Source organism: Ixodes scapularis, unplaced genomic scaffold (genome assembly GCF_016920785.2).
Source record: "Ixodes scapularis isolate PalLabHiFi unplaced genomic scaffold, ASM1692078v2 PGA_scaffold2__306_contigs__length_199485367, whole genome shotgun sequence".
Taxonomy (NCBI): domain Eukaryota; kingdom Metazoa; phylum Arthropoda; class Arachnida; order Ixodida; family Ixodidae; genus Ixodes; species Ixodes scapularis.
The window spans coordinates 87,495,455-87,567,543 of NW_024609857.1; the positions used below are offsets into that span (position 1 = coordinate 87,495,455).

The 72,089-nt window shown below is 43.9% G+C and overlaps 1 pseudogene; it reads left to right on the top strand.

The window, feature by feature from the left end:
- The first annotated feature begins 7,167 nt into the window (after positions 1-7,167).
- On the top strand, positions 7,168-30,545 carry LOC120836222 (annotated as a pseudogene).
- Positions 30,546-72,089: the final 41,544 nt, after the last annotated feature.

The window sequence follows — 72,089 nt, forward strand, 5'->3', positions numbered from 1 at the left end:
AGTACCACCCTACTCTGAATCTGTGTCCACGCAAAAATCACTGAAACCGTTCGGTAGCACTGCTTAAAACCTCTTTCGCTCCGTTGTCGCTGTCCTCTGCTCTGTCGACCATCAAATCCCTATCCGCCGCCACAAAAACTGAGTTCGGAAAAATGTCTGCAAGATGGTCGCGGACGCTCTCGGCAATAATTATTTTTTGCCGGTTGCACAGACGATGTAACGGTTTTCTATGTCATTTCATTTTTCCCCCTCTTGTTACTTTTGAAACAAAGAGAACGACAGGATACCAGTTTACGTCAGATTGTTTTCAAGAAAAGAAGCACGTGCACAGTGGTTATCAAAAAGGTGGTTACTTACGGTTCTCGAGTCCCGCCGTCCAAAAGCTGTTCGGTTGTCCGCTTTATCAGTCAGCAGTCACCGTTGTGGACGCGGCTGGACGTAGCTTAATTGGAAATCAAAGTAACTCAAAGTTCTAACCAGTTCACGCTATTCAAACTGTCCCAGAAGTTCGCTCGAAGAAATCGAACCGGCGAAACCAGCGGTGGCAGGGGCCACAGTTGCAGTGGCGGGAACGCGGATGGATAAACATTGGCTGTTCCGGCTGGTCCCTTTATAACGGGCGGTAGCTTGCGCCACCTAGCTTCGAATTAATTAATTGAGAAAAATTTCCTTTTTTCTTCTTTCCGTTCTCTCCCGTACTTAATCCTCTTCCTTCACCTCCTTGCAACTATCACAGGGCAGGTACAGTACTTTTCAAAAAGACCCTTAAAAAATCGGGCAAAAAAAGGAACCGGCGAACATATAGTTTTTACGTCATTTTATTGTTTTACAAATAAAGTTATTTGAATGTTTTATTTTCAACATTATTTTATTGTTCTACAAATAAAGTGACATTAGCGTTTTATTATTAACACTGAAATAATGTTAGTAATGAATCTTCCAAAATCATTATTTTAAAGCTCTATTTTTAACATTATTTGACAATTACATATGTGATGTTACAGTAATGTTTCAATATTAACACAGAAATCACGTTAATAATAAATGTTCCAAAATCATTCTTTGAACGTTCTATTTTTAACGTTATTTCAGTTACATATGTGATGTTACATTAACTTTTCAATATTAACACAGAAATAACGTTAGTAATAGATGTTCCAAAATCATTATTTTAACGTTCTATTTTTAACGTTATTTCACAGTCACATATGTGATGTTACATTAACGTTTCAATATTAACACAGAAATAACGTTAGTAATAAATGTTCCAAAATCATTATTTGAACGTTCTATTTTTAACGTTATTTCGCAGTTACATATGTGATGTTATATTAACGTTAATAACACAACATATAACATTATATGTTTTACTGGAACGTTGTACTAATGTTTCAAATACAACTAAAATATAATGTTAAACTTGAACGTTACATTAATGTTCAGGTATAACACATAACGTTATTTAAACATACGCAACAATAAAATAACGTTACTACAATGTTTGGTGCTACCTGGGATGTATAAATTATTTAGTGACTATTAACGGCCACTGCACTAAAGTAACGATGACGCCGTGCAGTACAAAGCGGATGCGACGCTGGGGATGAGAAGAGGTTTCCCCCTCTCCATCCTCCCTTTTTTTCGCCGGTCGAAATCCTAGCAGATAAGATGTTAGCGTTGCAGGTGCATACCTCCCTGTTTCTCTCGCTCCCCCCCCCCCCCCCCCTTTCTTCCCCCCGAGAGCCAGTGACAAATGCACCCCCTGCGCATACACTACTGGCTTTGTTTCCCCCTTCCCTCATCTCTATTTACAACGCCTACGCACGCACACCTCCGCGCCGTCCTTCTTCTCTGCAAAGCAACGTCACCTATTGTTTGATCTCTCCCCCTTCCCCGCACCCTCTGGGAGCAGTCCAGTCCCGCAGCCGGGTCCCGCTACCATCCCGGAACTTCCTTCATTTTCCTCGGGCTACTGCGTGTCTTCGGGTGCTCGTGTATCTTTAGTATTTGCTGAGTGTGGAGATTGCGCTCAGAAGTTTGGAAAACTTTTCTTGTTTGTCCTTGTGGCAGAGATCTCCCCGTCATGTTAAGGTAAGTGCGTGCTTTCTAGCCAATTACGCGTGTTTTCATTATTTCTCGTCAAAAGGGTTGAGAGCTAAGCTTTGTCCCTTTGACACCTGGGCCAGCTAGAAGCAGTGTCTTTGTAGAAATGCTTAGGCGCGCTAGCGTCCGAGACCAACGTTGGCTCTGACTGCGCTTAGTAGACGTGGTAGACGCTGCTTCTAGCAAACCGACTCCGTTTCTCCCAAGCATTGTTTCGATTTTCGTCATTGAAGAAATAGTTTATCATGTCTTTTTACAGCGATCGCGATAAAAGCCTCAGGATTTGGTACGGTCACGTGTCTAGTGGTCCAAATTGTGCAACGTCGCGGCAGCCAAGTAGGGCTCACTTTCGCCAGGTGAACGGGATACCAGTTTTTGGGCAACGGGTAGCTCTATTTATTTATTTTTAATTTTGTTATCCGGAAGCCAACGTTACGCAACTTCCTCTATCCGTTTTTTTTTAAATTTATTTTGCAAATGTTTTTTTTTTTTTTTTTTTTCTTCGCTCAAGTCGCATTGATGCGGCTCTGGCCGCACCGTACACGGCTCTGGCATTACCCCTTGCAGCGGGCGGTAGCTTGCGCCACCTAGCCTAGAAAATTGTGTTTTTATCCTTGCTCGATCTAAATTTTCAATTTCTTTCCCTCTATACCCCTGCAACTATCATTGGGCCGGAAATAAAATCCCCAAAAATAAACTTTAAAAAATAAATAAAAAAAGCACACACTTTTGTTTTTGAGAGACAGGGCCGGAGCTACGCTGGAGGGAGTCCCAATTTTCCTCCGTCCCTACTGTCGCCAGTTGTCCTGCGGTTGATTTTTCTCGGCGGGATGCTTTATTAGTGTTTTTATTTTATTCCTCGCAAGCAGGTGGTTTGCCTTTTGGTAAAACCGAGACCGAGAACTGGGGACACGAACGAAACACAAACTGACGTTCGGTGTTACCCAATACAGTGAATTTTTTAACCGCTTATCCTGAGTCTTTTAAAATTATATTCCGTACATTTGTACCAAGTTTCGTTCACCAGCATTGATTGTGAAGGGAACTACAAACGCAAGCAGACGAAATTTATGCAGCCTAGTAAACCTATGTACCGGCAACTTCTCTTCTTTGTGTCCTCTGTCTCGTGTAGTAAAAGAAGAGCATCGGACCTGCCGGCTTGGCAAACCAGCAACATTGCACAAGGGCGCGAACCGTGTACCAAGGAGCAAACCAAACAGCCGATCCAGTATCCGAGCCAATGCCGATTAAAGTCACAAGTAAACAGAAGTCAACAGAAGCTAACAAAGGATGGGAGTGTCAGGTATGCTCGATTCACCCTGCCGATCAAAAGGCACTCGCATTGCGATCGCTCGTGCAGTTTCATGCGCGTTTGATGACGTGATGCTCACTTTACGATAGAGAAGCTATCGCGCAACCGCCGTGACTCGCCAGTTGAGATTTTTCGTAGACCGCGCTGCCTGGCTGCCTCCTCCGCCAAGCTCCGCAACGAAAACGCCGCTACTCCAAATGCGCGAAACCAGCTCTGGTTGCATAGTTTCGCGCCGGATTGCGCAGAGCGTTGCGCAATCCGAAGCTCCAATGTTCGCCGGATAGCGCTCCCCAAAGAGCACTATGTCGTGCATCTCAACCGGAGGTGGCCATACGCACGATGCGTTGAGCTCGTGCCATTTGGGTCACCCCGCTGATCTTGGGCGCTTTAACTCGGCGCTACTTTACTCCTACCTATACTTAGACTGGAAAGCCGAAACACCAGTTAGCGTTGCGGGAAAGGTTTGTTCATGCATACCACCTAAAAAGGACGTGCTATCGAACGACAATGTATCACCGTAGCTTCCGTCTTGCTGCGAGACGGAACCGACAGAACCAGGGAGTCTCTGGCAAATTTGAGGGTTTCCTGCGTCGACAAGCGGATTCAAGAATGTTGTCTTTAATTTAAATCGAAACAGTATGCATGGTCAATATATAGATCGGCCAAGGTAACCTTCCACATATGTGCACGATGGGAGTCTTCAAACCAATCAGGAATATTATAACGGTCGTAGAACCTTCGTATTGTCTCCGTCTCTTTTGCTTTAGACTCTGCCGCTCCACACGGGCCTAATTATTTATCTTCGAAATATTTCCGGCTTCTGCCACTTGTCTCCACAGTCAAAAGTAGCTCGAGTGGCCCGTAGATAGTTTCTGGCTGTGTTCCAAAACTTACTCGATCTAACTCTAGGGTAACGGTGGTTATCGAAAACCTACCCGCGCCCAGCGTTTCTCTATTTTTGTTGTCATGTGACATAATCCGCCAGGGTAACTCGGATCCATTCAAGTTGGTTTGGAACGCAGCCTCAGCGTGTCGCGCTCCTGTACAATATGCATCGTTTAGTTGCTGCGCCCGGAGTATGAAAACTCGGAGCGTCGAAGTACGAGTAAAGAAGCGCCGACTTAACGCGCCCATTGCTAAATCGTGCTTCCCCGCTTGTTCGGTGCGGCGCGAGTGAAGCCACGGATGGCCATCTTGCTGGGAGATGATTTGCGGTTTTGCTGCGGTTTGCCAGCGTGCTATAGGCACGTATTCCACTCGTCCGTCGTCATCATTCGCCCAAGAAGTTTTTTAAGACTGTACCGTTGAGACTTGCCGCTGTGAACACGTGAAAAAATTTTACGGAAGCGCAGTGTCGCAGGAAAAATGCACAACTTGTCAAAAGCAAGTTTCGCCGGTCTCGCGGCAAGGTCGAAGCTCCCTTGGCACGCCGAAGTGCTGTGTTTCTGTGTCTTCCCACGCTTGGATTCCGACCAAGAATCGACGCCGTGTGAATGGGTTTTGCGAATGCAATGTGCGTGAAGATGTGCCTCTGGATCAGCGTCTTACTTTACTCTGACGACTGTATACTTGCAACCCTCGCGGACCATTAACGAGCTTAATACAGCGTCCACTAGCGACGTAAGAGGGGGAAGGTACGTCTTTTTTCATGCTTAGACGATTTATAAAATACCGCGCACAACAGCTCCTCATTACTGATCAGTGCTGGCTCATTATCAACCTACTTAATTGCACTTGACGTTTGAGCGCGGCTCGCCTAATAGTAATTGCTCAGCAGATAGCACACAACCATATCGGCCGCGCTTCAAAGATTTTCATTCTCGCCGTCTTGTACTTTTGCCTTCAAAAACCCTTCTTGCTCCCCAGCGTTGCTCAATTCGTGCTCCCACGTAATCCATTAGAGTTAATTTGGAACATAGCCATTGTTATTAGTAAATAAGAGCACATACAGATCCCCCCCCCCCCCCCCCCCTTGATAGCAACTCACCAAAACAGCTAGATGATCCATCCAGAACTCTGTGGCCGATATATATATATGATCTAAAGACATCTACGCGCGACACACCTTCAGAACTTTGGTGCGGCGTAGATTCTTGATCGGTATCCAAGTGTACGAAGGCACAAAGATGTAGTGCTTGGCGTGCCAAGGAAGCTATGATCACGTTGCGAGACCGGCGACACTTGCTTTCAACGAGTTCTACCTTTATATACGGCTTCACACATATTGTACTCACAATACACATCCACACGGCGTCGATTTTTGATCGGTACCCAAACGTGCGAAGGCACAGAGACACAGTGCTTCGACGTGCCAAGGAAGCTTTGGTTCCGCCGCAAGACCGGTGAAACTTGCTTTTGGCAAGTTTTGGTTTTTTCCTGCTGCACTGCGCTTTCGTCAAATTTTCCACAATTGCGCAACGGCAAGTCTCAATAGAATCTTAAATATCTTCTTCGGCGACTGACGACGAACAAGCAGAAAACATGTCTACAGCACGCTGGAAGACCACAGCGAAACGCTAGCAAAACCGCACATCGTCTCCCTGGCCGTCTTGTGGCTTCACGTGCGGGGGCGGGAAGCGCAAAGTGAAGAGTGCAAGCGTTACATGTAGCAATTTGAGCTAACTGTACTGTTTAGTGTGGTAAATTTTTCTCAAGGAGTACCTGGATGTTCTATGCATATGCTTTGATGCTCATGGTCTCCCTGGTTCGGCCTCAAGGCCTAGCAAACCGTGTGTATGCTTTGTTGCTCGAGGTCTTCCCGGTTTGACATCGAGGCCTAGCGAACCAAAGCTTAGAATTTTCATACACCGCCTCCGCTCTGCAGTCAAGGCTAGCGTCGCGCATGAGCAGTGCGACGTCCTTGTTGCAAAGGAGAAAACTCGGTTTACGAATACTTGCCATTGTACGGGTTTTCATGTTGATTACTCCTGAGGAGTAAAGCTATACGCACGAGCTCGTGCACCTTGACCGGAAGTGGCTATACGCACAATGTGGAGAGCTCTTGCCATTTGGGCGACCCTTTTTGGATGGTGTGTGTATCACTGGGAAACTCATTAACCGCCCCCCCCCCCCCCCCCGACTGTGTTCAGCCTCTTCGCAGTGACAGTCTGATGCTGCTAATGACAAAACTATTAACCTACAAAATTATTAACCTGTACATGCCACTTTGCGCCGTTCGCCGAGCAACCCAAGCTTTGCTATCCCCATTGTACCTCTGGAAAGGGAGTCCCATACGATTTCACCGAAGTTTTGTCGACAACATTCGTTTTTCGTGTGCAAAAAGCCAAAAAAAAAATTCGGGAAAAAAAAAAGCAAGGTAGTTCTGTGGATCCACATGGGGTCTGCTGTGTATGAAGCAGACACCTCTCCACTAGGCTACACTTTCCCTTCGCAAACTCGTAACAGTTAGTTTTATACGAGTTTCGCGTCGTGCGTATAGCCATTTCCGATCGAGGTGCACGACGTAGTGCGTATAGCTTTACTCTTCCATGAAACGCTCGATTTACCCTGCAGAGACTGGTAGTGTCGAGAAAACTACGCCACTACCCTTTTCTGTTGAGAGAACTGTGCAACAAGCTTCTCCGAAATGTGAATCCGAGACATTCGATAAAGTCAGAACATCATTATCGCATGACCATAGCACGTAAACAAAACAGGTTGTATGAACAGATTTTTCACACTTCGAACACATTTCTTGGTGTATTTGAGACTGGGCTGTCCTCATGCTTTAACCTAGTCTTGGGTTTACCAAGATGCTTCAAAAGTGGTTGGTGCCAACCACTTTTGCTTCCAACTTTGCACCCTCTTCTAGGTGAGAAGGACATAGTTCTAAGTCAAAACATAAAGATTTATCAATGATAACTTGATTGGAACATCATGTCTGACTGCAACTTTCATTTTAGTGAGGTAACGAAAAAGTTTGCCGTGGTGGAATTCCTCAATGAGAACACTGTGGAGGCTGTCCCGTTGTCATGGGTCATCGAGGACAAGCGAGGCAGGCAGCTATGCTACTGGCCTGACAACATGTCCGGAGTGGAAATAAAAAATTATGTGAAAGTGTCTCACATTCCTGATGGAAGCTGGCCCCGCTACACTGTAAAGAGTTTGGCAAGATGCAGTGAGTTTTCTTGTGTGTTTTGTACACCTCCACATATTTTGTTAAATCGTATGGATTTATTTACTCTTCGTTAGCATACTTGTTCACGTCAGCCTTCATTGCGTCCCTCTTTTGAAGTGCAGCTGCTCTGTTCTGTTCAGTGAGCTTTATTCTCCTGTTTGTGGCAAGTTCCCATTTACAGTAATGGTCATGGCAGAGGTTTTATGCACTAAAATTGAATGCCAGAAAACATTGTGCATTATGGGGCATAAGCATATTTGGCAGAATTTCTAGCCTGAGCTCAAGCTCTTTATTGTCTTCTTTCACGAGCTGTGTATACCGTAAAGTACCGAGCAAGTGCCCATTAAAAGTTTGGAGATAATCGCGAAAAAGTGGTGGATGGGCACTCGCTAGGTCATAAATTTTAGGCATATTTGTACTGAGCATAATTTTTCAGATGTTAGAAAATTTGGGGGTGGGGAGATGGCCGGTATTTTAATGGTATGTGCAAGGTATGATTATAGCGCAACTGACAGTTTGTGTAGCGAAAAATGTACCTGTGATGTCTCGTCTTTTGTACATTGAGACTCTGGTTCTGTCCAGTCATATTTCAGTACATTATTGGAGGTGGGAGGGGACTTACGGTCTTTTATTCTCTGTACAGACACCTACAAAAAGGCAAAAAGGAAAGCAGGTGAGGCCGAGACTCTTTCCTGTCTTGAGACAACAGATGCTGGCGAACCTGATGACGAAGGTGATTATGCTTACATTTCTAAAAATTGTGTTGGAACAGAAAAGTACAATGTTATATCCCGTGTCATCGCACCGAGAACGAGGACACAGCTTTTGCAGGGGTTTCTTGTGCAATATGTGTTTCTTGCCCATAAAGTGGGGTGGGCGATGTCTTGGTGATGAGCAATAGCTCGGGATATTATGATAGGTAGAGTGCACAGTTAATAACTCTTGTTTTAATTTACCTTCAGTAGCAGCCGGCGGATCTCAAGACAGTAACGCTCCCAGCAGCACACACGGTAGAGAGACTTTGCCAGCCCCCCGTGAGTGTTCAGCACTACACCGCAAATTTATTGTTGGAATGGTTTTGACTAATGAATAATTAAAATATTATGTTCCTTTCATAGTATGTCGATGGCCTGCAGTTGAGGATGGCCGGCATGCAATAGAAAATGCTATGCAAAAGGAAAGAAAGAATATGATAGAAGACATAGAAGTATTCTAAATTCTATAGCCTGCTCTAGTAAGATTGATGGCAGATAATGCCACGTGGGAGCACAGGTCTCAAGCATGATTTTAAAACGGTGCGCCGTTTTTATGTCTCCATCATTGGTACTTCCATACAAGAGCCATGGAGACAGTTTGGTCAGTAGAGGAGACTTCACTAGCAAACCTGCCTCTGGAGTCGCACATTTCTCCAGCATTTGCAGTGTGAACCAATTTTAAGCCACATTCAAATAGTCACATCCACTTGTGACCAAAAGGAAATATATCGTGAGACAATTGGAGCATGCAAAACGTCGACAGTACTTTAGAGGTTGCTTCTCTTGAAAAGTGAAAAACATTGTCTTCAGAGAAGCTTAATATATTGATTACACATTCTTACATATAGTGTTACGGTGCTATAATTAAGATAAAATATAGATGCCGGCCAGCTGCGCTAGGAACATTGGAGTATTCACTGAACAGCCGCTGCAGCACGATCCAGAACATACTCTTATTTGTTGTCTGAGTCGATATTCTGTAAAGGCCCTGTCACACTGAGGCAACACGACGGCAACAACAACACAACACATTGTCCAACAGTCGGGCAACTTGTTGCTTGCTCCCTGTGTTGTCCGACAAACCTGTCACATCGCGGCAACAGCACGACAACATGGACAACAACTAAAATGTTGCCTCGGTGTGACAGCTTTCGGCAACAAAAACAGCAACAACTTGTGTTGGACAACGTGTGTTGCCCAGATTGCTGGCTGGCAACACAACATAGGTAGCTTCGATGGTAGAACCAGTCCCCTATCAATAACGTCTTACTCAAATCAAGGCCTCGAAAACGTTATTTACCGCTGGCGTGTTGCTAAAATTTGTTAGATTAATGTTTTTGCTGCGTAGTTACGGAAAGCGATTTTCGAAATAGTCACAGCTACGGTCGTGAACGTTCAGACTGGTTTTAAAATTAGAACTGCCGAGAAACCAGCTCACATTACTGATAGTGAAATAAAATGGCACGCTCTACTCACCCGCTACTAAAGTATAATAAAAATAATCCAGAAAACCATAGATTAAAAAATCGAAGCATTAAAACGGCCACTCTGATCATGATTGTTGATGCTTGGAACTTGGAAACAGCCGCTACCAGACACCTGATTTGTTTTAAAAATACCCAGGACGTTTTAGGGGAATGAAGCGATCACATAGCAGGCGGTAGGCAGATAACAGCGTTGAAAAATATTTATTTCACCGATTGTTATGAAGGCCGATCGTGTCGGTGTTGCAGTTTTGAAACACGGTCAGTTCAGCTCAACACTACGCTACAAAAGACTGTTAGGGGTACTGCCGGTGCTAACTCAATTTTACAGTAGAAATAGGAATTGCATGAAAGAACCGGACAAAAACACTTCATATGGTGGCGAAAATCCCGAACATATATCAGCAATGACACTTTCCTCGGTTAGGGCTATCTGCTTTGTCAACGAATGAAGAACATTTCGATAAAATAAAGAGCGGAAAATACTCTCAGTGCCAAGTTTTCTAATCACAGTCACTGGTTGATGTCGTACCGTGGTAATTCCCGGCCCTTCGAATGCGCTAGCACTTCGTAGAGTCAGATTTCCAGCAATTCCGCGTCGTACACGAACGAAAGTAAACAATTAAGATGGCAGAGTGTTCCCCGTGTTGTCCTCGCCGTCAGCACGGTGCGACAGGGTTGTCGAACAACAAATCGGGCAACACGGTTGCCGGGCGGCAGCAACATGTTGCCCGATTCTTGTTCTTGCCGCGATGTGACAGGGTCGCCGGCAACACGACTTCCCCGTGTTGACGGATAGAGTTGTCCAACTGTTGCCTCAGTGTGACAGGGCCTTAAGTCATGTGATCTCTCTAGAGCAGACAATTCTTTGTAAGAGTGCAGGTTAATTGTAGCATATCCTAGAGTAGAGGAAACCATATCTTTAGCATAATTCTAAGCAATTTTTGAATGTAACCAGATATTGCAAGTAAGGGGTTTGATTGTGCATTAAGTATTTAAATATTTCCCACCTATAAATTATGTTTTATTTTTCAGAAAACTACTACAAGGTGTTTCTAAATAATGTTTCGACTCTAAAATCGCCCGCAAAAATCAGGGACTTGGCATATCAAATGGAAACTTACCTCGAATACATCTTTTACTGGTCGGATTTGCACAGTGAAATTTTTAAGTCTGAATTCTGCGTAAAAAATAATATAAAAAAAATGCTTCATGCTTTTTAATTGGTGCGGTTTTCTATTTTCTATTTTTCCATACTTCAAGTAGAGATTTCAATCTCTAATGGGTGAATGAGACTAGTAAATTGTGTATTCAGGGTAAGGTGCGTATATGGGACTAGTAAAATACGTATTCGAGGTAAGTTTAAAATTATGTTCAGCTGCTTATTCTTGAGTGTCTCAAAATAAAGTTACAAGCTACAATTAATGACCCGTTCAAAATTGGCGACTGAGCGTATCGGGTTGTAATTTATCTCAAATGCATATTTTACTAGTCTTATTTACACATCAAAAATTTACCTGTAATTCGTATCTACTTCAAGTACGGAAAGTATAAAAAATCATAACTCGCACATTTAAAGCATTTTTGTATTTTTTTTTCGTGCTAGGAATTGAGACAACGTTTAATGCATATATCCGACCTGTAAAGGGCTTATCCGAGATGAGCTTCTACTTAGTACGTCAAGTCCCTGATTTTTGCGGACACTTTGAGTCAACTTTATTTTGAAACACCCTGTAGATACCATGTTACACTGTAAACGACTTATTTTTTTATAGGTCCATTTATTTCGTGGTATTAGCTAAATCTGAAGTTTTTGAATTTTTTGCTGGTACTAATTTTCGCAAAATGGAAGGGCTTTTGTTTTTGAATTGTTCACGAGGCCTATCTTTTTGCGAAATTAATGAAAATTAAGTCCTGGGGAAAATCAAGACTTCTACAGTATTTTCTGACATTTGTGCATTGCATAGTTTCGCAAAATTTTATAATCGGTCAAAATTAAACAACCTTGTTATTTATAGTTCCAGGTCGTTTTGACAGAGCATCCTCTCAAGGTAATAAGCATTTCACATTTCGCTCTATACTTCATTTGATGGCATTTACACTCCCACCTTTTGTTCTCTAATCCATAAACTTGAGACTTAAAGCGGCACTAAAGTGGTTTCTGAAGGAGATCATTTTTTATATTAAATTGTTTAAAAGCTATTAGTACATACAAGTTCTAGATTTCAAAATGGCGTCATCATCTCTAGGCAAGAAAAAACATGCGAACTCTTTTTTCTTGCAAACTACATTCTCTGGACCAATGAAAGTCCTACAATAGGTGCAGATTCTGTAGATTTTATTATAATTTCTTTTGAAAAGAGTAATACGCACACATCTGGATAAGACTGCTTTTTGACTACGGGCGATGCCACCACCGCTTGCAGTTGGCCGACGAATAACCTTCGTCGACCACTTCACTCTGGGAAATTTCCTAGGGAAAAAGCGTGTCGGTGATCTTTGGGAACGTTTTAGCATGGAAATAATGCGCACAAGATTGTAATTTTGGGTTGGTTAGAATGCTTGGAGTGTATAGATTGAGTTATCGCCATAATTAAAAAGGTGATCTCAAAAATCCCTTCAGTGCCCCTTTAAGAATGGAAAGAAGAGATGCTTTGCTATGCAATGGATTCTTTTGTTATCTATGCTTTTGATCTTTGCCATATGCTGGCATTGAATAGAAGCTTCTATCATTCATAGAACGCCATAACAGAAATTAATCTTTTACAACCCCAGACTCTGAAACAAAAAAAGTGTGACAACAGACACAGTTCCATTTTGTTGTGATCCTGAATCTCACTTTGCAAAAAATGCATTCTCACCAGCTCGTCTGCTGCCTAATTACTTCATTATCAAGGCATCTTTTAATGCATGTGAAGGTTTGGTTTTTTTACTGTTGTTTCCTTATTTTTAGGCTCAATTCGGGCAGATCATCCCCTGGAGCCAAGCAAACAGCAGATGAGGACGGAGCCACAGCATGTGACATGTGAGTCTAGCATTTAATTTCTGAATCCGGTGCCAACTGAAAGAGGGGGGGGGGAGCTAGGAAAGGTAATGGCATTTTTACATGATATGTCTACTTCAGGAGGGAAATATATTACATGCAAGACGTTGGGACGTTGGCCCTAATATCTTTATGTGCCGAGGTCCTGCTGGAAGCTCGGCACCGTGTGCTATCTCACATGCCTGTATTATGGGAAAGAATATGAATGTGTGAGGTATTCGGGGAATCTGTTTTATTCGTTCTCGCACAGCATGAACACTAAGAATAGCTTTGTGACCTTTGTGAAAAGAATAATTATTTTTTTGATGAATGGAAAGAATTGGTGTTTGCTATGGCTGTATATATCCAATCTTGCCATGTGCCTTAATGGGTGAATCTGGCTATTCATTGAGCTACCCAACCAAACTACATTCTCTGAATACCCAGACGTCGCTGTTCCCGGCATAATAGTTTGCACCCCTAAATTAAGATTCGTTATTGAAAAAATGGCGATGTCAAAATCAGCATTCACATTGCACCGTGCTTTCTACAGGTTTTCCCGCTCATTTTAATCCAAGCGACGACCAATTTAATCCCGGGGTCACTCAATTTAATCCAAGCGCCATACAATTTAATCCAAGCGCCACACAATTTAATCCCGGGGTCAGTCAATTTAATCCAGAATATATATATGGACTTACTGTGTTCAGTGGTCGTGTTTCGCTTACACATTTGGTAACTTAGAACAATTGTTTATACAATTAGAATTTTCGGGGGGCAATTGAGAATTTGATCATTAATGTGATTACTTTGAGTTACTAGTCCCACTATTGACGAGGCTTAACTGATATGTTGGTTACTCTTTTTAGAGCGCAGCTCTTAGGCACCCGTTTCCGGCTTAAGCGGCGTCGGCGTCGCCGTCGCCTTCGGCGTAACCACGCGGTGAATGATGGGTAAATTCCCCCGCTAAATTTAGCAGAAAAATTTCCCCGCTAAATCTAGCGGAAAACTTTTCCTGCTAAATCTATCGAAAAATCTTCCCAGCTAGATTTAACGAAAAATTTGCCCCGCAGATTCTTGTGGAAAATTTTCCCCGCTAAGTCTAGCAGAAAAGATTTCCCGCTAAATCTAGTGTGAAATTTTTCCCGCTAAATTTAGTGGAAACGTTTTTCCCGCTAAACCTAGCGGAATGTTTTCCCCGCTAAATCTAGCGGAAAATTTTCCCAGCTAGATATAGCGAAAAATTTGCCCCGCAAAGCCTAGCAGAAACGTTTCCCCGCTAAATCTAGTGGAAAATTTTTCCCGCTAAATCTAGCGGAAAATTTTTCCCGCTAAACCTAGCGGAACAATTTACCAGCTAGATTTAGCGGAAAAGTTTCCCGCTAAGTCTTGCGGAAAATTGTCCCAGCTAAATCTAGTGTAAAATTTTTCCCACTAAATTTAGCGGAAAATTTTTTCCCGCTAAATCTAGCGGAAGGTTTTCCTCGCTAAATCTAGCGGAAAATTTTCCCAGCTAGATTTAGCGAAAAATTTGCCCAGCAAAATCTAGCGGAAAAGTTTTCTCGCTAAATCTAGTAGAAAAATTTTCCCGCTAAACCTAGCGGAAAATTTCCCCGCTAAATCTAGCAGAAAAATTTCCCAGCAAGATTTAGCGGACAATTTTCCCCCGCTAAGCCTAGCGGAAAATTTGCCCCGCTAAATCTAGTGTAAAATATTTCCACTACAATTAGCGGGAAAAGTTTCCGGCTGAATCTAGCGGGAAATTTTCCCAGCTAGATTTAGCGAAAAATTTGCCCCGCAAAGTCCAGCGGAAAAGCTTCCCCGCTAAATCTAATGGAAAATTTTTCCCGCTAAATCTGGTGGAAAATTTTCCTCGCTAAATCCAGCGGAAAAAGTTTTCAGCAAGGTTTAGCGGAAAATTTGCCCCGCCAAGTCTAGCGGAAAAGTCTCCCCGCTTAATCTAGTGGAAAAGTTTTCCCGCTAAATTTAGCGGAAATTTTTCCCCGCTAAATCTAGCGGAACGATTTACCAGCTAGATTTAGCGGAAAATTTTCCCCGCTAAGTCTTGCGGAAAATTTTCCCCGCTAAATCTAGTGTAAAATTTTTACCACAAGATTTAGCGGAATATTTTTCCCGCTAAATCTAGCGTACAGTTTTCCCCGCCAAATCTAGCGGAAAATTTTAGATTTAGCGGAAAAGTTTCCCAGCCAAGTCTAGCGGAAAATTTTCCCCGCTTAATCTAGTGGAAAAATTTTCCCGCTAAATCTAGCGGAAAATTTTCCCCGCTAAACCTAGTGTAAAATTTTTCCCACTAAATTTAGCGGAAAATTTTTTCCCGCTAAATTAGCGTAAATTTTTCTCCGCTACATCTAGCGGAAAATGTCCCCACTAGATATAGCGGGGAAAATTTCTGGCATAATTCAGCGGGGAAAACTTTTCCGCTAGATTTAGCGGGGAACATTTTCTGCTAAAGTTAGCGGGGAAACTTTTCCGCTAGATTTAGCGGGGAAGATTTTCCGCAAATTTTAGCGGGAAAATTTTTCCGCTAAACAGCGAGGAAAATTTCCGGCTAAATTTAGCAGGAAAAATTTTCCGCTAAATTTAGCGGGGACAATCTTCCGCTAAATTTAGCGGAAAAAAATTTTACGCTAGATATAGCGGGGAAAAATTTCCTCTAGGCTTAGCGAGGCAAATTTTCCGCTAAATCTAGCTGGGAAGATTTTCCGCTAGATTTAGCGGGGGAATTTTCCGCTAAATATAGCGGGAAAAATTTTCCGCTAGATTTAGCGGAGAAAATTGACCGCTAAATTTAGCGGGACAATGTTCTGCTAGATTTAGCAGGAAAAACATTCCGCTAGATTTAGCTTAAAAATTTTCCGCTAGATTTAACGGGGAAGCTTTTCCGCTAGACTTTGCGGCGCAAATTTTCTGATAAATAGCTGGGAAAACTTTCCGCTAGATTTAGCGGGGAAAGTGTTCCGCTAGATTTAGCGGTAAAAATTTTCCGGTAGGTTTAGCGGGAGAGTTTTTCCGCTAGATTTAGCGGGAAAGTATTTCCTCTAGATTTAGCGGGGAAGCTTTTCCGCTCGACTTTGCGGGGCAAATTTTCCAATAAATCTAGCTGGGAAAATTTTCCGCTATATTTAGCGGGGGAATTTTCCGCTAAACATAGCGGGAAAAATTTTTCCGCTAGATTTAGCGGAGAAAATTGTCCGCTAAATTTAGCGGGACAATGTTTTGCTAGATTTAGCAGGAAAACATTCCGCTAGATTTAGCTTAAAGATTTTCCGCTAGATTTAGCGGGGAAGCTTTTCCGCTAGACTTTGCGGCGCAAATTTTCCGATAAATCTAGCTGGGGAAAATTTTCCGCTAGATTTAACGGGGGAAATATTCCACTAAATATAGCGAGGAATATTTTCCGCTAGATAGAGCGGGGAAAATTTTCCGCTAAATTTAGCGGGGAAAATGTTCCGCTAGATTTAGCAGTGAACGTTTTCCGCTAGATTTAGTGGGGAAGCTTTTCCGCTCGACTTTGCGGGGCAAATTTTCCAATAAATCTAGCTGGGAAAATTTTCCGCTAGATTTAGCGGGGAAAAGTTTCCGCTAAATACAGCGGGAAAAATTTTCCACTAGATTTAGCGGAGAAAATTGCCCGCTAAATTTAGCGGGACAATGTTCTGCTAGATTTAGCAGGAAAAACATTCCGCTAGATTTAGCTTAAAAATTTTCCGCTAGATTTAGCGGGGAAGCTTTTCCGCTAGACTTTGCGGCGCAAATTTTCCGATAAATCTAGCTGGGAAAATTTTCCGCTAGATTTAGCGGGGGAAATATTCCACTAAATATAGCGAGGAATATTTTCCGCTAGATAGAGCGGGGAAAATTTTCTGCTAAATTTAGCGGGGAAAATGTTCCGCTAGATTTAGCAGTAAAAATTTTCCGCTAAATTTAGCGGGGGAATTTGCCCATCATGCACCGCGTGGCTACGCCGACGGCATCGGCGATGCCGACGCCGCTTAAGCCGGAAACGGGTGCCTAAAAGCTGCGCTGTAAAAAGAGTAACCAACATATCAATTAAGCCTCGTCAATAGTGCGACTAGTAACTCAAAGTAATCACATTAGTGATAAAATTCTCAATTGCCCCCCAAAAATTCAAATTTTATAAACAATTATTTTAAGTTACCAAATGTGTAAGCAAAACACGACCACTGAACACAATAAGTCCATATATATATTGTGGATTAAATTGACTGACCCCGGGATTAAATTGTGTGGCGCTTGGATTAAATTGTATGGCGCTTGGATTAAATTGAGTGACCCCGGGATAAAATTGGTCGTCGCTTGGATTAAAATGAGCGGGAAAACCTGTAGTTACATGACGTCACAAATAAGCATTTTCGCCACTGTGACAGGAATCCTAAGGAACGCATTACCTTTCACTTTTTTTCGTACTAATGAGCAGGGGCTTTCACACCATTCATTATGCACCATCAAACATTTTGTAATCAGTCAGTAGTTGTACAGCCCAAACAGTGAAAAAGAGACGTCAGATGTAAGCATTGGTGCAGTGTTGCCAGTGATGACTTTCACTCTGAAGTGAACGCTGGATTTTCACCATATACTGCTGGTTGCCATCTTCTGACAACACTATCAACTTGGCTGTTTATGGCTTGCAGTACATGCTGCAAGTCAGATTAAAAAATTTAGGATATTGATTTTCTTGGTTCTTTTTACAAGGTTATTCTTTTAGTACAATTTATGCTTATGTTTCTGGCACGGCATACTTGCTGATAAATTTGTGCAGTTTTCCTGAGCAACAAATTTTGATGTACTATTGCAGTCGTAATTTTAAGATTTTTCAGCATTTAGGTGGCACTTGCTAGAGCGACATTATTTTTGCCCATGATAACAAGCATCCGGCAGATAATTTTAAAATATTTCCCACTGCTTGGCTGTTCTTCTGGGTATCAGCACTAAAGAATTTGATGTATTGGTTTCCAGCCCAGCAGGGGCTACTGGACTCTTGTGATGAGAGCTCGGCGTCAGCAGAGGTGCTGGAGCACACTATCACTCGTAAGTCTTGGGATTACAGTTTTAGTCGTGTGCTATTTGCTATAGCTAAGCCTTTTATCCAGGTTGGTGACCATCTTCAGAGTAGTGAGACATGAAAACATTCCATAAATACTGAGGTAATGATGTCAGTCGTGAATAAAAATAAAGTGCACTCTTCGGCAAAGCAGTGAAGGTCATTATGGTACCATACCCATTTTCTAACCTTTGGTGGTACACAACTAAAGTTATGTGTTTTTGGATAAATCTGAAAAAATCCGAAGAACACTAGCCGATAAAGTTTTTGTCAATTCGGATTTATCCGAAAAACTGAATTCCGAGGTCACAGCGACAAAATTAACAGCAAAAAAGACGGAGTTCTACAACTAAACCTTATAAGATCACAAGATCAGTGGTCCCGAGGAGATTCCACTTCATTTTCCTTTGGAATTTGGACTTGCTGACAAAAAGAGGTTTGCTTTCTAACACATTGAGGTTCCTTCGGGACAACGGGCCATGGTACCTGAACCATATTTATTTTGTTTTCGAATTTTTAAGTTTTACGCAGCAAAATAAGCTTTCTCTTTCAAAGAATTGGGAATCTAACAATCTCATTGTTTTGAGTGCACACTAGCTCCACCTTTATCTCATTTATTGGAGATCATCAATACAATGCTGGTTAGAGTTATCGTAACAAGGCCCTTCATGTCCATTTTGCTTCGTTCCATGAAATTGTACTGCTCTTCGGGGTTAGTTCAAGTTAATCATTGCCATGCCCAACTTGTTTCGAAGTTACAGGCAGGCAGCATATGCTAATGGACATGTTTGCTGAGACCATGTTACAGTTTTAATGATTTAGTTTCCAAATTAACGCGGATGAAATGAACATGGTTTTACCATACTGTAAATGACCTAATTTTCGCGAGTACGTAGGTTTTGCGAATTGCCTACAATTAACGAAAAATAAATACCACAGACAATTCCAGTAAATATTTAAACACATTGGAAGCTACATTGAGATCCTACCACGTTGCAAAAGTTTGCACCGGCGAACAATTAAAATGTGAATTCTGAGGAGTTAATTTATAAGCATTATTTCATTGGCGAATAGTGCTCATTGCTAAGATATCTAATGCTTCATTTGCTTTGCTTATCATTCAGCCTCTGAAACCCATCTGCTCAAGATCGTCCTAGAGGTCCGTGCTCAAAACAAAGCACATTGAGCAACAGAACAGGGAGCTTTTGGCCACGGTAGGGCAAGTGCTCCGGCACCTGGTTGCTGTAGAACAGTGTCAGGAAGCAAGGCCAGAGGACCAGGCCAGACCCGATGTACCCGAGCTCTTCGAGATGCCAATCTCTACAATGGAGCAGTTTTGGGCTGCTGATAAGCGCCTCAGGAACACCACAGACAGGGCACTGCTGGTATTTATGTTTTTTTCTTTTTTAATTTAAAAGATATGAACTTGAACAGCTGTTATTGCATAGTTCGGGCACGAACACTTCTTACTTAGCGGTCGATCTATTGGTGAGTCAGTTTGTAACCACGAACAAAGAGCGTCACGCAAAACCAAGTATAACAAATCGTGTCACACAACCCTACTTGACACCCAATCATATGCCCTTACGTGACTTATACTATACCAGAGCAAGCAGTAGCAGCAGCAGCAGAAAGAAGACAAAGAGGATAGCGTTAGCTGTCCTTGTCTTCCTTGGCACTACAGATCTATGATTGCTTTATTGATACTGATAAGTGGAGTCTGTCCATTAGCAGAAAGAAATGAAGCAACAATAAAGTCTTAAAAAAAGAACTAAATAAAAACAGCACACTAATTATTTAGGTTTATTTTCCAAACTTAGCTGTTGCCCTCTAATAGGGACCCCTTGTAAAAACACCAGAAGGCTGCATGCGCTCCACTGTCCCTGTGCCTCTCCCTCCTCTTGACCCCCTTCCTTGCCACCGTCATTTAAGCCGGCGAGAGAACATTTTTCATGCCTCCGTTGACTGCGACTATTGAGTTTTTTACAGGGCATTGCGGCACGGGCAGAAGGCACTGGAGCTTTCGTAACAGATTTATTGTAACTAAAACAGGTTTCGCATATAACAGTAAACAAGGTTTAAAAGGGCCACAGTGTAAACTGAGCTATGTAAATGAAATGGGTTGTGAATTGTGTTCATGGCTACTATCAAGCAGTGTAGGTATGCACTTAGCTGCATAGCACATGGTAGCCAAGGAGATGCTTATAATCACAGGCTTATGATGCCATCAAAGCAGCATGTGAATGAGCAGGAAAGTTTTTTGACAATAAAACTACAAAGTTGTTGCAATAATGCACAATGATGGAGACTGTTGTTTGTCAGCCTTTCCCTGACATCCTGATCTTATTTCTTATGTTGTGTCTGCGTCCTTCTCAATAAGCACTAGTGAGGGATGTGTGGGGTGGCCTCTTGACGGGCATTAGCTTCACTGGATTAAAAAAGTGACACATCTAAATTCCACTAGACAGTTTCACGGACATCATACTGTAAACCAGGGGTTCTCAAAATTTTCGGTCCCACGAAACCCCGGTAAGCCTAAAAAAATGCCGTGGAACCCCCCTACCTCCCTTCGTGCATTTTTGCCGACAGAGAGGCAACACAAGCACAAGCTTAGGCGATTTTTGCTTCGGCTGCTTCTCACCTATCCCCATATCAATCGCGATGTCAGTACAAAGTAAAATGAAGGCATTTTGCACAATCCTGCCGCGCAGTATGCGCGGCAAGACAAGGCTGGGGGGGGGGGGGGGTTGCAATTTGGGTGTTCGCGAAAACAATTATGGGGGGGGGGGGGGGAAACCCCTGCCGTAAACGACCCTTTTTTTCGTGTGCTCAATATTTCACAATTTTTTTAATTTTTGGCTGCTAATTTCTGCTAGGTGCTACAATCTCAACGCGTTTACATTTTACCGGAATTGTTTGTGGGACCTGTTTTTCAGAAATTTGAGGCGAATGAATCACGAAATTTGCGAAAATTAAGTCATTTACAGTATACAACATTGTCTTCATCTCTGAGCAGATTCAGATGAGGCTCCTGATGTTCGCTCTGGAAGTTTGAACCGTCAAATAACAACGCGACAAGTGTGATTGACAAGCAAGATTTTTCCAAATACGCAGGAAGATAACCATTGCCTTCGTTGGTTTAAAATACGGTGGACTTACATTCGAGTATCTTTGTTATTTTCTGTTTGTCCTATAGGGTGAGGATCCAACTATTTTGGGCTTAATATAAAACTCTTTATGCATGTAATGTGGCGTGCCACATTTACATGGCATTATATTATTTTATTCTTTAGGTGTGTTCGTGCCAGTGTACCTTTTTGACATGTCGAGAACTGGTTCTGCCTTTCCAGGAGGGGCAGCTGCTTTCCCTGGGCCAGAGCACCTCTCTCCCGAAGGTCATCCAAGACATGGTGGGGCGGCTGCTGTCCAAGGGGGTGCAGGAGAGATTCTCACTCCTTGGACAGCGGTCTAAGCTCTCGTTCAAGAGTACCAACATGTGTGGTGTTATCATTGGTAAGAAATTGCTTAAATTTATTACTACCTATAATTAGATGGAATTTATATTACAGTATATATGCGCCGAATATGTTTGCTAAAAGGTTTTTAAATATAAATCCCCCTCAGTGTCTGAGACATCACTTCATGTATTTTATATGATTTATTTACATTCTCTATCATTAATTCCTTCTATGCATTTAATCCTCATGCTGAAAACTAGTAACGCTTCGAAATAAACGTGAAGAGAAGATGCTGTTTGCCGTTTGGTTCATCTTTTCGTTATGTTTTCCCAGGTTGAATATGAAGTTAATATAATTGAGGTTTAAAGTCCTGAGATGTTGGTGTTTTTTAGTACCACTCGCACGGTTGAAATTCAGTGGAGTATCATGTGATGATGATGATGATGATTAGGGTTTTAGTGGCGCATTGACAACGGAGGTCATATTGCGCCAATTCAATGTTGTTTAACTGGCACTAAGCAAAACGGTTTAAAATAACAGTATAAAAAAATTACAACTGGTGTAGGTAGCCAGTTTTATTTAGGTAGTCGAGAACACGGTGAAAAGGCACTAAAGGGCAGTCACTAAGTAAAAACATTGGATGAAAGGGAAGATAACCTCTAAAAAGTTCAGGGAAGCTAGACCGGCGCAATTGATGGTGAAAAGGGCAATGCCATAAAATGTGTAACACTGTAAGGCCTTTCCCACAATGGGCACAAAGCTTCACATTTTCGTCACGAAGAAGGTGCAAGTGCGTCAAGCGTGTGTGGCCAATTCTTAGGCGGCAGAGCAGAACCTCTACAGGCCGTTCCCTGTGAAACGAGCCCTCCCACGGGGCCAAAATGGGTTTTATGACATGAAGCTTATTGTCGTACTCTCTGTCCCACTCCAACTGCCATGACATCAAAAGTGATTTCTTCAAAAACGGCTTCAAATCTTGATGAGGTAATCCACAAGTTGTTACTAAATCCTTGGCAGATGCAGCCAAGCTATCGGCTTTCTCATTCCCTGGAATCCCGACATGACTCGGCACCCAACAAAATTTTATGTCATGTCCGAGTCGGAGGGCTCCATATAATTTACCTCGTACATGTAGGGTAAGCAGATTCTTCGTAGGGAGCAGGGAGGACACAGCCAGTAATGCGCTTTGAGAATCAACAAAGAGAATAGCTTTCCTTATATTGTTTTTTAGTATGTGATCAACAGATAGTAAAATGCCATAAAGTTCTGCAGAAAAGATGCTTGCCACACAGTTAAGTTGAAGAGATTTCATGAAGGAACCAGAATATACTGCGCAGCCAACAAAAGAAGAGGATTTCGATCCATCGGTATAGAATTCAGTGTAACCTCTATATGTCTCCAGCAATGAAAGGAACTCCTGCTGGAGAACTCGTGGGGAGGTAACCCGCTTACTGTATTTTGTAAGTGTCCAGTCGCAAACGATAGGGACTTCGTCCCAAGGAGCAACTCTGTCCCTGTAATTTAGCACGGCAACATGAAGTGGGACATGAAGGGAAGCACTGAAATTTTGAATGCGAAAGTTGAGTGGCCGTATAATGCTCGGCTTGTTTTCAAAAAGTCGAGAAAAACGACAGGTATGAATGGCATTGTAAGCTGGGTGCTGTGGATTAGAATAAACCCGATAAGCATAGCAAAGACTCAGGTACTGTCTGCGTTTCTCAAGCGACATCTGATGTGTATCGGCATATAGGCTTAACACAGGTGATGTGCGAAATGCGCCGGAGGCAAGTCTGAGCCCTAAGTGGTGAACGGGGTCTAGCATCTTCAAAGTAGAGGATCGTGCCGAATCATAAACGACTGCACCGTAGTCAAGGCGAGACCGAACCTGGGAGTTGTATAATCGTATAAGGCATTGCCTGTCCGATCCCCATGAAATGTGGGACAACACCTTTAGAACATTTAAAGAATTTAAGCATTTGCGTTTCAACTTTTTCAAATGTGGCACAAAAGAAAGCTTCTTGTCAAAGATTACACCAAGAAATTTGTGTTCCTGTTGAACAGATATGTCTATGTTATTGAGATGCAAAGTGGGGTCCAAAGACAAACCCCTGCGCAATGAAAAGGGAACACAAACAGTTTTTTCGGGAGAAAACTTGAAACCGTTTTCATCCGCCCATTTGCTCATCCTGTTGATAGTGAGTTGTAGTTGCCGTTCACAACTGGAGAGGTTACATGAAGAGAAGGAGAGCTGCACGTCGTCTACATAAAGAGAATAAGATACCGATGGCGGTATCACCCTTCCAAGACTGTTGATTTTAACAGCAAAAAGGGTAACGCTTAAAACTCCTCCTTGAGGGACCCCATTTTCTTGGCTAAAAACCTTTGACAGTGTGCCACCCAAGCGAACCTGAAAGGTTCGCTTGGTTAGGAAGTTTTGTATGCACTGAAGCAATCGACCACGCACACCGCAGTTGTACAGATCTCGAATGATTCCATACCTCCATGCGGTATCATATGCTTTATGCATATCAAAAAATACCGAAACACAATGTTGTCGGTGCACAAATGCCTCACGAATAAGGGTTTCTAAACGAACCAAGTGATCTGTGGTTGATCGTCCCTCTCGAAATCCACACTGGTGAACATCAAAAAAGTTCTCAGCCTCCAAAAAAATAAAGAAGACTCCGATTAATGAGCCTTTCATATGTCTTCCCCAGGCAACTAGTGAGTGCGATGGGACGGTAGCTTGTGGGGACAGATGGATCTTTTCCATGTTTCAAGAGAGGTATAACATGAGCACATTTCCAGCACTGAGGGAATGCAGCTTGTTTCCATAGGTGATTAAAAAACGTCAGAAAATGGCAAAGTGATTCAGGGGACAGGTGTCTAAGCATTTCATAATGAATTTTATCTGGGCCTGGTGCAGCCTGCTTTTTTGTAGCAAATGCTACTTTGAGTTCACCCATAGTGAATGGTTTGTTGTATGAAACAGTGGCAGACCCTAACATGGAGATTGACTGCTTTTCAGCAATAGACTGGAATTTCTTAAACTTTGCGCTGAAATTTGAGCAACTACTGATCAGCTGAAAATGCTCGCCAATGATGTTTGCTTGATCTTTGAGTGATACAGAGGAGGAGGAAAAGAGAGGAGTTCGAAAGGATTGGTAATCTCCTCGGACCTTCCGCAGGCGGTCCCACACTTCTTTTAACGGTACAAAGCTATTTAGGGCTGAAATATATTTAACCCACGATGCCTTTTTGGCTTGTTTTCTCGTCCATCGAGCTTTGGCTCTGCTTTTTTTTTAAATTCTATCAAGTTAAGAGGCGTCGGATATCGGCGGAAGATTCCCCAAGCCCTATTTTGTTTCTTTCGAGTGGCTGTACACTCATCGTTCCACCAGGGTTTGCATCTCCTGGGGAGCTTACCAGAGGTTTGTGGGATAGACGATGCAGCAGCATTAATTAAACATTCAGTGACATAAGTTGTCGCCTCCTCTGCAGACATACTAGTAAATAAAGGTGGGTCAAACACAGCTTCTGAACCAAACAGAGCCCAGTCGGCCTTCTCAAACTTCCACCTCGGAAGGCGGGTCGAAAGCGAAGGAAGAGGTATAACTGTTTCTAAAATTATGGGGAAGTGATCGCTTCCAAAAGGATTATTTAAAACCTTCCACGAAAAACATGGAAGTAAAGATGGTGATGATATGGAAAGATCTATTGATGTGAATGTGTTATGAACAGAGCTAAAAAAGGTTGGTTCTCTCTTATTCAAAAGACAGAGTCCAGATAGCGATAGGAGCCGTTCAATAACTCCACCGCGGGAATCTTGACGAGAGCTTCCCCACAAAGGATGGTGGGAATTAAAATCACCTAAGATTAAAAAAGGTTTGGGCAGTTGATCTACCAGGCCTTGGAGTTCATGAAGATGCAATGGACTGTTAGGTGGAAGGTAGAGCGACACAATGGTGATGAGGCGATCAAAGAGGACACGAACTGCCACTGCCTCAAGTGGTGTTTGAAGAGGTACTTGAGCACACACCACTCCATTCTGCACTACTACTGCAACACCACCGGAAGGAGTGGGGGAAAGGCGATCCTTCCTAAAAACTTGGTGACGACATGAGATCTGTGTATGATTGTCATTGAGATGAGTTTCTTGTAAACAGAGCGCCACGGGACGGAGCTCATCAAGAAACATGTTCACGTCATCAATATTACGAAGAAGGCCGCGACAGTTCCATTGCATGACGCCCTAATGTTTACTCATAGCAATAAAAAGGTAAAAATAAAAAATAGACTAAAAAACAGGACGAAACATAAGATGACATCACTATGGTTTAAAATCAATTTTTACACGTGGAGCGTTTTTCTTTTTCGACGTATCTGCCTGCCTCCCAGTGGGGTCACTGGGGGCAGAGAAAGAAAACACCGATCCTGAGGAGGGAACCTCCTCGTCGGATCTGGGCCCACTCTCGTCCATGGGCTCCTCATGCGTCGCCGACGGCCGCCCCTGGGGGGTCGACTGCCGTGACGGCTCACCAGGTCTATTCGGACCAGATGTGCGGGGTGGCCGGCCCCGACCAGGGGGGGCCTTCCCCTGCTCTGAAGTGGATGCTAGTGAGCCAGCATCCACCCTGGACTTGGGACCCGGTGCCACTGGCACCGCCCCTGTGGGTTTAGGAGGGGACTTCAACGAGAGCCGCAGATCATCCGGAGACGTCTGGGTTCCCGTCGATGCCGTTACTGGTCGTGCCGGTCCCCTGCGCACGACCTCGGCATATCCACCCTTTGATAAGAAAGAAAATCGTTTCTTTGCTTCTACGTATGATATGTTTTCTTTGGCTTTCAGCGTCAGTATTTCTTTTTCTTGTTTCCAAAGAGGGCAGGAACGTGAGTATGAAGGGTGGTTACCTTCGCAGTTCGCACATTTTGGCTCATTGTCACAGTTGTCAGCAACATGTTCTTTGCTTGAGCACTTAGCACATGTGTCGGCCCCCCGACAGCTACGTGACCCATGGCCGAACCGCTGGCACTTGAAGCACCGTTGGGGGTTTGGCACGTAGAGTCGGACTCTGCACTGTAGGTAGCCTGCCTTTACAGTCGCAGGGAGAGTGGTGCTGTCAAAGGTTAGGATGATGTGCTTTGTTTTCCGTTCGCTGCCATCACGACGAATATTGATTCGTCGCGCAGCAACAACTCCTTGGCTAGAGAGCCCCTCCACTAACTCTGCGTCTGATGTGTCTAGCAGGTCGTCCTCGGAAATAACTCCTTGGACAGTGTTCAGTTTGTGGTGCGGAGAAACAGTGACTTTGTAGTCCGAAACCGAGTTGAGAGCCAGGAGGGCATCACACTGCTGTTTTGTACTGATCTCTACAAGGAGGTCTCCGGATGCCATTTTCTTCGCATGAAAGTTCTGACCAACAACGCCTTCTAGTACCTTGGCTACAAGGAAGGGGGAAAGTTTGCCCAGTGGCTTTTCACTTTCAGAATGTAAAACTAAAAATCTCGGAAACTTTTCGGAAACAAGAGACATTTCAAATTGAAACGGTACTTCGGTGCGGGTCCTTTTCAGGGCCCGATCAAGAGGTTTTTTAGTTTGAGAACCCATATAGATGGGAAGGAGTTTCAGTGCCCGGGTGCACCGCCCACCACGGAGCCCAACGAGGGGGTAGGTAATGTGCCATAACAAGAAAGGCTCGGCTGACACAATTACTCTACCAGTGCTGCCCGGGCACTATAACCGAGTGTGGATGCAGGGACAGGACCTGTTTCCACTCAAGGTTAGCCCTTGCCGCCTAAGAAGGTGAAAAAGGAAGGAAGAGAGTGCAGAAGAAAAGAGAAAGAGGTGGGAGGAAAAGTGAAAGAAGGAAGAAGAGGGTAGAAGAGGCGACTGACTGAATCATCCTGGTCGGGCCAAGCCAGGACACCCGTCTACGAGAAGCAGGGGTCGAAGCGGTGTATTGCCTCGCCCGGGGGGCCCCGAAGGGTCCAAACATACCCCGGGCTCAGCTCAACCAGCAGGGTCCCCTTTTCCCCGGACGCGGGTACGCCACGCACAGCCAGACGTGGGTGGGCGAACCCACATGGCTCGGGGTTCGTAGTGACGCCACTCACCAAGCACCTACAAAAGTAGGTGCCCCCTGCGTGCGGGTATGGTGGCCCACGTGGCTGGGGTCCGTGGTGACGCTACTCACCAAGCACCTTGCACCTAAGGTGCAGGCGCCCCCTGCGGAGCTCGGGGTCCGTGGAGACGCCACTCTCAAAACACCTGCTTTCACAGGTGCCCCCTGCGGGGGGAGTATCATGTGAAACATCGATACTCCTGCGTAGGGAAAATGCTTTAGCATAAACAAATCTATTATCTCCTTATCTGTGAGACAGCCATTAACCTCAATAGACCTTTTGCGAAATCCCCCAAGCGCCTCGGCCCGCGCGCGAGGAATTGTAGGAGAGATTGTCCCTCGCCTGGCCGCTTTGCCTTGAGATCGCATTGCATTGTCACTTGCCTCCACTTAATCCTCTGTTTTTCGATTTCATTGCTTATTTTTATCTATTCCAGTGTATTTTTTATTGCTTCTAAGTGTTTCTATTCCCTTCTGCGCGCAATATTTCTTGTGTATATATAGTTTTTGTGTCTTCGCCTTTTTCAACGGGGTTGCCGACAGACAACACGCCGCTTCGCGCGTCGTTCCCCGAATAAGTACTACCGTTGCTACCGATGCCTATCGTGCCGTTAGCTGTTCATTTTGGTTCATTTGACCCGTGTGCAGTCGAGAGGAGCCGTTTATGAACACCCGCGCACATGTCATAGGGGTAGGCAGAGCTCCGAATCAACAATCGCGACGCGAGAGCCGAGTACGCTGTGATTTGGCCGCCCGTGCTCGCTCCGTTGACTTGCACTGTAGCGTGTGCCTTCGAGTGCCGCTTACTTGACCAAGATACAGCACGCTGCTTTGTCGCCGCGAACCATTTGTTTGAATGTTTACGAAGCTGAGGCATATGCAACGCTGCAGCGCGATCCCTTCGCAAACGCCGACGGCTCAATGTCGCGGCTTGAATGCACTTATGGCATGCCTTCGTAATCTATCTGTGAAGCTGTTTTCAGTTGCCAAAGCCCTTTTTCAAATGCAGAGATGTGTTTCCGCGAATCATTTGTCCGATTGCCTGCGAAGCTGTAACACCATTCGTCATATCCAACGTGCGGTGCCTGACAAACTGCGCGCAGCGGCGCGAGCCCTTCGCAAGCGCCGGTGGCCCAACGTCGCGGCTTGTATGCGCTTATGGTATGCCTCCTAATCTATCTGCTACACGGTTGTCAGTTGCAGACACCCTTTTTTCAAGTGTAGAGATGTGCTGTCACCCAGGCAGTCATCTTGAAACTCGTAGTTCCTTCGATAATTTTATTTCTCGATTCAAGATGTCAGCTGATGCTCGAGTTAAGATGTCAGCAACTGATAACCGCCGAGGAGACTGATCATGAATGCATGCCAAAGGCGCATACAAGCCGCAATGTTAAACCGCCGGCGCTTGCTAAGGGCTCGCACCGCTGCGTGCAGTTGTCAGGCGCCGCTGCGTTGGATATACCTAACGGTGTTACAATTTCTCAGGCATTCGGACAAATGATTAGCGACGGCAAAGCGGAGTGCTGTATCTTGGTCAAGCTAAGCGGCACTCGAAGGCATACGCTACAGTGCGAGTCAACGGAGCGAGCGCGGGTGGCCAAATCACAGCGCACTCGACTCTTGCGTCGCGATTGTTGATTCGGAGCTCTGCCTACCCCTATGACATGTGCGCGTGTGTTCATAAACGGCTCCTCTCGACTGCAGCGGGTCAAATGAACCAAAATGAACAGCTAACAACGCGATAGGAATCACTAGCAACGGTAGTACTCACCCGGGGAACGACGCACGAAGCGGCATGTTGTCCGTCGGTACACCAGTCGAAAAAGGAGAAATATTGCGCGCAGAAGAGAATAGGAACACTTAGAAGCAATTGAAAATGCACTGGAATAGATAAAAATAGGCAATAAAATCGAAAAACAGAGGATTAAGTGGAGGCAAGCGACAATGCAATGCGATCTCAAGGCAGAGCGGCCAGGCGAGGGACAGTTTGTCCCACAATTCCTCGCGCGTGGGCCGGGGCACTTGGGAAAATCACAAATCGTCTATTACCCCCCCCCCCAAAAAAAAACAAAAAATATGCAAAAACTTTTGAATTTGGAAAATGCCATATTTTACATCTGCCAACATCTAGAGGGTATTTCCAGAAAGTTTCATTAGTTTACACTGCATGGTTAATTATTTATAAATTATTTTCGGTCCACCGATGCCAAAGAAAAAGTAGAGGTTGGCATAAATTTCATTTTAGGAAAACTGTCCTTTTGTTATTATGTAACTTGGATTCATTTTGAAATTGTTATGGGGTGAAATTTTAAGGGGAAGATAGCTATAACCTTGCATTTTTTTATTTTTGTCATTTTCATGATGCGAAAAATATTTTGGATAAAGAATGGAGATTTAGAAAACAGTATTTGTGTTTATGTGGCTTTTTCGTCATGAAAGATGGTATATTATAGATATATAGCTCTAGAGCTATCTGGTCTGAACTGTCCCAAAGCACTATAGCACATGGAAATGACAAATTATAAATAATTTCAAAATTATAGAACCACTTTCATCTTTGAACATTTGTAATTTTTTTTTGTACTTCACTCAGGTTAACAAAATTTGCCACAAGTGTTCTCAACATCAACAGAAACAAAACCTGTAAATGTCATTTAAATCGGGCAAGTGGTTCAAACATTCACTTTTTTGGGTAGTGTCCCTTAAGGGCATTGTTTTTTCATGAAAAAACAAACAAAAAAAACTAGTATAATCTGCACAGGTCCTGACCAGTACCTTGCATGGAACTAGTCTGCAGGATATTGATTTGCACAATCGTTTCACTAATCTGCATGATTCAATAATTTTTTTTACAGGTGCAATACGAGCCCGACTGCCGTCATGTGTTGTGGGGGCAGCGGAAAAGAAGCTAAGCCGGTACCTTTCGGGGGCACCTGACAGAGAAGGTGGCAGGGCCAGGAGGGTCCAGAAAAAGTCCCTGCCTGAGGAGGTTCAAGAAGCTCCTGCGTCCTTGGCCCCCTCCCTTGACGAGGAGCTGGACACCCTTCCCGAGGTTCCCGACCAGCAGTTTGAGTGAATAAACACCCCTGTCACGGTAACAATCTTGTATGTTCCCTTCATGTATATATGCTACCCAGATTGATGTGACACAACTGTTTTAACAATTGGTCATAACTATGTCAGGGATGTATTTTCTCCCATACAGAGTGCAAAGATGTTAAGGTCACCACTTAATGCAAAAGATGTTCTGTAGTTCTAAAGATGGGTAATGTCAACCAGTTCACTTGTCTAATTACTTTATTCAATCATATTATTAAATGGACCTGAGAAAGTTCTCATTTTCATCCTTAAATGAATTTGGTCTCGTAAGAAACTAGCTCTTTGTTACTTTTTTTTCAATGCAATGCAATGCTTGGACTGCAAAGATCACTGGGGCAGATGCTGGAAAGGCTTGATGCTGACGGGCAGATATATGCGAAGTATACCTGACATTCCTAGCAGATACAAACTCGTATCCTTGTGGGTCTGTGCCGGGTATGCACGATCCCGCTGCCACTTGCTGTCACTGACTGGCAAATAAACTGGCACTGACAGTCACTGGCTGGCAAATAGGCTGGCACTCTCTGTCACTGACTGGCAAATAGGCTGGCACTCACTGTCACTGATTGGCAAATAAGCTGGCAACAGTCACTGACTGGCAGATAGGCTGGCACTGACAGTCACTGACTGCCAAATAGGCTGGCACTCACTGTCACTGACTGGCAAATAAGCTGGCAACAGTCACTGACTGGCAGATAGGCTGGCACTGACCGTCACAGACTGGCAAATAGGCTGGCACTCACTGTCACTGAATGGCAAATAAGCTGGCAACAGTCACTAACTGGCAGATACGCTGGCACTGACTGGCAAATAGGCTGGCACTCACTGTCGCTGACTGGCAAATAAGCTGGCAACAGTCACTGACTGGCAGATAGGCTGGTACTGACCATCACAGACTGGCAAAAGGCTGGCACTCACTGTCACTGACCGGCAAATAGGCTCGTATTCACTGTCACTGACTGGCAAATAAGCTGGCAACAGTTGCTGGCTGGCAAATAAGCTGGCACTCACTGTCGCTGACTGGTAAATGAGCTGGCACTCACTGTTGCTGACTGGCAAATAAGTTGGCACTCACTGTCACTGACTGGCAAAAGGCCCCGACTGGCAAATAAACTGGCACTCACTGTCACTGACTGGCAAATAAGCTGGCGCTCACTGGTACTCGCTGATGTTTTACTGTACCACAGGTAGCACGCCGGGGATACACGCTGGCAGCTTACTGGGACAAGGTTGTCCACCCAGCGTAGCAGTGTGTCGGTAGGTCCCCGGTGCTGGCCAGTGACTGGGAATCTCACTGGCCCGTTGTCGCCCCGCGGGGCGTTTCCAGCGTCGCCCCAGTAGGATCTTGCCGGCGGACAGGTACCGCCCCATTCCCAAACCGACGAGTTGTGCTACTTGGGTGGGCTGCAGGATCTCACAGTACTCGGCAATAAATGCTAAGTCTCTTTCTTGGAATGTCTGCAGATTTAGTCCATCGCAGACATCTCGCAGTTGATCCTTCGAGCGGAGGTCTTTCATGCTGTCATACAATGAATTCCAGCGTGTTACGCATGGCGTCTTCAGAGAATGCCCTAGGATGTCCACAATAACTTCAGACGACTTGGGTCTTCGAACGCAGTTCCATAGAGCCGAACACTTTGACATGACCGATGTGTTAGCACGTTCAAAGGACGGTGTCGACAAGGCTGCCTTCGCATCTGAAGCTGCCACAAGACAGCGTGTGACATGCGCATCGAAGATGACGAGGCAAGTTGATTTCAGCATCGTCCAGGTTGTCGGGTTCGACCATAATTTCAAAGGACAAGTCGGCGGCGACATCATCTGCTAGTTAAAAAAGGAACACATTTAGCCGAAATACTTAAAACAGCACTCAAGATTACATGTTTGGAAACATTTTACGGTGAATAACACATATTCATAGAAACTAAAAGAAAAACAGTTGTGCAATAATCAAAAACACTCTCGTTTGCATTAGCTCCAGTGGCTTCATCTTCAATTATTTGTATTGCGTATCAAAATAAGAATTATATGTATCACAAAAGTTAACCAAGTCAGCTGCACCAGACAAGAGGAAAATTAGAATCGGTGCATAACATGACGGATATTTTTCACACTTCTTGCATTTGTAATCGCACGTTACCCACTTGGGTTTAGGTTATTGAGACAGACGTAAATCAGTCCTTAAAAAATCTGAAAAAATGTTTGATAATAAGTACAGCATTACCCTTACCCTGGTCAGTAATCTCAGAACAAAAGCCGAACTCCCTGAAGGCTTTGGCAAAGTTGCTGGCGTTGTCTGTGACCGTGGCTACGACCTTCTCCCGCGAGATGTCGAAGGACTGCCTAATGTCTTCCAGCATTTCTGCTATCCTGTCGTACGTGTGGCTTCCAGGAAACCTTCTGCAGGCCAGTGCGAGCGACCTCCGAGAAAGGGTGTCAGCATCGATCTAAATAAATATACAATATTATCATTCATTAGTTACTTAATCATGATTTTCCACAACTTCTACTTTTTAATACAGAATATGTTATAGGAATGGCCTTAGGCACTTCCGGCGACGCCTTCTAGGTAACGAAGTTGCGGAACACGAAAATTGAAATATAAAAGACACCGGCAGCGCTCCGATACGAACCAGCGTCCCTCAGATTATGAATCCGATGTCTTAAACACTGAACTACTAGGGACTTTTTTACGAATCTCTGACCCTCATACTGTGAATCCGATGTCTTAACCACTGTACTACCGCTCTATGAGGAAACCATGTGCTTCGATTCACCTTATACTTGGGCGAAGCATAAAATCTACGTGACCTACGCGTTCCACTCCTGCTCGAGCGCTACTTTTGGCAGGGCTTTCTTCCGGAGACGCTGCTTCCAGCAAGCTGATGGAAGCTCCCCAAAATAATGCGTACACATTCTGTGTTACCACTGCCTTTGCCACGGTAGTGAAGGAAATGGACACATTTTGTTTTATTCAAAACATAAAGCGCTTACCCAATGAACCGTGACACCCATGAAGCTACGATGGTGAGTGGACCAGATGTCAGCTGTGGTTGCAACATAGCTTTGACCAGACAACTTCTCTCGCGCGTCATCCAGAAACTTTTCTCATTCCTCATCAGTTCGCCGACCTAGGGAGCGTCGCGACATCACACTAGTCCCTGGGCGCAAGCCTAAAATAGAAAAAGAGACAATGTACAATTATAATGCAGTCTGATTTCGCATAGAATTGAAAGCTCACCTGTTACAAGCTGTGTGAAGCCTGGCTCTTCGACTGTCGATAATGAATGCAACCCATCCACAACGAACTTGACGATCAGATTGTCTACTTTAGGCTGAGTCAGTTGACTCCCGGGAGAGCAAAACAGTTTCGTTTGGCGCATTTTGTCAGCAGGGGCGTCGGCCTTTCTCTTGACTGCTTGTTTTCTCCACCCTTCTTTGTACTCATCGAACCTTCTTAGCTCTTGTGGATGCACGCGCTGAAACAAAATAAGTATCGATTAATTATATAGCCGCCACACAAGTAATATCACACAAAGCGTACTTCTGTAGGCTATGCAAATGCACCGTTTTGATACATAAGACAGCACTGAAAAATTAGATACATATAGATACACTCTGTTCGACTCAATGCATTTCTTGGCATGTTACAAGCAAACAAAAAATCTAATTTATGTTGATTCTGCACCTACCTTTAGTAGGTGCAGATAGTACAACGAAATTTCGACGCTCATTTTTTGGTCTATATGTGTTCAAAAGAGCAGTATCAGATGGAGCATACCAATATCTTGTTAAAAAAGTCTCGGAAAGGAATTTTAAAAGGAATTAAACAAGTAGAAAAGAGCACCTGGTGGATGTCGCTAACGCCTCGTTTGTAATACTCGTCTAGGAACCTTGACAGCTAGTGACGGAGGTTGTCTCCTCTCCGGCCACGACGAGAGAAGGGGGGAAGGAGGAACTCCCCTGTTTCCGAGAATCCCTTTTGTGTGTCGTAGAAGTCGCTATTGTCCCCCTAAAAGATTATAGAAGATTAACCCGTCACTCAAAATTCGTACAAAAGTAGCCGCTTCGGTGGCTGGAACGACTAGGCCATCCTCTCGACGTCAGCCTTGCCGTAGCTTTGCTCGTCTTGAGACGACCTACGTCACGATTGCGTTGGATGTCACGTGCTCTAAGCAGGGCCTTCTACGAGCGCTTGCCAAAGTGGGCCATTTATAACGAAAAATACAGCCACCAGGATCAAAATACAAACGTGCGATTGTCATTTACGGATATTGTGGATCATATTCAACCTATTTTTGAACACGACGGGAATATTTCAAATTTCGTTGAAGTATCCCTTTAAGTGAAGCTTGAAATTCGAGGTTGACGAGTAGGCGCCACAGATGGTCGCTTTACAAAACGAACAGGCAGCCTTTACTCTGTCGTCCCTAGATGAAATCACGGTAAAATACTTCCTGTCCAAGATGGCACAGCGAGGAGTATTGTCGTTGTCTGCCATTGCTAGCCCGTCGACGCGGCGGAACAAATAACTTTCAACTCCAAGACTGGGACTGCGAAGTGCGCACCATACAGTCGGAAATATCAAGTGAAGTTCCGCGGAAAAGAAAACCAGGGACAGAGCTCAGCCTGGCCGCCTAGCGTTTTGCAGACGGCGCCCTCCTGTCTGGCTCCTGTAGTGCTCTGGGCGGCCGTGCAACCCGGGTTTCCTATAGACACACAAAAAAAAAGGACAATGCCCGTGCAGAGATTGCGAAACCGCTCGACTTTCTTTCGATCGTGTTTCTTTGTTTGTTGTTTTAGCCGCGGACACAAGATTTGTTTGCTTGATGTTGTCTTTTCGGAGGCCTTCTATGCTCTAGCTTCCCCTGAACAAGAGTGAAAGAAAACGCAGCTTCGATTTAGAAGCGCACTTTTGCAAGTATCGGGTATTTTTACAATACACCATACTTTCAAAAAGTATCTTCGATACCGATACTTCGATACATGTTTTTCTGGCAAGCGATACCAGATAAAAGATACTCAACTGTATCGAAAAATAGTATCGAAGATACATGTATCTTCGATACTGCCCAGCTCTGTCTAGTATTCTTAAAAAAACTTGGAGTTTATGCAGTCTATACTACATAGCGAGGATAGTTTAAGAAAATCGATTATGTTCACAATTCGTCAGGACTGATTGATATGGGGTACATGGGGAGGTAGACATAGGACATGTATGTTTGATCATTACTTATAGGGCGGTCAGAAAAACAGCTGACAAAAATAGCATTGATTTCATTGGCGCACCCTTCACAAAAAATAGGGCTACCATCATCGGCTCTGAGCGCTACAACTGTATTACTTTTCTCTTTCGTGGTGTTCCAGAACTGGCGGGGGTTATTAATTAGCATAGGTGTTAACGTACAACTAAAGTAAGTACTTTTCACACTACACACAACTGTCATGTACAAATCAGCAGAGGCACGGTATGCGTCCCATCGGTGAGCTGTGGGATCACGCTTAGCGGCACAAAAAAAGAACTCTTTTTCTTGTTCCTAAGTCTCCCGATTCTTCTAGTAAACCATGGTGCATTTAAGTTCGAGTAAATTTTTTTGAGTGGGATGTGTGACTCAAGGAGCTCATTTACTTTCAGTTTGAATATATTCCAAGTTTCGTTAACAAACGCCTGAAAAATCCACTTAGAATAGAGTCGAAAACAATTCCAATTCACTATTAATAGCATTGAAGTCTGCTTTACTATAATCTCGAATGTTTTAAATAGTATTGGAAGTAGCTTGCAAAGGTATGTTTAAATCAATATGTAGCAAGCAGTGGTCAATCAAACGTGGTTCACGAGAACGACGAGGTATTCGACGTATATAACATGGCCGTCTTACGAGGGCTACTTAATGAACAATCAATCAGCGTGGTGCGTGACAAGGTGGCAATGCAGTGAAAGTTCGACGCGGCTTGGTGAAAGATTCTTGTCTCATGGGAAAGAGAGAAAGGGTTTTTCTCGTATATGGTACATCCTTGCAGCTGCCGGAGGCAAAAATACTGTTGCGTTCTCCATACTTTGTCGGGAAATTGATCGTGGAGTGCATGGACACAGCTCTCTAAGATGTGATTGTAGGAAGTATTCAGGGTGCACGATTAGTCGATGAGCCGGCCTTTAAATGGAAAAACAAAACGGTCCAGCAGGCCTTACAAGAACCTGAAAAGGAAGATGCCTCGATAGACACTGCAGCAACGACTGACATGTCAGCTGCAATCAAACTGAAGTCCTCGAACAAAAAGGGCACATCTAAGGAAGTGGAAAGGCACAGGATTGCCAGCGAAGTCCTAAAGGAATATCAATGATTCGATCGCACTTTGGAGAATCGTCATAACAAAATCGGAGAGATATACCACGGCAAGGATGAATCGACATATAGTTTTTATTTCTTGAAGGGAGTGCTGGGTCGATGTTATAGACAGAAAGGAGGTGAGGTGTTTAAGCAAGTAGTCATTCCAGCCGCCCTGAGAACGTACGTAATGGAGATAGCACATAACAGCGTAATGGCTTGCCACCAGGGAATGAAACGTACCACTGACAATGTATTAGCGTCCTTCTATTGGCCAGGAGTGCAGGCCGACATTAAAAGATATGTGAAATCTTGTGATGCATGTCAGAGGGTCACCAATATGGGGACGGTCAAGAGGGCGCCTCTCGGCCGAATGACAATCATTAATACTCTATTTGAAAGGTTGGCTATCGACCTGATATGTCCGCTCCCTACGAGCTCCGAAATGAAGAACCGCTACATTGTAACTATGGTAGATTTCGCGACGAGATACCCTGATGCGGTTGCGATACCATCCTGTGACTCTCACACAGTAGCGGAAGGCCTATTGGAGATCTTTTCGCGCGTGGGCCCCCCCAGACAGATTTTGTCTGATCGTGGGACAAGCCCCACATCGGGGCTCATGCAGGAGCCTGCTTGACTGATGTCCGTCCAACAGCTGCTGACGGCTCCGTACCACCCCATTTTTTAACGGTTTAGGGGAGAGAGGTAGAACGGTACTTTGAAGCAGATGTTGTGCAGGATGTGCTAGGAGAAGCCCCGATCATGGGATAAGTATCTCGTCCCGCTCCTGTTTGCTTATCAAAAAGTCCTCCAAGCGAGCCTAGGTTTTTCTCCATTTTAATTGAGCTATGGGAGGCATGTTCGGGGACCGTTGATGATACTAAAAGAAACCTGGACGGACGCGGAGTTAGGACGAGATCTAAAAACAACATAACTCGTGTATTTTGGACCTGCGGCATCGCTTTGAAAAAAAAACAGGGAACTGGCACATCAGAGCTTGGCAGCCACCAGCAAGCACCAGAAGAGGATGTACGACAAAAAGGCGGGAAGACAACTTCTAAATGTAGGAGATAGTGCACTGCTTTTGGTACCGGCCAAGAATAACATACTGCTCGTGTACTGGAAGGGTCCCTACAAAGTAGTAGAAAAAATAAATGAAGTAGACTAGGTCATAGATTTAGGGCATACCTCCCGAAGGTGTTTCATATTAATATGCCAAAAAAGTATGAGGAGCAAGAGAGGAATACCGAGGTCAAGAATCAGGCGTGCTCAATAATAGCTATCGAGGAGGGGGAAGCGGAGCAGGGCATACCGTCTATGGACATCAGGCCTTTCCAGGGAATTGATAATGTGGTGGTGGCCGAAGACCTCAGCGAGAGAAAGAAAATGGACGTCAAGAGCGTTCTACAAAAAATTGAAGATATCTACCGAGGTACCTGGACGAACAGAACTGTTGAAGCGCAAGCTTGAGGTGACGGCAAGCAATCCTATTCAGACTCCACACTACCCAACCCCCTTCGTAACGAGTCAGACGATAGAGGAGGACGTATCACAAATGTTGGCGCTACAAGTGATTGAGCAATCAACGTCACCGCATCGTTCTCATCTGTTCGTAGTGAAGAAGCAAGATGAATTACATCGTGTCTGCGTTGACTTCCGACGTCTAAATGACGAATTAATTCCTGATGCCGAACCAAATCCTCGGATAGAGGACGTATTCGCGGAAGTTGGAAAAATATAGTTCTCCAAGTTGGACTTGTCAAAAGGGTACTGGCAGATTCCCCTTACTAGCGACTGTAAAGAAGAAGCATCATTTTTTACCGAACGCGGTTTTTATATCACTTCAAATACATGCCTTTTGAGATTAAGACTGCTTCTGCTGTTTTTACGCAACTAATGAGGAAGGTTTGCACAGGTTTCAAAGGGTTACAATATTACATCAACGATATTCTAATCGCCACTGAGACTTGGGATGAACACATCAAGGTGCTCGAACAAGTACTTCGGCTAATTAGCGAAGCAGGATCTGACTGCTAAACCGACCAAATGCCAACTGGAAATAAGAGAACACATTTGTCTTTGAACTTGGAAATGCAAAAGGCCTCAGTTATCTCCCTAGTTCGTTGGTGACTGTGTCGTTTCAGGACCGTCGTATCTTCCAAAACCGCAGAACAACCATATCTGTCGCAGTGAACTGCCAGATTCCCTGACGGAGATGCCCTAATCGAACGCACGTGTTCACAGTCTATCATTAATGCAGCGACCGGTCTGGTCGATGTAAACTTTTTTAAAAGTCAGGGGAATGCTGTAGACCACCCCACCCCTACGCAAGGGACAAACTTGTTTTTATCCCTCTTATCACATGCGGCCCTGACAACCGATTTCCTCTCCACCCTTGCACATAAACGTCCCTGCTTGACCGGTGCAAAGAAAACGACCCGAAAATCGTGGCGTTACGTTACTTTATTCGACCTATGCGCCACCTTATGGATATGGGGCACCACCACCGGTTTCTGCGTAGACTTCCTACCCATAACTACCTCCGGATTTCTTACCCTCCTCAAGAGGTATTCGGCCACACCTACCAGGAGATTGCCAGAATAGCCACCCTCCAAAAGTTTGTTGGCCTGGCTTCGAAAACTCGTCGTCGTTTGGTGAGGACATGACCTGATGAGTGACCCCCAAAGACTACTGGATATGATTCCCCTTTTAACTATCTTTGAATGACTCAAGTCGAACGGAAGTACACGTTTCTTCCACCTAGGACAGCAGCACCAACAAACGTGGGAGTCCGAGAAAGTTAGCTTAATGTCTAAAAACTCTCCAACACCCCCAACAGGGTATTCTTTAAGTGACGTATTTCTGTCCAGGTGTGAGAGAGCCATAGCTGGAAGATTAGGGAGTGACGTCGTCGTGTATTTAGGTACGTAGATGACTTTTTGGTGTTGTTCCGAACTGGTTACGGCCGAAGCAAAGGGGGTGTGGTTGCAGACATGTTGGACGTGTTGAACTTTACCAGGGAAGACCCTGTTGCGAGTGTTCTCCAGTTTTTCGACATTAAGCTATCTTTCTCGGACTCCCACGTGTGTTGGTGCTACTGTCCTAGGTCGAAGAAAGGTGCGCTTCCGTTCGACTCGAGTCATTCAAACATAGTTAAAAGGGGAATCATATCCAGTAGTCGTTGGGGGTCCCTCGTCAGATCATGTCATCACCAAATGACGACAAGGTTTTGTAGCCAGGCCAACAAACTTTTGGAGGGTGGCTATTCTGGCAATCTCCTGGTAGGTGTGGCTGAGTGCCTCTTCAGGAGGGTGAAAAGTCCGGAGGTAGTTATGGGTAGAATGTCTACGCAGAAACCGGTGGTGGTGCCCCATATCCATAAAGTGGCGCATAGGTGAAAGAAAGCAGCGCAACGCCACGATGTTCCTGTTGTTTTCTCAGTACCGGCCAAGCTGGGACATTTATGTGCGAGAGTGGAGCAGGGATTGGTTGTCAGGGCCGCATGTGATATGAAACATAAAAACAAGTTTGTCCTTCGCGCGGGGGGGGGGGGGGGGGGAGGGGGGGTGGTCTGCAGTATTCGCCTGACTTGTAAAATGTTTACGTCGGCCAGACCGGTCGCTGCATTATTGATATTTAATGAGAACGGGAGTGTTCGATTAGGGCATCTCCGACAACCCTATTGGAAAATCTCGATGATGGAAAGATGACGGAAAAGGCTCATACAAGCGTAACCGTAATATGGGACATCCTATACAAGCGAAAAAGGCGGCTCCAGTATAGTGGAATAAGGCGGAACGATACAGGTGGGCGGAACCATACAAGCGTGTCGTATTATGGGACATCCTATACCAGCATAGTGGATATAGGCGGAACCATGTAGGCGGACGGAACCATACATGCATAACGTAATATGGGACATCCTATACCAGCAAAAAGGCGATACCAGCATGGTGGAGCCATATGGCTCCAGCGTGTTGGTTTCGCTTTTTCACTGTTGTACAGGGCGATTTAGTTTTAAGCTTTACATATATGTTTAGAAAGGTAGTGAAAGCTATATTAATGCGGTTTGTGCAGGCGAGTTATACGGCCAGGCGTACGTAGTATAGGGACCTAGTCGTAACGATCAGTCAGATAATTAAATACAATTTGTTAATCAACTTTTTAATTAGTGAAAATGAAAATATGATTTCAATTAGAAACTTGCTGAGTCATTGAAAACCACAAAATCAAGTTTTTTTTAGAAGGATATAATTCAGGGGTAGCGTTTTATGCATTCTGTAAAAAGCTTTATTTGGACGAGTTTCTAGGTTTCAGTTTCTTATCAGAGCTCATCTCTGCGCCCACGGTCCTGTTCCCCAGGGGCATAGACACGCAACACACATGCGCCTTGCTTCCCTTCATCCTACGAGGGAGGCGAGGGGGCGGCTTCGCACTGCGGTCACTGGGCAGCTGGACCGCAGGTGCAAAGATGCGCTCTGGTAAGAAACCGAAGTCTGGAAATGCGTCCAAATTGACCATTTTTTATAACGCCATAAAATGCTACTCGTCTTATATCTTTATAAAGAAAATTGATTTAGTGTGTTTTGATGATGCTTAGCAGGTTTCTAATTGGAACCATGGGTCTATTTTCACTGATTAAAAATTTGACGAACATACTATACTTAGAGAGAGGCTGAAGCAGTTTTGTATTTGAGAAAACACTTTTAAATCTTCTTCATTCGACCTCCAGAATCTCAAATATCAAAATTATTTGCTAATTTAATTAATCAAGGCTGCATAGTCATTTTTAAAGCGCTGTGAAAGCACCTCCCTAGAGAGCGACGTCACAACAGCAGCTTTCAAAATCTTTGTTCACGCATCTTCAGCGCCTATCAAAGCTATGCACGCACATGCTGTTTTTTAAAAGGGCAGAAAAATGTGTCACGACTGGTGCCAGTGCCGGAGAATATACCTAGAAAACTTGCGATTGGACGCGCGGCCCTTAAGCGACACACGCTTGGCGGCCGAAAGGTCTTCTTACGATGTCACTGTTGGTGGGATGTTTTTTGTGTTTTCTCACGTTTAGTTATATCTTTGAGGAAAACGAACGGGATATTCAGATTCGCGGGATAAAACTACGCTAGAATGAACCTCCATCTAGTTTTCTGAAAGAAGTCTGGCACATCTCTGTAATAAGCCGACGGATCATTACAAATTAGCCTTTTATACTATGCCGCCCTGGCCATATAACTCACGTGCACAGACCGCGTAAATGTAGCTTTTACGGCTTTTTTAAAAAAAATCTGTAAAACATAGAAAAAAAACTCTGTAGAATGTCCCCCAATACGATACGATTGTATGGTTCCTTCCCCGCTTGCATTGTTCAAGAAAGACTTGTGGACATCCAGCGTTTCATTGGAATGCTGGATGTCAGCGAGTCTCTACATCAGTGAGTGGTTTCAAACAAGCATGGTGTTTGCACACCAGTAAGCTCTTATCCGAGGCTCACCAGGACCACTAAGAGCAGAGGCGAAATGTCGTGACCTGGTAAATTTGGTTGCAGGTATTTATTTTTACAAGAACTGCATGCAGCAAAGCTTAACTTTGCTTAAAAGAAGATTATTAAAAATTCAATACTGAACAATGGTGTCCCTTGAGCTGTCAGACCAAACTCCCACTCTTGCCACTCAGGAGTTCCTAACTTGTGCGTAGAGGATCAGCACAACCCAGATTTGTGCTGCGAGCGCACCTGCAATATAAAAGTTGAATAAACATGAGATGAAATATGAGACGTTTACAATTCTCTGTAACGTGAAATTAGAGCACAGATCTTGAAGAGGAGGATGGGAAGGTATGCCCCTCCTCCCCCTCCCCTCCTCTGCTCCCTCCCATTTAGCAGGAAACTTCCCTGAATTTAGCGGGAAAATTTCCCCACTAAATTTAGCTGGTTAAGTTTCCCACTAAATTTAGCGCAGAAATTGATGTCACATGACCTCAACACAAATGCAGTTTTTCCGCTAAAAGTAGCAGGGAAAATGACGTCGCATGACCGTGTCACGTCAGCCATAAAAAAATTCAGTTTCTCAGCTAGACTTAGCGGAAATATTAACGTCACATGACCACAACATTAATTCAATTTCCTGCCAAGTTTAGTTGGGTGGTTACGCCGACAGCGACGCCGCGAAACGCAGAAACGGGTGCTAAGAGCTGCGCTAAAAACTAAATGCATCAGGTGAAATAAAGTGAACATTAGAGATACTGTAAGAAAAAGAAGAGAATCTAAGATACCTTTCTCAGGTCCTTCCTTTTGTCCGTTCTCAAATGTTTTGATTTCAAGAAATGTTTATCTCTTTATTCATACCCAGAGAACCCCTCCCAGTTTCAGCATGAATGCAATAAATCAATGCAGACTAGACCTTGTAAACTATAATCCACATGAAAATTAATGTTTGCCACATAGTCATGTATGAGTCAGTGGCTCAGATCTCTAAATACATTTGTATTGAGGAACATTCTTGAATAAAACTTCTGGGCTTCGAATTCAACAGTTTGTACTTCCATAAGGAACACTGTATGGCACTGATTTTTTTTTTTTTGTGACACATCAGAAACAGCACAGCACTGTCATCCTCGCATACCTAACAAGAATTTGTATTTTTTTTTTAGCATGACATGTGCTATTCTAATGCCCATACAGCATCCTTTAACAAAATTTCCTTTGTAGAGCTTTTTATTTATTGGTTCTTATTTAGCTCGCACGACAGATTCGGTACCTTGAATTCTCACTCGGCATCAACAGTTTGATATATTAATGTAATAGCGAAAGACAAGATGTATTTCATTTCATTTCATTTTATTATACCTCAAAGGCACTTCTACCGAAGTGCATTACATGAGGGGGGATAAGAATACAAACTCACATAAAAACAAACAAAAGCAAAAGTAGATTCACAAACAAATACAAATAGTAATATTTGCCGAAAAATGGCTAGGGTTAAATCGCATCAGGATGCATATCATGGTAAAAAAAAAAAAAAAAACTAATGACTAGCTACCGACATAAACATTTAGACTAACGAAAAACACTTTTGAGGTGTGCCTTGCAAAGATCGCGGAATTTAGCTGGATTATTTTCGAGAGCAATAGCCTCAGGAAGAGAATTCCAGTTATTGATGGCTAGAGAGAGCGGGGAATTTTGAAATTTATTAGTTCTCGCAAATAGAGGGTTTATTTTCTGGCTGTGGTCACGACGTAAGGAGATGTGAGATGGAGGTTGGCAGTAATGGTTTCGGAATGACGAAGAGGAATAGTAGATTTTGTGGAACATGACAAGACGAGCAAGTTTAGTTCTTTCGGCCAGTGGGCAAAGGTCTAGATTTGTTTTAAGTGCGGTTACGCTTGATGTCCGTGAGTAGTCATGAGATATGAAGCGAGATGCTTTATTCTGGACTGATTCAAGTTTGTTAATAAGGTAAGCTTGATGCGGCCACCAAATAAAGTTGGCATAGTTCAATTTAGCCCTCACAAAGGATTTATAGGCTGTTAGTTTAACGCAATGCGGGGTACTGTGAAGGTTACGTTTGATATATCCTAGAGATTTACAAGCACTAGAAACTACAGTGTTAATGTGGGTATTCCAGGTTAGGTCGTCTGAAAATGTTACACCTAAATATTTGTAGCTGGACACTTTTTCGAGAGGCAGAGTTTGTAATGTATAATTTCGTATTGCAGGCGTTCGTTGGCCAGTGAATGTTAATAGTTTACTCTTGGTGACATTAACTTTCATCTGCCATGTGTTACACCATAGTGAAAACATATTTAAATCCTGCTGCAATATTAAAGACTCTTCAGGTTTAGTAATACGACGATAAATAACACAATCATCTGCGAAAAGCCTTATGGAAGATGTTATATGGAGAGGAAGGTCATTAATATAGATAAGAAATAAAAGCGGACCCAAAACGCTGCCCTGCGGAACACCTGATATTACGGGAAGGCTAGGTATGGACTTGAGTACGGCTCAGCAAGCACAGATGTTGAGAAAAGTACTGAAGAAAACTCAAATGTCAAAATAAAAATAAGCTGGAATGTGGAATTATGGACATGGACATGAATACAGTTAGCAGATTCAATATGAAGAATATGTGTTAGACGCACGCTCAAAGAAACCTGTTGCATCTATATTCATTCAAATTACTTTGCAGAACCCAGCGCTGCAGTCTCAGGTGGGAGTTCGCTGAATGAGTCTACTGAAAAGGAGTGTAGACGGAAAAAGCAGTTTGATCTGCGATAATGAGCATTACATAAGTGACATGTCATTATTACTGTTACAGTGCCGAATGTTCCAAACTGTCAGTCGCATCATTCTGTGAGTTCCCTCCGTACATTACAGGGTTTGGCTCTCTCGAATGCTTTGCGAGAAAAATGATGAACTGGAAATATCTAGAGTAGTTCTAGAAAAACTATTTCCAGAATCTTATCTCAGCATCGCAAAGAATATAAAAAGTTTCTAAAGACAAGGTTAGTGCAGGAGTTGAATAAACTAAATACTTTGTTTTTCGAAACCATCTTGCCGTAGTAAACGTATGAAGTTCCCCTAGGTAGAGCTAGTCATTACGGATGATTGTGCCCATTGCGTACCATAAAAATTTAATTTGCGACCTAAAAAAAATTTACAAACTCAATTAACTCTGAATAAGTGGACCACTTGGCATTAAAGATTGGCCTCACCATGACTGGCTGCCAACATCTACATAATAATTTCCATGAACCTATGTATTTCAAGAAAATATTTGGTGCGAGCTGCTTAAAACACAATAGCACTTTTTAGCAAGTGCTGATTGTTGGGCAAGTTGGTACGGTACGTTAGAAAACATGATTGTGCTTTGAAGACGGGGACATAGGAAGGACAGACACCACAGAGTGCTAACTTTCAACTGATTTAATTCAAGAACCTCGGCGTAGAAACACACTGCGTCACCGCACCACATCTCAACCAATCCGTGGCCCTGCCACGGACCGCAAGTACGCCAACTCCTTATCCGCCAAGTCAATTGACGCCACACTGACACAACACGTGCCGGAACTATTTATAGCATCAGCCTCCATAATCTCTCTAACAGTCATATCTTTGTGCCTAGCAAGAACAGTAGACTGAGCAAATAATGGTTTGCACTCGCAGTCATGATCTGTCGTGTCACTGTCATGACTGCGGGTGCAAACCATTATTTGTTTCGTCTATTGTTCTTGAGAGGCACAAAGATAGGACTGTTAGCGAGATTATGGAGGCTGACACTATAAACAGTTCCGGCACAAGTTGGATCAGTGTGGCGTCAATTGACTTGGCGGATAAGGATTTTGGCGTACTTGCGGTCCGTGGCAGGGCCACGGATTGGTTGAGATGTGGTGCGGTGACACAGTCCGTTTCTACGCTGAGGTTCTTGAATTAAATCAGTTGAAAGTTAGCGCTCTGTTGTGTCTGTCCTTCCTATGTCCCCGTCTTCCAAGCGCAATCATATTTTCTACCGCACTTTTTAACACTAATAGAAAGCCTGTAGTGGGCCACAACTTAATCAGTTTTCACTTCATTATAAAGAGCAATTACACATATGTGAACCATGAATATAGGCCTGCACTGAATTTTTTTCTTAAGCTGAACGTGCTATGCTCTGTTTACTATATAAATCTTTGCAGAGCTGACAATGTGCAAGTTCCTGTTTTTTTATATTTCACATGTCCCGACTGGTGAGTGTGGTAGGGACATAAGATTGATGACACCAACGAAACACAATGATTATTTTAAGAATTTGTTTGGGTATAGCACGAGCAAGGAGATCTGCGGGAAGTTATTTCTGTGACACCGTCGAACCTACATCCGCGGGCTTTAAGTTCACATGTTAATCATGTCTGCAGACTCCTTTTTGTAATTGGAATTTCATCCAACCCAAGATTTGAATATGTTTTTTTTTCATTTTAGGCTTAGTAGTGCTTTTGCTGTTCTATTAATAGGTAAGAAAAATGCTTATTTCAAGTGGCATACCTAACACCTGGTGGCACGAGGACTCCCCTGTCGTGACGCAGACCGAAAGTCACAGCCAGGGAGATACTGCGATGCTCTTGTTGCTGGGATTACCTCCCCCATGGTCCTGCCCAGACCACAGAAAAAGATTGAGTCCAAGCTTGTGGCCACTAGGATCTCCAGATCTTGAGGCACCCAAGTAGCTGAAAATAAAAACAAATCACAATCAAGTACTTGGCAGAGCTACATTAGAATGGCTAGCATATTCTTTCGTGATCAGCACATAGATCCTCTTATTTTAGTCATAGTCACCCCCCAGGACAAAGCTACGTAGGCGCTAAAATGATGGCTACCGAATTTAGGTGAATGATCAAATGCATTCATTTAACCCCCTTTCGCCCCAACCTGAGACTTCTGTCAAATATTCACATTCAACTGTAAAGACTACAAATAAAACTACTACTGCAATGCAAAGCCGTATAGTGGGAGAGTTTAGCCAGCGGGTGTGGCAACGAAGGCGCCGGAGAGGAGGAAAGGGAGGAGAACGCCGAAGGAGGGAGAGAGAAGGCAGCAGAGAAACAAAGAGGAGACGACCACCATTTTGACGCAAAGCTGTCTGCACGGAGCACTGTTGAGGCTACGTGTCGTCTGCTACGGGCTTATTTATTTTTTTTGCCTAAATAAAAGTGCGTTCAAACATGGAGGAACTTCTTTCTTTAGGTTTTTAAGCCACCGAGGAATAACACTATATCATTTTATTGCCAGAGCCTGCCAAATAAAAGGAAAGAACCGAAATTTGAATATCGATCCCATGCCGGGCGAATGAATGAAAATGGCGGCCCTCCCCGCTCAGCTGGGAGCAGCCTAGAGTTCACGCGCATGCGCTCACGCCTCTTGCTCTGTGCCACGGGCTGATCAGCTCACTCGGAAGGGAGACGTTACGGCAGCGAAATCATAGACTGCCAGACTCTCCCCATATATGGCTCTGCTGCAATGGAAAGATTTTCCTACCCTCGTGCTCAGCGAGTGTCGACTGTGGATACCAACTCCAGTTCATACACTCGCTGAACATGAGGGTAGAGTGTACCAGCAGAGGGCAGGTGTCTGTATACAAAGAGTTTAGTTGGCACACCAAGAGGCTAACGAATAAGAATGGGTACCACTCTGAGCAAAATGCCAAAAAAGCGTGGATCTCGGCTTGACACTAACAGCAGCACACAGTATCTATTTTAGTGACAAAGGGGTACTAAATCATTATTTTCAGCTTCCTAACTAAACTAAATATTCTTCCCGGCTTGCTTTTTAGGAAAATCTCCAAATTTACAAGAACTACTAAGACAATGTCTAAAAAAAAAAAAAGCAATGGCAAAACCAGCAATCGAATTCGCCTGCTCTCCAGTAGCACGACATCTATGGCAGGCAGACCTGCAGAATGAGCAAGCAGTTTAAGAAACAGTATGTCCTATGTATAATTTTTTTTTATGCTGCAAAGCAAGCGCTGGAAGGAGGTTTCACGACATTAACGAAATTTCTTGCAATCAGTTGAGAACAAATTAGAGCAGTGAACTTGTCCTTGCTTGTGGCATAACGTTTTAGTGTTGCCCATGGAAACTCGCATAAATTTGAAAATAAAAACAAAAAAGACTAACCTTCATAAAAAAATCTAACTTTGGCAAAGAAAAGTTACCTTGGAAAAAATATGTACAATACAGTTGTACAGCGTGCATTTGTGTGCTTAACCAATTTTGAGGCAAATCGGCGACAATGAAAAGAAGACGTTTGAGTACAATTAGAATTAAGGGAAAGACAGAAAGGATGCATACCTACAACAAAAACATTTAGAACGACCACGGGCAGGAAACTCTGGTGAGGCTCTCGGAGTGACTCCCTCATATGGGCCTGCGCAGACCACAGAACAAGATCGGTCAGAGCTTGCAGCCATAAGGTGCTTCATACCATGAAGTTACAGAAGCGGGTGCAATTGGAAGCAAAGTGCATTTCATTTCTCTGAAAAACGAAGAGTTTAATAGGTAGCTTGCATTCATAAGGTGATAGAGTCATGAATGCACAGACTTTTCAATGCAGCGCTATATCACCAACTTGTTAACCATGCCGGGCAACACTAAAAACTGAGAGCATTATTTTAAACTATCTCAGCTTAAAGTTAACCACGACAGAAGCTTCAAGCCATCCTTGCAAATTCAGTGCACAAAGCAAGCCATGTGACCTTCTAGTTGGACGCCATGGTACGTCGAGCTTATAATCATGCGTCATGCTGTTTTTGCTGCAAAGGCTTGTAGTTTCAAAAGTGGTCCAGCTTAAAGAGACTAAAAGTATAGACGTTTATGAGTGGGGCCCTCATTTAGTCTGCAGCTACATTGCGAAATAGGACGTTCCAACCGGGATGTTTGCTGCCTGTAACCACACGACCAGCTTGTGCCCAGCGATTGTTCGAGCTGAATACATGTCCTCGACAGTGCCATTATTTGACAAGCATTTCTATGACTGTTAAACATGACTGACTTACAGAGAGACTCCACCTCAACGACTAATGACTTGGGATACCTAACTGAATACTGATATATCAACTAAATGCAAAACAATTACCTGGCAAGCATTAAATTTTTCAAGAGGCTGGGTCGACTCCGCATTAAGTTGAAGGAGTCGATGCGTAATAGGACAATACAAACAAAAATATGCCTTAGAATTCCCTTTGCACCCCCAAAATGATGTGTTTTTGAAGGTAAGGTACACAATGTTCTTGATTTAGAAAGTGCCTCAGCTGTACAAATGCATATGCAATAAGGGCACTTGCCAAGCCTATTCTACTCAGCTCTGTGCAGGTTAAGCTAAGTTAGAGTATAGAAGTACATGCTCACTGACACCATCAGAAAGGCAGGGAGAAGTCTCCGTTGTTCGACCTCCAGCCCGTCTGCTACCTTCGATGACGTTTCAGCGCCTGAAGAGCCTGGAGCGAGCACATCTGTCTAAAGCGGGGTGAAAAGCACAAGCATGTGCTGGAGGACGCCCAGTCATTCTCTTTTTGTCATCGGCTATACTACATATTTTTAGTAAGACATATTTTTAAGTGAGGAAAAGTACTGCAAATATGCAGTCCACCTTAAAGATAACAACAGTTGCCATTCACCATTTTCCAAATAAGTGCTCCCACGTACCGGAACATCTACACATGTGGTGCGTGAGTAGGTTCAGGACTGAGAGGCTAGAAAACGAAGCGCTCGCAAGGCTTGTCTGGCCCTTCCAACCATGCGGGTACATTCGTTGCAAGTTCCCGATTTGTAGACAAAATGATTTAGAATGAGCAAATCTTGTCTACGCCCGAGGTAGAACATTGAATTGCGATTCCCCCATATTGTGCGAACCATCCTTCAAACTGCGGTACCACCTGCAAATAAACTATGTTGTGCTGCGGCACGCGTCCATGCTGCCTGCTTCAGAGGAAAACCACTGCTCGTGTTGAAGACGACATCCCACAGTGGACAGGCAACAATTTTTAACGAACAAAAACAAAATTGATATCATTCAATAGACACAGATAGGCTCACAAAGTGTCGGCACCATGATTGTTGTTGTTGGTTTTACTCTTGCATACAAACAAAGGTGACTTCCTCTCTCCTCCGATGGACAGTAAAACCCCCTTATCTTGGTGGCCCCTATTTCTTCTCGAATCGGTCAGAGGACATAATCGCAGTCACTGAATTCCGCAAAATTAAAGGCCGCGAAAATTAAAGGTTCGCCAACATTAAGGGGTTTACTGTTCTTCTGAGTGTCACATGATGTTAACATTTCAAGGAGGCTGAAGGTATTGGTTTAAGAAAAAATTGACCTATGAAAAAAATGCCCTTCTCCAGGTTAGGCACGCGAGGTTCTTTTGCACTACCTATAAGGTGGCAAGTTTATTTCGGCAGAGCTTTTGGTAAAACGGAGTCACAAAAGTAGCTATACTTGGCGTCAACTATTTTGTGCTGCATTATAAAGCCAGAGTAGATTCCACAGTGCGTGCTTCAGCAGAGCACTGTTTGTTGCGAGAGCATATGTGGTTTAGTGTTGCATCCCATTTGCATAATCTAGAGAAACTAGCGCTGACAGAGTTGGAGCACTCCAAATATTAACAGCCGACTGTAGAAGCATTGAGAGATGCACACATGCGAACTGTGCATTTCTTAAAGGTGGGTTCGAGCAAAGGTAAAAACAATATCTATACTTATGGCGGCCATACTTGCCTTTCCCAAGCACGACCACTTTTCCCTCGGTAGCACCATCCAGTAAGAAGCACCAGCAACACGCCCATGAGACGCCGCCGCCTCCTGGATTGAATGACGACCCGCCTGAGGTCTTGGAAGGAGATCCGGAACACTGCTTTAGGCCAGATGTTGTATCTGGTGGGGCAGAGACTAAAAGTAAAAATTAACAAATTTATCTGAAGCGCTACATTCCTATAGGACAGCAGTATTTTTTTTAGGCCAGTGATTCGCTTTAATTAAACACAAATGGTTGGTTTATATGATGAACCATCAGCCCCTATTTTTCTTAAGTGTAACGCAGTGTCTAACGTTACGTCCGACGGAACCCGAAATAAAAATTAAAGTTACGCCCAACGTAACTGTCAAGCATTCGAGTTACGTCCGACGTAACCCAAAATAAAAATTAAAGTTACCGTATTTACTCGAAAATAGGTCGAACTCTATTTGTTGGACCCACCGAGAATAAAAAAAAAAAAATTCAAATATAGGTCACTTTTTTTTTATTTTTAAGAACAGGGGAAATTTCGGGCAAAAGAAAGAAACCTTTATTTACATCACTTCACAGCTTGGTAGACATCCTCGCAAATCCGCCACAATACTTCACTGACACCGTCGAAAGCGACGAAAGACAAACTACAAAGACGCAAACAAAGCCGCCGTGTCGCCATGAGCAACACGCGAGCCGAGCCGCCTCAAGCAACTAACAAAAGTAACATCTTTTTTTTTGCTATTTCTTTGTGCGCGTTTGCGAGGATGGAGGACAAAGTGCATGGCGCATCGCGTTCCTCTCCTTCCCCATTGCCCAGCAAGGGGAACGCTAGAGGTGCGATGGCGAAATCCAATGCCCCAAGAGGTGCGCGCGATAGCGGCATCGGCCACCGCTGTTGTTTTCGGTTGTTTAACAAAAGCTTTTGGAAACAAGAAGCGGCGCAGCTCTACGGCAACGCCGGCTCGGTGACTCGATAGCTTCATGCCTCCGGTACGGTCGCAAAATTTGGTCGCGAATGTAGGTCGAAATTCTTTAGTCACGATTTCCGAAAAAAAAAAATAAATAAATAAAAGAAAAGAAAAAAAAAGGTCGACATATATTTGAATAAACACGGTAGTCAGCTGCGCGACGAGACACACATTATGAAAGCGATTGGTGCGAGCGATCAAGGTGATGAGCGACGTTTTCTAGAAGCCCAGGAACCGAGCGGCGCAAGCAGCGAGAGTGAGAAATCTTCGTCGCTCGGCGCCGGCACATGAGCTTCTCGTCGTCGCTCGTCTCGTTGATCGCTATATTGCTTACATGCTGTTCAGAAAGGTGCTCTAAGTGGTTACCATTGCATTGGGACCAGCCTCGCATCCAACCGTAACCAGTCTTGACTTTTTTTTAAGCCGCCCAGGTAGAAGTTAGCATCGTACATACATCGTTTTCAAGCATGGCTCCTCGTTCATTGCTCGATTTACTTTTTCGTAAATGACAAACCGCAATGAAGCACAATTATTCTAGTTCAAAATTGTCACGAACACTTGGCACGCATGCTTACACTGTAGCGCACCTAACGTAATTTAAAAGTAGAACGAAAACGGGACGAGATTCGCTTACCGCTTCACGGAAACAGAGTCCTTCGGATCCTGGGCCTAACGGCCGAAATCGGAAGTCGCCTGCGGTCCGGCGATCGGACGAGTTGAGCCGGCCGCGCTGTGCTGACCCCGGCTGACCACGCCTGGTTGAACCATGAGAGGCGTCGTCGAGTTGAGAGCCAGAGACGCAGTAGAAACGGACCGTAAAACATCTGTCCCGTAAAACGCAGAAGGAGCCAGCGCCAAAACCGCTACGTCTGGCTGCGTCGCCATCTCCACGACGACCGGAAGCGTGTAAACCGGGACTGGCCGGGAAGTTAGAAAAGGCGCGGCAGCGGAAGCCACTGGGCGGAAGCTTTACGTTTCGGTTTCGCTTTTCTGCGACATCGGCCACGGTCGCGGGCTGGTATGTTTGCGGCTGGTTGCGACGACGCGAGGGGCCACGAAAAGACGCCGAGTTGGCCGAGTACGAGTCACGGCCCACGATACGAGCAACGGGCCATTTGCCCCTGTCGACCGGCGATGCGGTATCCGCGGCTTAGTGTCACGATCGGTTTGTTGCCGTGCACGTTGACTCAAAGCTCGAAGTTATGCAGTTCCGTCAGTTCCGTTCCGGCACCAGCCGCACCACGTTTTCCGGTGCATCGCACGTGGAGGCCTTTCGACGCATTCAGTGAACGTAAAGATCGCGCCCGCTGTCTTCGGTGCTGTGGAAGAAGTTGGGAGACGGAAGAAGCATCAAAACCAAGGCGTTTAGGACTCCAGTCCGGGCCGCCGGTCCACTCTGAACGAGAGGCGACGTGTGTGTGCACGCTTTGAGGAAGCCTCCACGTTTCGCCGCGCCAGACCTCGCCGATCGCGACCAGACCCCGAGTCCGAGAGGCTCTTGCGCAGCCAGGAACGGCAGCGAGGTAGGAGCTGCTCGTTCTGCGCAACCATGCAGTGCTCTACAGTGATCGGAGCTCTCGGTGTCATGCGTGCTTGCACCGAAGCCTTTGTGACCCCTTCGGACGCGCAAGTCGTACTTCGCAAAGGTTTGGACGGGGCCGCCCTCACCGAGCAGCTCCGCTAAATTCCGCTTACTTATTATCGCAATAAAAGCTTGCGTTTGTTCTCGGGAAAAAAATTGCGGGACCGCTCTCCGCGCCGCCGACGAGGTTGGCCGCCACCATATTCTCAGCTGTTCACTCGCTCCCGCAGCGAGCGCCTTCCGATAATCCTCCCCGTTCCAAAATGCGATGCGATCTTCGTTTACATGGGCTGAATGAATGCGCACTCGCCATCTCAATCCACCTCTGTCTAGCGACTTTAATGCGATGCGCTTTGCGCATTATGCCGTTTACATGACCGCATATTGAATGCGGCAACTGGATTCAATGCGACTAAGTCGCATTCATGTAAACGCGGCTTATGTTATTTTTCGACATGTATGATGTATGTAACGATACCGGTGGTAAACGATGGACGTTTTTGTTGGAAGATGGCGGTCGTCTTTCTGCATGTATGGTTTAGTTATACCGGTGGTCTTGTGGTATAGGCGTTTCGTTGGAAAGATGGCGGTCGTCTACGTCATCGGACGCAAAATCATACCAGCCATACCGAGTCATATCGGCGAGCAAACCGGCTGCCAGTATAGACAGACCCGGAGCCATAGCGGTGCCGGTATCTCCAGTTATGGAGGACGCAAAACCAAATTAGCTGCATGTATAATAACAATAAATTATGTTGGTGTCATACCAGGACTGTACAAGCAGCAGGTTTGTTTCTTGTACGTTTTTCCAATAGGGAAGGAACGTGGCGCTTCACTCCGACAGATGTGGTTGTTCTCCGGTTTTTGAAAATACCACGGTCCTGGGAAGACACAGTCACCAACGAACTAGGGAGATAACTGAAGCCTTTTACATTTCCAAGCTCAAAGACAAATGTGTCCGTGCGCCTTCGATAGATCTTTATGCTTGTGAATTTGCATTTTTGAGGGGCTTTAACTCGTGACGGTCATGTGTCGTGATGTAATTGTTGTTTGGTGCGACCACGCCGTTGGGCGTTTCTTTCAAAATAAACGGTTGACAGTCAACGCTCCGTCTGTGTACATCTTCTCTGTCCTGTGTCCTCGTTCGTGCTGTTTTACCTGTAAACATACAATGAGTTGTCTACGTCAAGAGAAGAGCAATCTCGGTGGCCCAAAAGGTAACCTGCAGCTGCTGGATGACTTGATGTAAACGGACCCAAAATTCACGAGCTTGGGGAGAGATGCATAAACTATATGATATTAAACTGAAAAGTTAATATTTTCAAATCATTATCCAATTTAAGCCCAAATTCTATGATGCGCACATGCTTATTATTTTCTGTACGAAGCCAAAGGCAAACCAAGTAGTAGTCCGTTGAATTTATTGCCGAATAAAATACATTTTAAACACCAAACTGGATGCTTGGCTTATGTTTGAAAGATTGCGACAAAAATGCAATACTTAATTGGGTGAAAAGCAAAGCATCGTAACAATTATGGGCATGATTACATTCTACAAGTCGTTTTACATGTAGACACAGCATTCTATTCGAAAGGTAACAATTTAAAAAAAAAAGTCGTGAGAGTTAGGTCAATGTCTTCTTCACTGCGTATTAATGGGACTCGGCGGAGATTAGTAAAGTGTATAACCATCACAGTATCTTGATTAATTGACCAAAATCTGTTAGCTTTGTAATTAACTGCTTTATGGGCCATGTTGCAGCTGCAGTGTTAAAAGCCAGTCAATATTAAAGGCTATCCCGATTTGAACATTTCACGAAAAGCCAAGCGGCCACGAGATATTCATTGTCCAACTTTCGCGTTTTTAAAGTCGGATGCAAAAACCGCGCTCAGTTCGAGCTCAAGAATTCGTGCCGTTAGTAAAGAAGAGTGACATAGTCCTATCAGGCACGTCGTCACTACCTCGACAGTGTGCCCTTGGTGGATGCACCGGCGTTATGCTTCCAAGGTAGTGAAGGTGCGCTCGAAGCCACCCCGTCTGCACAACATACCGAGGTCTTCTGAAAGCAAGATTTTGGAATTGGGTGACGAAAAGGTAGATTTTTAGCATTGAATATGTCGAAACTTGTTGCCATTCGCACATTGTGTCAATTGGGTGAGTCTTTGTATTCACCGCCTTTGAAACTAGATTTGAGACACGCCCCATAAAATCATTAATTAAAAATATTACTAAAACATTTTGGTAGATTAGTTTTGATTCACATTTTGGGACGGTTATCCGTTTGTCTAATGTCTTCCGAGCCCCTCAAACACACAGTGAAGACGACATCCAACCAACGCTCACGCCGTTTATTTTTTTAAACTTTCGTTGGAATCAAAATAGAGTTTTGTATATATGTATATATATATATATATACCAGATGCATGTGCATGCAGCCGTGTATTATCCTGCTATAGAGGTCCACTTTTCCCTTTCATAAAACTGGATCAAACTGAACAAGGCCAGTTTTACATAAACCTCCAGCACGGCATGTATCAAGAACCGCCAGAAATGATTGCTCACCTTATAGAACACTCTGTGCGGCTTGAAGAGAGCGGCTTGCGGTCTTCGACGGTGGGACTACCCGATTGGTTCAGCTGGGACCTGCAATGAATTTATAAAGCTTGCCATATAACACAAAGTAACAAAGAGAAAGCCAGTAATAAATAAGCCTCCAGCACGACATGTCCCAAGGGCCGCTAGAAATTCTCGCTCACTTCATAGAACACTTCATGCGACAAAACCCTGCATTAACGACCGACTGAACTTAAGGTCTGTTCACACGATGCATCTTTTAGGCACGCAACAGTTTCGCGACACTCAAGTTTCACGAAATGTGCTCGTTCACACGTACCGCTTCACGTGCAACAACGATGACGTTTAGACTCGCGAAAATAGTTTGGGTGTTGACCATAAAGTGGCGCTTCAGTTGAAAGCCAACATCCTCATCATCACCATTAGCCATTCAGCGTCGTGTTCTCCATCTCCGCGCCGTCGCGGAAGGCGCTGAGATATATATGCACCGTGGGTATGAGGTTCCCCCTCGGCGTAATAAAACCAGCACAGCATACAGCTGTCATTTACTTTCATTTACTTCATTTACTTTTAAATTGTCATTTACTGGTTGTTGAATTGTCATTTACTGCCATTTACTTTATTTACTGTTGAATATGTATAAGTCGGATGAGGGTTGACAAAGAAGAAGACTGTTGTGGAAGTAAATGAGAGCTGTACGCTGTGCTGGTTTTGAGACGGTACTGTGTACGTCCCTTTTTGTTTCCTTGTCTCAAGGTTTTATTTCTTAATTATGACTAAAAATACACGCGAATTATCATCATCACCAATTACGTCTTCGTCCATCGCTGGATTTTTTTCCGATATGCTACTCACTTTTCCTTCAGTGGTGCTTGACGTGCTTGCGGAAGCGCCGGCAGTATCCATCGTTCGTGGTTTCGGTTTTTTTCGGATTCGGCTCGGCTACAACACCGGCAGTGAAGTGGTCTTCTCAAACAGCTCGCTCCCCCTCAAAGGCCACGTAAGAGCGTTTCTGAGCGGCCATTGGCGGCACCCTCAGAGTGATTGACATGACTCGGCAAAGTTTCATCAAAAGCTCGCTCCAGAAGCGAGGTGTGCGCGCAACTTTTTTTAGATGCGCGCGTCCTTTTCGGACTCGTTCAGACAGCGCAACCATTTCGCGAAACTACTTTTCGCGACATAAGATGCGCGAGAAAAATGCATCGTGTGAACGGCCTTTAGTATAAATGTTGCAGAAAAATAAGGATCTGTATTCATCTGTGTCAAAACAAGGAATCTAATGTAATAATTGTGTGTCCTTATAGAACACTACCTAAATAATTTTGACTAAAGAGAATGACCACAAGTATATACTGAAAGAATCAGTAACAACGATGAAACCTAGAAATCTCTTGAATGCCTTCCCTGTGTTTCGCCATCGAGTGGAGGAGGTTTATTGGGCTATATTTTAGAAACAGGCGTGATGTCCATCTGCTTTTTTTCTTTTTTAAAGGCTTGATGATGTGCATGCTATTTTTTATTTCCTAATTTGAAAGCTCAAGGGCATTCCCTGTTGTTTCTTAAATAACATTTACCCGCACGTTAGTAGGTTGCGTCTTTGCGTTTACTCTCCTTGAGTATATCAGGGGTTGTGAACAGTATAACGTTGTAAGGTCCAGGAAGAAATTCCCTTTGTAGAGGGGCGGTAAGCAGAAGAGAAATTGCGAAGAGTGACTTCATGTCTTCCCCTATTTTTTTGTCTCTTAAAACTCAGCAGTGTTTTACGCTTCTCTGCGTTTGTGTTATCCTTCAGAGAACCAGTCTTGAAGAAATTATTAGTGTTTAGCCTGCAGTGATGTGATTGGTCCAAGTAATTCTGGAGCAGCTCCTGGAGCAGCCAAAGATCAATTTTGGAGCAGCCAAAATAACTTTTGTAACGTCATTTTTATTCATACAAATTCAGACATTATGTTAAGATTAATGTGTCGGCCCGTCCAATTAAAAGGCAATGTCCACATTGCCTCCTCTCTTACGTGCAACCCTCAGTTAGCATCAACTGAACAGCAGGAGGGAGTCCCTCAACAGAAAACTAGCATTTATTTGGGTGGAGATGCACCAGACAGGGTGAGAGAAGAGTGAAGAAGGACAGTACAAACTGCTGTGAACGGTTATTTTAGGTGCTGAATCTCACTAAAATTATAGCCCATAAAAATAATGGTTTCTTGGAGTTCTAAAGGTTGTAACAAAACAGCAATTTATAATTCATATAAAAAACAAAGCACTTGTCATTTGATTATGAAGGTCAATTATATTTTATGTGTAGAACTTCATAACAAAAGCGGCATGTGAACAAAGCTTAAAAGCAATCCCGCCGAATTCATTAAGGTTGTTTACGAGCTTCCATCCACTGCTCCAGCCAACGTAGTTCTAATTTACTCACATCTCCCTATTGAAAATCGCTCTGATGGGACTTCAGGACTTTTTTAAAGGGTGTGAAGGGGACTTCAGGAATTTCTGAGATGTTTGAAGGGGGCACCGATATTTCCTGGTGGGTTCACTGGCCCCGTCAGAGGCTCCCCTGAAATGTCTGAAGTGCCCTTTACAATGCCTTGAAATGTCTGAAAGCCTGTCGAGAACTTTTGCAATGGGGTCGGGAAAACCTTCAGGCTTCGGGCAACGGCCTAGGTGGATAAAACACATTTCGCAGAATTAATGAACATAGCTGCTTATTGTACGCTACGGGGAAAAATTAAGTATTTGGAGAATGCCGATCGTGTGTGTGTACGGTCCGATTTTTATTACTGCTCTTCTATCAAATACGAGTGGGCTCCTGGACCCGTCTGTCACTGCCCGGGTGTTCGGTCGGCGAAGAGGCCACTGAGGGCGACCGCCCCATGTGGAGGATTGACGAGCCGCGGGCCGAATGGTGTTGGCCGAGCGGCGTTTTGAGGCGAACGCAATCCTGTCCACTCGAGGCGAAATCCGTGCAACCATGTATAAAATTTTTTTAAGAAAACAAGCCGAGAGCAGTGCGCGCTTTCCAGGAACAGGGACGCACGCCCCTATTGAAAATAATTCTAAAGGGCCCATCAGCCTTGAAGGATTATGGGACCTCACAGGACTTCAAAACCCTTCAGAAGTACCCTACAGAAAAAACCCTTCAGGGATACCCCACAGAAAAACCCTTCAGCCCCACATCCCTTCAGCCCAAACCCCTTGGCCCATCAACCTTTTAGACGCGCAAATAACTGTGAATCATAGACAGAAATGCAGGTCAAAACGTTATTACAGGTTTATTTCAGACATTTGGTTTTACAGGCATATTGTAACTCAAAAATATGATAAAAACCAATGTGTGTTCAATCCCGGACGGAAGCAGCTGTAGATAAAAGCGACCACATCAAATAGGGACAACTGAGTTCTTTATCACACAAATCAAAATATATTAATGTACTCAATGCCGTTGGGTAAATTCCTGATATACGGTAGCTAATAAAGCCGAGCAGTGCACGTCACGGACACATAAACACACTAAGTAAGCACGTTTGGCGAAAACCACGAGCTCGCAAGGAGCACCCGCCACCGTTGAGAAATCCTGAGCACAGTCAAGGTGTCGTCCCGGATGCCGTCGTGGCGGCGTCTTCGGCGTCATTTTCGCTAGCTGGATGCTTCTGAAGCTCGACGGAGGAAGAGGCGCACGGAACAGGTCCGGACAGCGGCCGCCATCCACTGTCTCAGGTCCCGCAGTGGCATGCTCCCGGTGCGCAGGCACTACGTGCGGTGGGACGCTGACCCCGACTGCCCGATTTTCGGCGAGGGGGCCGACACCGGCTGGCACGGGAGATCGCTGGAGAGGCCGCCTTGCTGAGGGTTCTCGGGCATCGCCTTGCCTTCTAGTGGGTCGCTGCCCTATTGAAAATTCCATCAAGGTACGTAATTTGGGACACTGACTGCCAGTCAGCAGCCCTGGTGGAACGTGCCCTGATGGTCCATCAGACGACGTCTGACTGCCACTGATGGAATGTCCCAAATTACGTATGTGGTGGTCTTTGATGGAACGTATTGTGGTGGTCTTTGATGGAACGTATTGTGGTGGTCTTTGATGGAACGTATTTGATGGAAGGTGTGATTGTGATCACTGCTGAGCTGATAGGATAGGCTAACCAGATTGCAGCGTTACCAGAGAAGCTCTTACATACTTTCGACTGCCATAGGATCACTGCAAGTTAACTTCAAGGAGAACAGCCAATAAAATCACAAGTAAAATGCAAAATCAAACCTGTTGAATCTTTATTAGGTCACAGAAAACGCCTGCCTTGAGCGATGCTCGATCTGAAAAGGTAAAACAAACAGCACAGTTAGAATAAATTAAGTTAAAGCAAGTGGTAACTGCAATGGTGGAACTGACAAATGGTGATTTGGAGCTCTTGTAGCAGGCAAAAACTGGTTTTGGGGCAGACATTCACACTTTTGGAGCAAACATTTTATCAATGTTATTGCGTCATTTCCAAAGCAGGAGTTGAAAAATGCTATAACAACTTGGAACCTAATGCCGGTGCTGAGGGTTTCTCAGCAATGGTGACAGCTGCTCATATTGAATTCGAACAAGGGAATAAGTGTGTACCCGTCCTTATTTCTTGTTTTTTTTTTTCTTTCACTTTTGAAATTTGCGTTCTTTAGGCAACAGGGACATCCTTCACAAACGGGACCACGTGCACCCAAAGCATGTTTCAGAGAAACGCCCTCGATGTCTGAACCTTTCGGGACGACCTATACTTTAATTCACTAAACGTATGCGACTCAGCTGAAGCTAGAGAGCAAGCATGCATGCTACGACAGGCAGTCCCTTGCTTCCACGGATGAACACCAGCAGCAGACATATCTGAACTATGCTCACGGATGCTTTTTGTCTGCGCTCTTCATGAAACAATAATAATGAGCTGCGACATGGCGGTAATGCCAATAGCCCATCTGTAAAAAAATTTGCCATCTTTTACGGAGAAATTCTCTGGCACCTATGCTGCTGGAAAGGTCATCCGTAATTCTAATAACGGAAAAATCCTTTTAAACACATACACAATCCGTAAATAAAAGGACATTCCGCAAAACAGATTATGGAAAGTGCTCTACTATCTGTAACGCTATTCAAGAGCTGTCCGTAAAACAACGGACTGGAATATGCATTCCGTAAAAGCTATTACAGAAATCGCTCTAGTATCCGTAAAAGTGCTTAAAAGTTGTCGGTAAAAGGGCAAACAGAGCAGGCTTTCCGTAACTTATATTACGGAATGCACTCTTGAGTGTCCGTAATCCTACGTGGAGCACAAGTTTGTCTGCTTCTTGCGCAGGGGTTACGGTGATGTCAGAAGGCCAAGCTCTTATTGTCTGATTGAACAAAAAAATAGGGGTAGACCTCATGGTGTCTAGCATTGTGGTCTACCCACTCTATCCTTCCAATCAAAGCCAATGAGAGCTCGTCACCGTTCTGACATCACCGTAATGTCTGTGCAAGAAGCAGACGACTTGCTCCCCGCATAGGGCGGTGACAATAGAAAGGTGGGCTGTAAAATGAGCGAGAAGAATCAATGCCTTTATCTAGCAAGCTGAACTTATCAAAGGTTTTCTTTTTGTGACACAGATTCCCATGAAAACTTTTAAGGTGCAACTCCAGTCTGTGAAAAATAGAACTAAATTGTTTAAATTTGACAATGGGCACCAATGTATACAATCGAGAGCTGCCACAACCTGTTGTGGAAAGCAGGCAACACAGCTGAGCAATGCATCTGCAGCAAGTTTCCTCAATGTCAGTTGTTTTTTCTTCTGTCAGTTCTGGCATTCGGACCAATGTGCAGAATTATAGAAGGTAGTGGGATTACAAAACATTATCTGCAGTCTGAACGACCACCGCAGTCATTGCATTTTTAAACAGCGATATAAAGCACCTTCTCGACAACACCAAACGTCACTCTCACTCATCTGCGTCGGCACTCATGCTTGAAAATAAAGAGAATGCTGTTTTCACATTCCACAGAGACGGAGCTGTGCCTTTACATGTCACAATGGTGTTCACTGCTAAAATAGACCTTTGGTAAGAATATGAGCTCAATGCTTGTAGGTGCAGATTTCTCCAGTTCATTTAACAGCCAGTCCCTTAGTGATGCTGCCCTATACATAAAGTAATGTTCATTATGACGCTGATACAACCAGGTTTTCTATAAAAAAAAAGTTACAGAATTTTGAATTGGAAAAGGATCTCTTTAAACGAATATTGAGTACTCTTTCCTATGCTGCTTGCAGCAATCGTGCAATGTCACCTGAATAATTGATGAGAAAATAAGGAAAGTACCTTCGAACACTGTATTTGGGTCCTGGAAGAGCCAAAGTAGAGCCCCCCGTGGTGTTTTGCCTTTGTTTTCAGGTGCTGCATGTAACATGATGTGCTAAAGAACAGAAAACAGAGAACAAATAATTAAATATCTATATCAGATCAACAAGATGTGCAAATTGAGCTTGTGCATAAAACACAGCCCCCCTCAGCCCATTTAATTATTAGCCATGAATCTTATACAAAAGTCAAATGGACATTGGCTCTAATCGTTCATCCTGTGACCCGATATCTAAAACCAATGTTTGACTTGAGGGCCTTGTTCTCCTGTTCCTTAGTCAAAACCGACACACTTCAAGCCTAAATTCGTTCGAAACTTAGAAAAAAATGCAAGGCCGGAATTGCAATAGTGATTTGGTTTATAATGTGAAGCATTTCTTGAGAACTGATGAACCAACCGGAAAACTCGATTCAGTTTGAGTAATGCTTTATTTCTAAGGTTCATGAGATGTTGCAAAAGAGTCTATGTAAAACTGGCCAAGCTCATATCCCAGACTTTCATAAGTTTGGGCAGCCACTCAAAATCTCCCATTAGAACGAAGGGCTAGTTGCACTATTTCTCGTTGTCGAATCAGGTGGTCAGCCTCGAGTGCTTAGAGTGTGTGAACATAGAAACTTGATTTTCTCTTTAGATATCCCTGAAGGTTTTCACAGAACTGAGCGGGTGAAAGAGTGCATGTGTACTAAAACTGCTATCAAAAACTGGGGACTAAGCAGTAGCTTAGTCCCCAGTCCCCAATCTTACAATTTGGGAGCTCCATTCTACCCACGTTTGAGCACACCTGTGCACACGCTTTTGAGCTGAGCAAGTGGTAAAAATTTACAGAGTATTTATATATGGCATGCATGTCTGTTTGCAAGCTCCACACAAAGTGTGGAGCTTGCAATTTATACAAATGAGAGTTGCTTAAATCGTAGCTGGCTATAACTATCCAAGGTAATCCTGCAGTACAATGCCCACAGGAGTCTGCCAGAAAGCAGCTGACTTGTGCTCCGAGAAATTCCTACAAACAATACTTAAGAACCATGCAGTTCCCTTTACTTAAAGGTTACCTTATAATGTGTTAGAATATATAAGAAAACAGATTTCAAATCTTAGAGCAAGACCTTGTAGGCATCGACATAAACTAAGCGAAAAAATTATGCAATCAGAGGACCCTTTCAATATTTGTTGCCTTGGACAAGATACTTTATATAAAAAGTCTACCTAATTAAGCTAGTTAAGAAAAAAGTAACCTATAACAGTTACTCCTAAGAGGTAATTCCATTATTTTACTTTACTTCTTTTATTAAACAAATAAACAAGGAAAACTAGGAACCGGCTATGCTCAGGTTTTTTGCACAAAGTGCCTGCATCAGTGTTATTACATCTTATACTAAAGCAGCAGCTGCTTTTCTAAATTTTTATCCAAAAGTTTTACTTTACTGAAGGCAAGCACATCCATTTCCATCGCTGAACAAGCTTTCAACTGGCACACTCCGTGGAATGGCTTGCATGCACAAGGATTTGTTCCTGGTTAAAACCTCAACAATACACAAAGCCATTGCCTCTGAGGTTACCTTTCTCCACCACTGCTCCTCACTGTACGCACAACTTTTGGAGGGAGTTGAAAAAAAAAATATTCTCCTTGTTGATCTGTTGTCAGTGTTTTCCCTGCATTGCCAGCTGCGCTTTGTCATTGGCACTTGTCATCCATAATCCGAAATGCATACCTAATCTTTTTGGTCATTGTCTATCCATGACAATCTAGATATAAGGTATGCATCAGATCATGCTCCTCAATGTAACTGTAATTAGAAAGATTAGAAAAGTAACTACAAAAGAACATTGCTACTTTTTTATTCAGTAAAAATAACGTGATACAGAACTTGCTTCCCACAAACTTAGCGTGTGACAGTTAGTGTTACCAAGAAAACAATTGTTACATCAATATGTTGCTTGCAACGTGTCACTACTTAATACTACCTGCGATTCAAACGTGGTAAGTTCATCGGCTACAAAAAGCCAGCAGCACGTGACCTAGTATGTTTGAATTTAGCTATAGTAACTAGATTCAAATGAATTTCGCATATTAGGATTGGATCTAGCTATAGTGCATAGTAACACCAGTTGGGGTCAAAACAATGTTACATGCGACGGACACTATTACAAAGCTTGTCGGAAGCGACACCAACTGGATCAGCGTTGTCTCCCTCTCAGAGTTGTGCTTGATCTGTAATAACTCACTTTTTACTTACCATGAAAATACACCAGCGAAGTTGACTCCGTAACTCGACTTGTTCAAATAGTTAAATCATAAAACGTTGCTCGATGTTTCGAGATGCTAACCGTATCTTCTGAAAAACAAGACATACACAAGACTGTCAGATTTAGGGATGTCGCGAACCACCCTAAGTTCGATTTCGAAAGGTTTCGATATTTGCGAAGCGAACTGAGGTCCGATATCGAAAGATTTCGATATTTTCGTGCCGACCGAGGTTCGAATTCGAAAAATTCGCAACTTTCGATCACAGTGGAGGTTCGAATTCGAAAAGTTGGAAGATTTCACGGCTTCTAAAATTTCTGATTCGAACATTTCGAATATTTTTTTACTTCAGGTTCGATTAATTAGAAGATTTCGAAATTCTTTGGAAATAAAATTTGAAAACTTCGAACGCTTCGAATTTTTATAGACATGAAGTTCGAACAATTCGAAGATTTCGAATTTCTTTCTGCAGAAAGTTCGCAAAGTTCGAAGGTTTCAATTCTCTTTTAACGCTAAATTCGAAAAACAACCAAAAAACTTTGAAGATTTTGAATTCCTTTCTAGTCCAAGTTTTCAAAGTTCGAAGTCCGGTTTCCAAGTTCCTCCACAGTTTCAGCTTCAAATAACGTTTTCACGACTCACTTGTTTTCACAAAATCAAGTTTAGAAAAGTCAGGGTGTGATATCTAGATTCTGCGAAGTTGGCCAGGCAATTAAATGAGACGACGAGTGTCCCGGATGTGCTGGAATATTTGCCAGTGCAGAGTGACGTGTGACCATAGATCAGTAATTGTGACTGCCAGCCCGGTGGGGGGGGGTGTCTTTAATTTGCATCACGCAGTAGTAATCACACGAACACACTGTTTTACGAGACTCATCCAGTTCGAAACGGCCAGGGGCGAGCAGGAGGTTAAGGCTCAGAAAAACCTTGAAGCGACCTGGCAAACTACCTCGCCACCCCTTGCACGCTGGCAGTAATCCGATCGAACGCCGCCCGAGTGACGCTGGCATATAGTAAGTTAAGTTTGTAATTGTCCTAAAGGTTTATTTTCTGGGACGGAGGAATCGCCTCGCAAAAAGCCGACAGAACTCGAAGTCGAGGAGCGTTCTACCATACAAGTGGCGTCGGAAGAGGAAAAACGGGGGGAAAGAGGGTAGTGGGGGGGGGGGGGGGGATCTTCAGCTTCCTTTTCCCCCTGCCAGATATTTCGGACTGTTAAAGAAAACAATCCGGGGAATGAGGGCGTGGTCGAGCTTATTTTAATCTGAAATTATTTATGCATATGCAGTGAAGGGCGACAGTAGCGATTACTGTCGCCCTTCACTGCATAAAATATTGCGTAGATGGTCATTGTTAGAAACTCGTTGTCAGAAGGCACTACTTGTCACATGCTTAGTGGTTCGGAAGTTCAAAGCTATGTCTTTTTAACCAAAATACCTGTGCCAATAATAAAAAAAAAGAATAAATGCGGGGATAAAAAGCTGGAGAAAAAAAAAACTATCAAGAATTCGCTGGAAGTGTTGTATTCTTGCATATTCAGAGGTTCAGAACTTCGAAACAAGTTTCTTTTACCAAAATGTGTACAGGCTAAAAGAAACACCTCCCAGGAACGTGAAGCGAAAAAAAAAAAAAGTTTTCTTTTAATGACGTGTTGAACTTGAACACTATTAAAAATATTTTCCCATGAGTTAATTTATTCCTTAACGTGGAAAAAACAATAAATACATTATTTTGTATTCTGCAGATCGCAATGATATGTACTGTCTGTGGTGTTAATTTAAATGCGATACCTGAAACAATTTAGACAAAAATAAATACCAAGTTTAGGGCATAATTGCATGTAGATACATGTTTGGACATTTTTTCGAAACTCACGTTGAATAACAATAATCACATCTTAAGACGGCACTTACCTAGGCTATACATAGATCATTCTTAAATAGTATGACATCTCTACCATAAAAAGCTTCGGCTACAGCGCGCTTCAAATCTGGCACAAACGATAATCGTCAAAAACCCGTCGTCCTTCCTCACCCCTTCGGGAATTTATTTCTTTAAAACTAAGCATGCCACACCATTGAAACAAACGGCATTGTCTTTCGTAAGGAACGCAGCACCGCGTGTAAAAGTTCGAAAAAAAAAATTACGAATGTATCTCACTACTTGAATTCAAATGAAACCGTCCGCCGGTCTTTCGAAGTTCGACGAACGTCTCACTTTTACCCTGAAAGTTCGAAGTTCGTCGAACTTCTGACTTTTCAGGATTCGAAACTTTTCGAATTTTCTTGATAAATAAGTTCGACAGTTCGAAATTCATCGAATTTTTTGTCAGTAAAGTTCGGAAGTTCGACAAGCATCGAACTTTGCAGCGCAATAAGTTCGGAAGTTCGAAAAATATCGAATTTTTTAGCGTAATAAGTTCGACGGTTCGAAAAACGTCGAACTTCTTAGCTTAACAAGTTCGAAAATTCGACTTCCGTCGAATTTTACGATATAGACAATTCAAAAAATGGAAATCTTTCGAAACTTTCGAACCGCTTGATTCGATCATCGAAACTTCGATTCGAAAAAAGTTCGCGGCATCCCTAGTCAGAATGCCAGTTAAAGCAAGTGAGAGTAGCTTAAACCGCAGTTGGCACTGGACATGCAAAGTAACCCTGCAGTGCAAGCATGGCTGCAGGAGGCTGCAAGAGATCAGCCAACTTGTGCCCTGAAAAACCTCTACAAAACAAGAATGAACCATGCAGTTCCATGTTGAAGTTAACTCATAATCTGCTAAAATATGCATTAGAAAAAGGCTTGATACATGTTCAAACTGGGGCTTTAGGGGCAACATGTTAGATGTGGCTGATATTACTACAACAGTTGTCAAAAAAGTGACATCAGCTACATCAGCGTTGCCTCCCCCTCAGGGACATGCTCAATCTGTAAGAACTCAGACTCGTGACTTACCATAAAAAAAAAGAAAAAAAAGCGAAGTTGACTTTGTAATTCAACTGGTTCAAATGGTTAAATCATCAAACATTGCTCGACGTCTTGAGGTGCACACTCTATTTTCTGAAAAATAAGACACAAGATGGTCAGACTGTCAATTTAATCAGGTTAGAGCAGCTTAAATAGCAGTTGGCACTGGACATGCTAAGTAATCATGCAGTGCAAGCATGGCTGCAGGTGGCTGGCAGACCGGCCGACTTGTGCTTTGAAAAACCTCTATAAAACAAAAAAAAAGAACCATGAGGCTTCACTTACTTCAAAGCTTAAAAGTTACTATTTAAAAGGTGGTGCAACGATTTCCGGACTTCGGCCAAATATTTGTGGAGGTTGCTCTTTGACACTTCTGAAGTAAAGAACAGGAAAACGATTTCGCCTGCGCGTCCTAGTTGTTGCGTAAAAAAAAAAGATAGCTATTGGCATTTCGGGCACCCCTCAACTCACTCCCAGTCTTCAGGGTCACACCTGGTCGCACTCCTATATCGGCGACAACTTTTCTTGGCAATGCAGTGGAAGGTACGTCCCGCGTCCCCTCTCCCATTTCTAGTGTACGCAGGCTTTCCTCCTCCCCCATTTCCGGGGAGAGGAGGAGAGCCCGCGCACACTCAACATGGGAGAGGGGACGCGGGACGTACCTTCCACTGCATTGCCAAGAAAAGTTGTCGCCGAGTATAGTGACGTCATTCGGAGTGCCGTGTAGGTTCCCGTGTGCTATCTCGGATGACGCTTCCTCTCCCTCTCTCTGCTGACATTAGCGGGCGTTATGCTGCAGCTTGGAGCCGAGCGAGGGCACGTAATCTTCTAGCCGTAGTTCCTTCGGCTGCCACTTGTGGCTGCGGGTGGGGGAAAAAGCTTGGCTTTTGTTTTGCGATTATGCAGCGGAATCGCAACATTCTTAATGAAGGAGACGTTTTCTGTATCCTCCGGGACGTGATAAACAACGTAAAAATGACGAGATGCAAATTCTCTTAATCATAAAATCGTTGCACCCCCCTCTAATAATAATACATTTAAATATCAAACGAATAATTATTTTGTGCGAGAGCAAGGGGCAAAAAAATTGCAAGGAGATAATTTGTATAGTGGCAGGATGCCGGTTGCTGTAATTCAACAGACGCAGACTCCTAATAACACGGGATATGAATACCATATCATGTCGGCCACATCTGCCTTGACACTGTAGCACTCGCACTGCATGCATGCATCACCGGTTCACAGCAGCGTACCGCAGCAAATCATGTATTGGCTCTGGGGGCTCAAACATTTTACAGATCAACCATCTCCGGTTACAATTACAGGATGACTTCCCGTTTGAAATAAACGAGTTGAAATAAGTTTTATTTGCATACAGTTCCCAGACTTCAGTGTGGACTTTTGTGAGTCGTTTCAGTTGCTTTTTTACGATGGTGTGTCCTGGAGCATTCTCAGATTGAAAATTCGTACAACTGCCGAACCGTCCTATCCAATGAAAGTATAAACAAAATATGACATCATTCGCTTCGATATTTGAAAGTTCTGAATACTCACAAAGCCCTTTGTTACGCTTCTCAAAAGATTGGCATCAGCCACATTAGAGTTGTCTTCCTCTTAGGTACATGCTAGATGTGTAGGAATTCAAATTTGCACTTACCATAAAAAAACATACAGGTTCAAGGGATTTCTGTGGAGACTTCATTTGAAGCCCTTCAGCATCGCTAAAATCTTGCGCTGGGCCGTCGTTCGCTTCACTGCTCCCATTCTCTTCAAGCCCTTCTCCAGGTTGATTTGGAAGATTGGTCTAGGAGGATATATTGCATCATCTAACATTAATTCCATGCCTGCTTCAAGCATACTCAGCCTGGTGAAGGTGAAGCCATTTATTTTCTACTATCAAGTCAGACTATGGTAGTGTTGGAACATGTTAAACCTGAATGACGGCTGAACAAGCACACATTCTATAGACCGACACCCTGCTTATAAGCAAGCCCGTGTTTGCCCACACCAGGTGTGAGCACTGTGCGTGCGCAAAAACCAAATTCGCGTAAAGTGAAGCGTCTGCGCTGTGCCGCCAACAGCGCCACCGCAGCTGCGTGACGTCAGTGCCGCTTGCTGGTCTCTACAAGATAACCATGCTTCCCTGCCTTGAAAGTTACAGCCTAATGACAACCAGTGTTCCCACGTTATCAATTCGTTATAAATATGCAGCAGCGTAATTCTTTGTAAAATTAGTACAGCTCCAATGTTTGTGCGAGTTGTGAAGAAGGGCGCTACGGCACGATAAATGCTAGGGTAATATAGATTATGTCATTCTATGACACATCCTGTGGACTTGACGCATTTCAAGATTTTCTCACATTTGCATAAACTCGAGAGTGGCCAAGGCTTCCTTTGAATAGGTAAATTCAACACGTAAAAAGCTCCAAACAAGACGCATACCGCCTTCAAGAATGGCATAGGCTCTTTAAACATTGGCCGATGCTCAGTGACAAGGAAGCAATTGTCGTTGAAGACGCCTCCTGAAAAAAATATGAGCTTGCATCTCAGACAATTTGAAACTGCAGGAACGGTGGCTATGTTCCTTACAAACAGTCTGACTCAGGAGCAAGATTAATGCATACAATTTTGCAGTCCGTTGAACAGTGGTATTACGTGCCCTCCTGAGTGGCGCCGTGCAAGTATTGAGCGGAGGTATATTGCTTTAATATACACATGGAATATTATGAGCATAAAAATGTATATCAATACAATGGTCTTAGTCCATCTGGTTGGGGGGAATCAGCGTACGGTGACACAAGTGCGTTCTGTGAAATGAGAAATTCATCGGCTGCATTATGACTGCTAACCAACCAGTGAACGTGAAATACGCAGTGGTGATACACCAATGGTAATCAGTTCATCGAATGACGTTTCCTCGACAGATCGTTTCATCGACAGCTCAAATTACCCTTCTTTTTTCTTTCTTTCTTTTTTTTTTTTTTTTTTTTGGGGGGGGGGGGGGGGGTAAGCTGCATGATACTGTCGCCGCGAAGCTACGTGTACGGGTCGGTTAGGTGGTTTAACATTTTCGTAACGAGCAGCCGCAGACTGTCGCCGCGAAGTGGTGTGAACGCAGGCGGGGGTGTGGGTTTACGCGCACTTCAGTGATACACGAGTGACGAAACGTCCCTGCAGCATGAAATTCCCGTAACGAGTGTCGATGAAACGTTCGTGTCGACGAAACGTGTCCATGAAAAGTTGTCCACGAAACGTACTGCCGCAAAACGAATTTCGACGAAACGATAGGGGCCCCTCGGCGAAATGAGAAGGCTACAGGGCGCGCGAACAACGATGCGAAACTCGTAAAGCGAACTCACGCACTCGGACGATGCGTTGTCACGTGCTTTACTGCAACTCTTGCCAGCCAGCACGCGCGAATAGCCTCCCAATCGCTACAAACGACGAACCGCGCTCCCCAGCGAGCTCGCGACATGACACAAGGTTCAAACGAGCACCCGACTTGAGCTTTCAACTCTGAGAAGAACGTCAAACAGGAACTCAGATAGCGGCGACAGTCATTGAACCCGAAAGTTTCAAGCGACGCAAATCCGCGGTTTCGTTTCTTTCGAGGAAATAAGTGTCAAAAATACGAACGTATATATGACAGTCCCCAATCAGTGTTAATAAAAAGAGCAGAACAAACTCACCGTTTTGATAACAACAAGGAAAGCTCGCACAGAAACCACCAAGCACCTCTACCCCTCGACAAAACAATCGCGGCAGTAACGGCAGCAAAACGAGCGAGCGGAGGTGGGTAGATGAAGAGATAGCGGCAGTGTGATTATACTAGACAAAAATCTCACCTCGTGCTTTTCAATTCAGCGGTAACTTGCGCCACCTCGTTTCAGAACGTTTATCATTAGTTGTTTGACAGTGCAATAAATTATCCTTTAAAATGTGAGAACCGTTGTTTATTAGTCTAAACCAAATAAAACAATTTTCAGCTTGTCGCAAACAATTTTAGTTGTTTAAAGAATCGTAACTTTAGATTTACGGACAAGTCAATCGTATTTCAGATTACGGATGCTTCTCCGTAGGTTTTAATGAGAAGCTCTACGTTTTTTTACGGAACGTTTTTACCGTGCACACCAGATAGAAAGATATAAACTTTCTTGCCTAAACCTCTCGGACCGAGTCAAGAGCATTTCAGTATTGCAGCGAGAGGTTCCGACAATGAGTGCATCGCTCTAAAAAGTGCTTCTGCCGTATA